At 35.3% G+C, this 70,309-nt stretch overlaps 7 protein-coding genes and 3 pseudogenes across 7 annotated transcripts in view; 2 read left to right on the top strand and 8 right to left on the bottom strand.

Moving 5' to 3' along the window:
- The window catches only part of LOC132182803 (12-oxophytodienoate reductase 2-like), a 6,206-nt gene extending 1,760 nt beyond the window's left edge, over window positions 1–4,446 (bottom strand). Inside the window, exons 1-5 of the mRNA XM_059596148.1 lie at window positions 4,394–4,446; window positions 4,092–4,285; window positions 3,090–3,230; window positions 2,829–2,959; window positions 2,095–2,253 (exon numbers count right to left, since the gene is read on the bottom strand). Of these exons, the coding sequence (XP_059452131.1) occupies window positions 2,095–2,253; window positions 2,829–2,959; window positions 3,090–3,230; window positions 4,092–4,162 (502 nt within the window). The 5' untranslated portion in view covers window positions 4,163–4,285; window positions 4,394–4,446. The remainder of the gene's footprint in view (window positions 1–2,094; window positions 2,254–2,828; window positions 2,960–3,089; window positions 3,231–4,091; window positions 4,286–4,393) is intronic.
- Window positions 4,447–13,829: 9,383 nt separating this feature from the next.
- On the top strand, window positions 13,830–18,593 carry LOC132182562 (uncharacterized). Its single transcript, XM_059595845.1, has 4 exons — window positions 13,830–14,346; window positions 15,736–16,352; window positions 16,725–17,240; window positions 18,300–18,593. Exons 1-4 carry the CDS (start codon window positions 14,094–14,096, stop codon window positions 18,456–18,458), a joined length of 1,545 nt encoding a protein of 514 aa, XP_059451828.1. The 5' UTR covers window positions 13,830–14,093; the 3' UTR covers window positions 18,459–18,593.
- Window positions 18,594–18,880: 287 nt separating this feature from the next.
- Window positions 18,881–20,847, bottom strand: LOC132182502 (12-oxophytodienoate reductase 1-like). The gene is made up of 5 exons (XM_059595767.1): window positions 20,780–20,847; window positions 20,140–20,283; window positions 19,855–19,985; window positions 19,614–19,778; window positions 18,881–19,506 (listed from the first exon to the last, which is right to left on the bottom strand). The coding sequence occupies exons 1-5, from the start codon at window positions 20,845–20,847 to the stop codon at window positions 18,914–18,916; spliced, it is 1,101 nt and encodes a 366-aa protein (XP_059451750.1). The 3' UTR covers window positions 18,881–18,913.
- A 2,737-nt stretch (window positions 20,848–23,584) lies between these two features.
- On the bottom strand, window positions 23,585–25,915 carry LOC132182482 (12-oxophytodienoate reductase 1-like; annotated as a pseudogene).
- LOC132182035 (uncharacterized) lies at window positions 25,694–28,792 on the top strand. The gene is made up of 2 exons (XM_059595245.1): window positions 25,694–25,753; window positions 28,178–28,792. The coding sequence occupies exons 1-2, from the start codon at window positions 25,694–25,696 to the stop codon at window positions 28,790–28,792; spliced, it is 675 nt and encodes a 224-aa protein (XP_059451228.1).
- Window positions 28,793–34,612: 5,820 nt separating this feature from the next.
- On the bottom strand, window positions 34,613–36,430 carry LOC132182597 (putative 12-oxophytodienoate reductase 11; annotated as a pseudogene).
- Window positions 36,431–43,190: 6,760 nt separating this feature from the next.
- On the bottom strand, window positions 43,191–45,007 carry LOC132182591 (putative 12-oxophytodienoate reductase 11). The gene is made up of 5 exons (XM_059595880.1): window positions 44,924–45,007; window positions 44,389–44,529; window positions 44,132–44,262; window positions 43,891–44,055; window positions 43,191–43,783 (listed from the first exon to the last, which is right to left on the bottom strand). Exons 1-5 carry the CDS (start codon window positions 44,995–44,997, stop codon window positions 43,191–43,193), a joined length of 1,104 nt encoding a protein of 367 aa, XP_059451863.1. The 5' UTR covers window positions 44,998–45,007.
- Window positions 45,008–47,686: 2,679 nt separating this feature from the next.
- On the bottom strand, window positions 47,687–48,249 carry LOC132183259 (12-oxophytodienoate reductase 1-like; annotated as a pseudogene).
- Window positions 48,250–52,727: 4,478 nt separating this feature from the next.
- LOC132180755 (12-oxophytodienoate reductase 2-like) lies at window positions 52,728–54,493 on the bottom strand. The gene is made up of 5 exons (XM_059593687.1): window positions 54,423–54,493; window positions 53,941–54,081; window positions 53,672–53,802; window positions 53,431–53,595; window positions 52,728–53,320 (listed from the first exon to the last, which is right to left on the bottom strand). The coding sequence occupies exons 1-5, from the start codon at window positions 54,491–54,493 to the stop codon at window positions 52,728–52,730; spliced, it is 1,101 nt and encodes a 366-aa protein (XP_059449670.1).
- Window positions 54,494–60,844: 6,351 nt separating this feature from the next.
- Window positions 60,845–65,044, bottom strand: LOC132180753 (12-oxophytodienoate reductase 2-like). Its single transcript, XM_059593685.1, has 5 exons — window positions 64,752–65,044; window positions 63,923–64,063; window positions 63,665–63,795; window positions 62,027–62,203; window positions 60,845–61,677 (listed from the first exon to the last, which is right to left on the bottom strand). The coding sequence occupies exons 1-5, from the start codon at window positions 64,820–64,822 to the stop codon at window positions 61,085–61,087; spliced, it is 1,113 nt and encodes a 370-aa protein (XP_059449668.1). The 5' UTR covers window positions 64,823–65,044; the 3' UTR covers window positions 60,845–61,084.
- Between the last annotated feature and the right edge of the window lie 5,265 nt (window positions 65,045–70,309).

Here is a 70,309-nt window from a genome sequence, read left to right as displayed (position 1 = left end):
GGCCTAGGGCCTGTTTGAGATTGCATTTAAAGGGTTTAAAAAGACTTTTAACACTCAAAAAGTCCGTTTAAAAAAAAAGGTATTCGAGAAAATAAAAAATAATCGTTTGGTAAAAAAATTAAAAGCACTTTTAAAGGTATAAAAAATCTAAAAATGATCATAAAAATACTTTTGGCAAAAGCTTAAAAATAAAGTTTTTGTCTAAAAGCTCTTTTTGACTTAAAAATTCTATTTGTCAAACGAAATCCCAAACAAGCACCTAGTGTACAACCAAACAGCCATTCCATTCTAAAGAGCTATTCCACCTACTATACCAAACTTGGAATTTTTCCTCGTCTTTTCTCATTGTCTTTCTTTTGTATTTTTTAAAGAGCTATTCCACCTACCAAACTTGGAATTTTTCCTCAAGACTTTTCTCATTTTTTTTTAAATTTTTTTTTTTTTATTAAAAAAAAAGAAAATTCTTTGCACAAGTAAAGTAATGACATTGTTAACGTGGAGGCTATTAAGGATATAAATCCTTTAGAATAAATGTTGTATTTCATAAATCAAAGATTTAGATAATATTTATTAATCTTGATTTAAGGGATATTTTTGTATTTCCTAATTTTAAGGTTATTCAAATATACTCTAACATAGGCCAACATAGTATCTATTTTTCATTTTCTATAAAGAAAGTAGTAAATTTGTAATTTTATTTTTTCAAAAGAAAAGCTTACTTACCGTTTACTTCGACTTAAAATGATTTCCAGAAAATGATTTCCGTATTTTACGGCGTTTATTTCGACGTAAAATAGTGGTCAACGAAAAATATTTTCCTTTTAATCGAAAATTCTTCTTTAATTTTCGGAAAATGGTTTATGGTTTTGAAAACCGTAAAACATTTTCCGGCTATGAGCATCTCATTCTTAAATCGAAGGACCTTGCCAAAACCCGCCCAAAACCTCGCAGAGACTTCACCGGGACCCGTTCGGGACCTAATCGGGACTCGCTCGGGAGCCGCGCAGGACCTCGGCGGGACCAGCTCGGGACTTGCCCGGGTCCTGATCGGGACCCTCCCGGGACTTGACCGGGACCTGCCCAGGACCCTCCCGGGACATGCCCGAGACTTGACCGGGATCCGCCCGAGATCTGCTCGGGACCCCGGCGAAACCAGTTCGGGACCCGCCCGGGACTTGCCCTGGACCCCGTCGGGACCTAACCGGGACTTGCCCGGGACCCCGGCGGGACTTGCCAGGAACCCGCTCGGGACCTAATCGGAACTTGACCAGGACCCGGCAAGACCTGACTTGGACCCGCTCGGGACTTGCCCGGGACCCCGGCGAGACCTGGACGGGACTTGATCGGGACCTGATTGAGACTTGCATGGGACCTAACCGGGACTTGACCGGGACCTGATCCGGACCTGCCCGAGACTTGCCCGGAACCCGCTCGGGACCTAACCGGGACCCGCCTGGAACCCTCTCGGGACTTGCTCGGTTGGGTCCCGGTCAAGTCCCAGGCAGGTCCCGAGGAAGTCCTGAGCGGGTCCTGGTTAAGTCCCGACGGGTCCCGGGTAGGTTCCGGTCAAGTCCCGACGGGGTTCCGGATAAGTCCCGGGAGGGTCTAGGCAAGTCTCGGGCGGGTCCCGGTCAAGTCACTGGTAGGTTCTGGGCGGGTCTTGGTCAAGTCTCGGGCAGGTCCCGGGCGGGTCCCGGGCAAGTCCCTGCTAGCTCCCGGGCAAGTCCCAGGCGGGTCCTGGTCAAGTCCTGGGTGGGTTCCAGCGGGGTCCCGGGCAGGTCCCTGTGGGGTCTCGAACATGTCCCGTGTAGGTCCCGACGGGGACCTTATTGAAAAAATATATATATATGAAAAGATATTTAAAAAAAGTTATTTTCCATGTGCAAGGTAAACGCCGTAAAATGTTTTCAACAAAAAATATTTTCAGAGAAAATGGTTTTCTTGAAAATATTTTACGAAGGAAACCATTTTACTTGTGAAACTAATTCAAAATGGTAGATTGGAGTGATCAGATAAAAATTTATCGCGCTAAAACCCAAGAGCAATTTTGACTGCTCACAAAATTCATATTTATTTTATGAAATGAAAACTTACCAGCTTCAATAGCATTCATTGCGGCAACTCTAAAATCATTGACAATTTGAGGAATTTCATCTGTCCTTAGCCGCCGCGGAGGAGTCGGCTGTGAGCCATCGAATGGGGTCATAGGCTTGTCTGTAGAAGAAATTGGAGCTTGCCTATTTGGCTGAAAATCTGCATACAACAATATGAAAGAAAAAGAAATATCCAAATTAAAATTAGTCTGAATTTTTTTATTGTAGACAATGTAGAGTGTCCATCGCATGCATTTGGAAAGAAATCATTAACCACCACTTAAAGAAATAGAAAAACAAGAATTTAGATCCGTTCTAATTAAGTACTTAGAACAGGATGTTTCCTCACAAAGCTCCCAGAAAAAGAAGATTTCCTTGAAGAACTAAATTTGCAACAAATACAAAAGTTCAAATTGTCAAGCCAATGCAGTAGTCCTCCTCGAAAAATATGTTCCATTTCAAATATGACACTAATTACGACCTGAGGGAGTAGGATTCTACAAACCAACACAAGGATGTTCCAGCAGTCAATCAAAACTTCCATCTAATATGAATCCTTACTAAATATGTTCACATGCAATGCTTTCTTCTCTTCTGGATCATCGTTAGCAATTAATAGTTTGGAGCCACAATTTGTAGCCCAAAGCCACTCATTTGCTTAATTATCATGAATTCTTTAATACTAATTTTTTGCCATGAATAGAAAAAAAAGGAGGTGTTTAGTCAAAGACAAACCTTGATTTGAAACCCTCCCCACATGCCAAATCTGACAAAAGAAGATTCCACCTTTGGCATGAACAGCATCTACGATGGGTTTCCATGCTTCAACTTGCTCTTTTGTCCATATACCAGGTGTATTAGGATACCTTTACAATATCAAAGAAACCTAAGAGTTCATCAAATTTTCAAGGCAAGAAAGGGAACACTCAAAATGGAGATTGTCTCTCAAGTGTGGAACATAGAAAGAACTTGCCAAACTACTATAATTAAACCTACCCCTGAGCAGTGTCAGAAACTCCAGTCGCTTCAGCTATTAGAAAACCGCCTTTAGAGGTTCTCTGAGAATAATATAAAATAGCATGAGGCTGAGGAACGTTGCCATAAGATCCCAATCTGGTCATTGGTGCCAAAACTACTCTGAAAATATAAAGCAAATGATAAATTAACTAAATCAACCAAAAAATCTTTCTCTTCCGAAGAAAATAAAATTATCCAAATCACATATGTATTTCCCGTAGCAAGCTGGAGAAGAATAAACAAACAATTCATTTATGAAATGATTAAGGCAGAAATAAGGACAGCCTCACAATTTCAGCCGTGGACCACTCAATTATAAAAATTAGATGAGATTTGACAAATTGAAGAACAAACAAAAAATTAAGCATCACCTAATAGAATTGGGAAGAAAAGTTTGTGTGTAATATAATTCTTTTTCCGTGTGAGTAATACAATAACTAACTGTCAGAGACACAGAAAGTAATTGATATAATCTACAGTAACTTTTTCTTCGGTTAGTTTATGATTAAAGGATAACCAGATTACAGTGTAAAACAGATAGATTTCAAAGAAATGCAGCATCGGAGTAGGGGAGAGGAAGCTAAAGATCCTCTAGGCCCTCTTTCTAATAAAGTACTGATTTACTTGTAAAAGGAAATAAATACAAAAGAAAGAGATTTTTCACAAACACCTTTCCTCTCACACTTATGAAACACATTGATCTTCATGTTATGACAAATCCACAGAGACACACACCAATCAAAAGAGCTCATACACTAGAACAGATACAGTCATTATACCAACTGGGATTTTTCACGAACACCTGTTCCTTACAAAACCAAAGTAGACAGAATAATACCCATAACATGATTGCAACCAAAAAACGAACAAAACCCATCACATATAATGATAATTCAGACCATTACCACAAAAAAAGAAAAAAAAAAAAAAAAAAGAAAAAGAAAAAAAAAGAGAAGACTTTGCAAGGTGCACAGTGCACACCTATGAGACAGGTTGAACTTCCCCAGTTTGTAAGGAGTAAGCAGAGGAATTGTTGGAACTTCAGCTGCCATTTCTAAAATGATTCTATTCCTTTTCCTGTTCTTCTACTTTGCGCTCGTACTTTGCCTTCCAAGAGAAGTGGAACTGAAAAGCGCGCAATACCCAATTGGGTATTTATGCAAACGCAAAAGGATCTGCAAAACGTTGAAAAATTTTAACCAAGCCCCCCCCCCAAAATCCAATAAGAAAGCAGGATGAATCCAATTGACAATATCACGTCCTTTTCAAATCCTTTTCATTACCTTGTTACCCGTCGGTGATGTCTGTGAGATGTATGCAATGAGGCTTGGGGGTTGGTAGCCGAGGATGGACCTGTTCGATGGACCACCCACCATATATACAACGTTGAACCGCCAGTATTGACCGTTGACCCATAAAAATTAGGTTCTGTTGCTGAATAATTTTTTAAAAGCTAATTTTCTTGTCCTTATCGTTAATCACGACAGAATAAAAGCTAACAACTATTAGAATTATTAATTATATCAAATTTACAAGCTGAATATAAACAGAATAGAGATATCCGGCTGCCAAATTGAGGCAGCAGACTTTTTTTTTAAATTTATTTTTAAATTGAAGAAGAGAAATATTAAAAGAAAATCTAAATTTAAAGTATTAGCACTAAATTTGAGGTATTAGTACTAAATTTGAGGCATTAGCACCAAATTTAGAATAATAGAATCTCTTTTAGGTGATACCATCCCTAAAGGATTAACCTTCTATCCCTAGGTTTTAATTTTGAATCCAAAAATAAATTTTAAAGCATTAGAAACTAAATATTAACTTATAAAAATTTAACTAACAAAAAAAAAAAAAAAAACTTACTATTATTTTTTAATATATGTCTGATGCTTGGCGGCCGCAAAGCAGGACTCATGTAAACATATTCAAGTCTAATCAACTTTATCACAAATATAAAAACACAAACTCAAGGGATGAGAGGTTTTTTAAATAAATAAAAAATAAAAGTGTTCTAAAATAATATAAAAGTAAACTATTTTGTGCTGTTTTATATTTAAATTATTTGTTAATATTTTTGTTCTTAGCTTGTTTAGCTTATTCAAATAGTTAACTTCTTTTGTGATTTATAAAAGTGAAATGTCGTCCTTTTTTTTTTTTTTTTTTTTTTTTAACTATTCAATCATTACATATATTATTGGTGAATACTTTAAACAATATGTTCCATCATTACAATGTCTAAAGAATTGAGAATAAGGTTAAACTTGCCCCTTGTGTATCGTATTCATTTATAGGGTATTTATACTAGTGGTTTGAATATACAAAATGGAAAATAATAATCCATATTTAAATGTAGTTGATTTGTTCCCTTAGTGAGAGTAATAGCCGTTAGGTAGATGTGCTAGCCATTTCCTGTGATTGAGTTTCCTTGTGGAGTTTGTTGCCTTGTTGAGTAGGTAGCCGTTACTGGAGTTTCCTTGTGTGGATTATTGCCTTGTGGAGTGGTGTTGCATGGATGACTCTGCAATGGTTCATTACGCCCCCGCAAGCGAAAAGGTGGGTACATAACGATGAGCTTGGTGCACATGAGAGAGAAGTTACAAAAGGCAATAGGTTTGGTGAAGATGTCAGCTAGATTGTCTTTGGTGGAAATGAAGTGGACAATCAGAGTTTTGGATGCGATCCTATCACGGACGAAGTGGAAATCAATTTCGATATGCTTGGTGCAGGCATGGAAGGCAGGATTGGCTGTCAAATAGGTTGTGCCAATGTTGTCACACCATAGAGTAGGTGGAGTGGGAAGAGAAATGCAGAGATCACGAATGAGAGATTGAAGCAAGATAAGTTCAGCTGCAGTGATGGCAAGGGTGCAGTATTCAGATTCTGTGCTAGAGCATGTGACAATTCGTTGTTTACGAGAGGACCAAGAGATGAGGTTGGGGCTAAGAAAAATGCAAAATCCCCCGGTTGATTTTCTGTCATCTGGACAACCGATCCAATCAGCTTCAGAGAAGGCTTGGAGGTGGCGAGATGGAGAGCGGCGAATGAGTAAACCGTAAGAGATGGTAGACTTGAGGTAGTGCAAGATACGCTTGGCAGCTTGAAGATGGAGGGAGGTGGACCAGTGCATAAATTGAGAGACCTTGTTGACGGTAAAGAAGATGTTGAGGCGAGTGAGAGAGAGATACTGGAGGCCTCCGACAAGACTGTGATAAGCGGAGGGGTCATTAAGTGGATCACTAGAGAAGAGGGAAAGCGAGTGAGCGGTGGGCATTGGAGTCTTGATCGGCTTAGCATCAAACATGTTGCTTTTGAGCAGGAGATCAAGGATGTAACGTTGTTGGGAGAGAATGAGTGCTTCGGATGTAGGGATAGTTTCCATGCCGAGAAAGAAATGAAGAGGAACTAAGTCCTTGATTGCAAATTCTGCTTGGAGAGACTGGAGAAGAGTTGTTGTCCCGTGAGGGAGTGAGCTGGTAATGAGGATATCATCCACGTAGATAAGGACATAAGTGATGTGTTGACGTGTGTGACGAATGAACAAAGAGGAGTCGGAACGAGAACTGACAAAACCAAGCTCAAGAAGACGGTCACTGAGATGAGAGTACCAAGCACGAGGGGCTTGTTTTAAGCCATACAAGGCCTTGTGTAACTTGTAGATATGGTTGTTAAATTAAGGATGGAGAAAACCGGGTAGGCTGAGCCATGTAGACATCTTCTGAGAGCCAACCATGTAAAAATGCATTCCGAACATCAATATGGCGAACGGGCCATCCAGAAGAGATGGCAAGGGACAAGACAAGACGAATTATAGTAGGTTTGACGCTGGACTGTAAGTGTCACCGAAGTCAACTCCAAGCTGTTGATGAAATCCTTTAGCAACAAGACGAGCTTTGTAGTAGTCGATGGTGCCATCAGCTTTTCGTTTGAGACGAAAAACCCATTTACAGCCAACTATGTTCATGTCGAAGGTAGCAGGGACAAGGGTCCAAGTGCCATTGTTGAGGAATGCATCATATTCAGTGTTCATGGCAACACACCAGGCAAGATGTTGGGCAGCTGTTGAGTACGATGTGGGTTCAACTTCGTCGGAGCATGCAGCAGTGAGAAGAGCCTTGGGAAGTGGATAACGGATGAGCCCTTGGGGGAGCGTCTTGGGCTTGAAGATGTTATTTCTGGAGCGAGTCTGCATGGCATGTCTGGGAGGAGGTGGATCCTTGTTGGTAGGGACCGTGAGTTCAACCTGTGGAGAAGAAAAAGAAATAGTGTTAGTTGGCGAAGATGCTAAAGATTGAGTGGAGGAAGATGGCACAATCAGTTGATCATTGGGGATTTCCGTGGTAGCAAGCACTGCGTTGGGAGTAGGGGGCGTGGGGAGGGGTTTAGTGGTAAGGGATAAAGAAGTGTTTGTTGGGGTGGGGGCGGTGAAGAGGCGGGAGAAGGGAAATGAGGATTCATCAAAGAGAACATGCCGAGAGATATAGATGCGTTTAGATGGAAGATGGAGACATTGATAGCCACGATGAGATGGACTGTAGCCGAGAAAAACAAATTCGGTGGATCAAAAATCTAGTTTGTGCCTATTGTAAGGCCGTAAATGAGGCCAACAAGCACATCCAAAGACGCGTAAGAAGGTATAGTTAGGTTGTCAGTTGAAAAGTTTTTGGAATGGTGATTCGTGGTTGAGGACGGGGGTGGGGAGTCGGTTAATGAGGTAATAGGCCGTTTGGAAAGCCTCGGACCAATAATGAAGAGGAGCGGAAGAATGGGCTAGGAGAGTGAGGCCCATTTCAACGATGTGCCGGTATTTGCGTTCCACAGATCCATTTTGTTCATGAGTGTGGGGGCACGTGATGCGGTGATGGATGCTGTGGATGGTAAAGAAATGGCGTAACTTTTGATATTCACCACCACCATCGGTTTGAATGGATTTTATTTTACGATCAAAAAGGCGTTCAACGTATGCCTAAAACTTGGGAAAAATGGTGAAAACATCAGATTTGCAATGAATTGGATAAAACCATGTAAATTTACTAAAATGATCAATGAAAATAACATAGTAGCGTGCACTATTATTAGATAAAATAGGGGAGGGACCCCAAACATCAGAGAAAATTAATTCAAGGGGAACATTGGATTGATGGTGGGATAAAGAAAACGGAAGTTGATGACTCTTGCCACATCGACAAGCATAGCAAACCGACAGCTTTTTATTGGACTCAACATGAAGATTAAAATGAGACATGACATGACGAAGTATGCGATCTACAGGATGACCGAGACGCGCGTGCCAATCCATAGAAGAGACACGTTCACTTGAGAAGGCTCTTGGAGGTGCAACTTATGAAGAAGGAAACCAGTGGTACAATCCATTTTTACTCAGACTGCGGTGGAGGATTCTTCCGGACTTGCGATCCTTGACAAAAAAATAAGAATGGTGAAATTCCAGAAAAACATTATTATCATAAGTAAACTTTTGAACAGATAATAAAATTTTCATAATTTGAGGAAGATGCAAAACATTGCATAAAATAAAATTAGAGGGAGAGAGTTTAGAAGCGCCAATATTTTTGATGGCGAGGCAGGTACCATTGCCCACTTGGATTTGATCAGGGCCATCATACGACTCCAAATGAAGGTTCAAGTTATTGAGATCGGAGGTTATGTGGTGAGTGGCACCGATGTCAGTAGACCAATTGATATCCAAAGAGTAGGATGAGGAGGCAGAAATAAGCTGAAAGGCTTGGACCAGCAGATTGGTAGGCTTGATCGAACCGATGATAGCATGCTAGAGCCATATGGCCCATTTTACCACAAACTTGACATGTGGGCCATGAACCCATGGTGGGGTTATTTTTGGGTGAGCCTAAAAGCCCACTGGAATTGCTAGAACTAGATGCAGAGAATTGGGAATTTTGACCATTCCCCTGTGATTGAAAATTTCTGTTGGAGCGAGAGAAGCCACGATGACCACCACGACCATGGTGGAGATGGGTGCTGCAGGCAGCGACATTGGCAGCAGGAAAGAGAGTCAGATTGACTGTGATGTTCAAGCCGTGTTTCATGAGCAAGTAAATGAGCAAGCAAATTGTCTATGATGAGGGATTCAACTCGAGTGGTTACAGAGGTCACCAGAGGGTCGTATTGTGGGCCCAGACCCGCGAGAAGATAGGTGGTGAATTCATAGTCATTGAGGGGTTGGTCGGCGGTAGCTAGTGTGGTAACGGTATGCTTGAGACGATGGAAGTAATCAACAATGGAAGAACTGCCCTTTTTTGCAGTGGCCAGTTGATAGTGAAGAGTCATGGTGCTGGCTCTGGAGGCGGATGTGAATGTCCGTTCAACAGCATTTCAAAGCTCTTGGGCTGTGCGGCAACCAAGGGCTTGCGGCAGCAACTCGTCGGAGATGGTGGACATGAGCATACTCAGGATTAATTGGTCCTGGTGAAACCATTGAATGGTTTCTGGATCGATGGAGATGGTGATTTAACCGTCGAGGGAGGTGGAAGTGTATGGGTGAGGGGTGTTTTGGTGCAATCAACAAATCCATAGAGGTTGTGGCTTTGGAGGAATGTCTCAAGGAGACCATGCAAGACCAAGAAGCTGGTCCTAGTAAGCTTTGGGATAGATTGGGCAAGGTGAGAAAGTGATGCCGTAGGGATATTTTGAGGTGGGGCAGGTGGGTTGTTGATAGGGGGGTTACAGGGGTGACAGGGATGTTGGTAGTGAGATTTTCGGTAGTGTTTGTGTTTGAGGTTGAAGAAGCCATTTGAGGGTGCGGCTAGGGTGTTTGATAAAAGGATTCAAAGAGGCAGCGAAGCTAAGGACAACATGAGTCGTTTTCTTACTACTTTGATACCATAAAGAATTGAGAATAAGGTTAAACTTGCTGCTTGTGTATCTTATTCATTCATAGGGTATTTATACAAGTGGCTTGAATATACAAAATGGAAAATAATAATATATATTAAATGTAGTTGATTTGTTCCCCTAGTGAGAGTAATAGTCGTTGGGTAGATGTGCTAGCCGTTTCTTGTGATTGAGTTTCCTTTGGAGTTTGTTGCCTTGTTGAGTGGGTAGCTGTTACTGGAGTTTCTTTGTGTGGATTATTGCCTTGTGGAGTGGTGTTGCATGGTTGACTCTGCAATGGTTCATTAAAAAACATATTGAAGAGGTCTTCTATATGAATCACTTCTTTCATAACTATGAGTGTACTTTTTGCAAGCTTATGAACTGCTTTATTCGCTTCTCATCGAACATGAGAGACTCTCCACTGTATAAGAGATTGCAGCACAATTCGAGCATTGTCTATTACTTGGCCATATATCATTATATTTAAGATGGCTAAGTAAAATGGATCAAAGAACATGAATGATTAATAAAATTTTATTTCCACTTTAGTCTTATTTACTATAAACGAAATTCCTTTTATTTATTTATGTATTATTTTATTTCTATGATGTGATTTTCGGAAGCCTCAATTGAAGCTAAGCTAAAGGATGACACCTTATTATTTTATTTTATTGGCTTTAAATTCCTACAACATATACCTTTGGACCTTATTAGCTAAAGGATAGTAAAAAGGAAGTTTTTGATCTCTTTCTTTCTTGTTTGTTTGTTTTTTTTTTTTTCTCAAGAAAAAGATCAAAATGACCATCAAACACATTTTCTTTCGCAGGTCTCCCCCTTGGAAACACTAAGTGTTTGGCAATGGAATGAAAAAAGAGAGTGGAATGGTATTGTAGTAGATTTGATTGATATGAAAGAAAAAAGTCAGAACGTTTTGTATTAAAAAGTGAAAAAATTCGTTTTGTAGTGATTTTTTTATTTGAATAGTAATAAAAAGTGATTGATGTGATGTAACAAGTAAAAATGTTAGAGTTGATTTTGAAATTTTTTTTTTTGAGTTTTTGGGTCCGGTCTGGTCTGGCTCTTTGCCAAACACAGCCTTAGCTTCTTATTTTTTCTCAAACTCTCTCCATAGCAAGCCAATCAGACTTTTACAGCATCACCTTCTCACTGCCATTAATTTTACCATTGTAAATACATTAATGTTCATTCCTTTATCAAAATTCATTCATTATTACTATTTTATGTTCTGAGAGTCATGACCGAATGCATATATAAATTATGCACTACTTTAATGATCATATTGTTTTGTAATGGCCAAGCACATGCAGTGGTGAGCATGTTTAGGATTATGCTTGAGAAATAAAACTTTTTAAGTTAAAAAGTATTTTTTTTTTTGGCAAAAACTTTATTTTTAAGTTTTTATCAAAAATACGTTTTGACAAATTTCGAATAAAAAATTCAAAAAAATACTTTTGAATTTTTTTACCAAACATGTCAACTTTTAGTTTGGCACAATCTCATTCAATCACATGTTGTTCAACGCATATCCTATATGAAGTGATTGTAATATTTTGCTTTAAAGAAAATCATGTTGCTATAATGGTACTGTGATGTTTTGAAAGTTTATATTTTTGGTAAATATGAGTTTTAACAAAATAATATTAGTTGTTAATCTTAACCTAAGTTTCAATAATCATAATTTTATGTAAAAGTAATTTTAAAAATCAAATTAAGACCATAGGAATTAGGCCAGGACAGTAACTCGCGAGGCCAAAATTTTCACCTAGTAACTCACAAGACTCGACACAATGTTTTGAAGCAAGGATTAATGATTGTTGTGACTGTCGAAGATGTCGACACAACCAAAACAGGACGACATGGAGAGAGAAAATGGCAAAGAACTCCCATAGTATGATGAAAAGACGAGAAATGTCATGGACACCACTCAAATATTGGAGACTGTGGCAAGTCTACTGATGGAGTTTGGAGACATTGGTCAATGTTTGAGGAGAAGGGACTTGGAGTGAAAATATAGGTTTTCCATTTAATGAATTTGATGAGTATTACTTCCCTACGTTTGATGAGAACCTAAGACCCAAGGGATTAGAGAGTTGGCTTATATAATTGGAGGAGATGCTTCGAGTTAAGAACATGATCCTTTGAACTGGGAGGGTATTTTTATCTTTTTACTTTTTAAAGGAATAAAAATATTTTTTCACTATAACTAACTCAATATTCTTCAGTTCAAATGTTGAATTAGAGAGAATCCTAATTCTTCGAGTTATGGCCGGTATAGAGCAGCACGCTGCCTACAAGTTCTCTTGAGAACCAAGGAGATAGTTGTGTGCAAAAGGGACTTGCTAGTTATGGAGTTGGGGAGCGAGGAGGCCATCACGTGAAACCATTCTTACAGAAGAAATCTGTAAGAAATATTTACCGAGCCCAAGAAAGAGGATGTTATCCCAAGAGTTACCATAAAGAAGGGGAGGCCCTTGTGATGTGGGTGTGGCAAGAAAAATGGGGGTCGGAGATGAATTTGTGCTATCAATGCGGCAAGGTTGGCCACTTTATGTGAAACTGCAACCAACCAACCAACTAGAAACAAAACTAGTCTATACCTGGACGGAAATAATTGAGGAGCACAAGATAACTGTTACGAGAATGTCCCCTTTCCCCTCTCCTTACATTGAGTAGAATAAAAAAAAGTGTTACAAGAGTGAAGTTTTATATAGAACAGTTATTAATATTATAATGGGTTAAATACTCTAAACCTCTCTGGGGTTTTTCAACTTTATTTTTTTCTCTTGGGGTTTCATTTTTATTACAGGAGGTGCCTGTAGTTTTGATAATAGATCAAGTTAGTCCTCCGTCAGTTGACCGTTAGTTGACTTAACAGAATGCTACGTGGACCAATCACATGTTGACACATGGCACTTACTTAATTTTTTTTTAAATTAAAAAAAAAGGTATTTTCTAAAAAAAATAAAAAAATAAAAAAGATTGGGGCCACTCCCTTATGGCCAAGGGGGTGGCCAAGCCACCCCCATCTGGCCGAATGAGGGTGGCTGAAACCACCCCCAGTACCCACTGGGAGTGGCTCGGCCACCCCCGGTACCCACTGGGGGCGGTTTCGGCCACCCCCTTAGCACCAACATGTGATTGGTCCACGTGGCATTCCGTTAAGTCATCTAACGGTCAACTGACGGAGGACTAATTTGGTCTATTATTAAAACTACAGGGACCTCCTGTGATAAAAATGAAACCCCAGGGAAAAAAAATAAAGTTGAAAAACCTCAGGGGGGTTTGGAGTATTTAACCCTATTATAATATATGTAATGGTAGGATATTTTATTTACGTTAGAATATAACGCTTTTAGAGAAACGATTGTAATTGATGGTAATCAAATTATGTGTCCTATACTTATTAAAAAAATATGTGCTTTTCAATGTCACTCTATTAGATTGGTTTGTATGAGTATGAAATAGCTACAAACCAATTTATAGCTAATTTTAACTCATATGAGAAATGTTATTTAGCATTATCCGAAGTATTATTCTAACATTCTCAACTAACGTAATGTGCTCAATTCATCATTGATTTTATTTAGTTAAGATTAATTTAAGAATAAATTGACTGTACTATGTCAGCTGAGACTGCTAAAAAAATATTGGAAGAATATTAAATAGCATAGCTCAGTATAATATATTCATTGTCATAGTGTTTATAATTTTTGTCCGTTTGTTAGTATTTCATAGCAAATTAAAAGGGATTGATTAAGATTAGAAAAACATTAAGAGAACCAAAAAAACAAAAGAAAAAACCGTAGCATTTCTCGAAAGCATGATCCAACGAAATTTTTGATGTTGTCGTGTGGGGTTTACCAGCGCAACGTTGCTTCGGTAATTCCCCACGTCAACTTTACTTCAAAGCAATCTTTCTCTCCGTCTCTCTCACTCTCTCAATTTCCCATGGTGGACTGTACAAAACCAAACCCAATCCACTTCTTAAACCCCCCACCTCACGTGCACCCACGGCGAGTGTACTACACGGAAGCTCCCAATCCCTCCCATCAACCTCGTAGAAGGCCTCACACAGAACTCTGATTCTCGAATTCCCCTTCAACGCAGAAGGTCATGGGTTCTACATCCTCCTGGCCTGGCTGGCCACCTCTTTCTAAAATATTATTTCTTTTGAATTTGGGTTATCATTTAGCCCACGCCTCAGAGAAGTACATATCAGCCATAGGAGACCCCGGAATGAAGAACCCAAATGTGAGAGTTGGATTGGAAGCGTGGAACTTTTGCAACGAAGTTGGAGCGGAAGCTCCCAAAATGGGCAGCCCCAGGCTGGCTGATTGTGCTGACTTGTACTGCCCTTTGATCGTTGGTATGCCACTTTCTCAGCCCCACTGCTCATTCCTCTTCTTTAATATTTGTATATGTAGCTACTTAATTTAAATTTCACAATTAATGCTCATTTCATATTCCTGAATGTGTGTGGATGGAAACCCATGTTGCTAGTGGAGTAGTATGATCTGTGCCAAATTTTCTTTATGTGAACTTATGCTGATTTGCTGTTGTTGTTGATGGGTGTTTTTTTTTTTTATTTTTTTTTTAAAATTTTATTTTATTTTTTATAAATTAGGATTGTTCGTTCCATCATATTTTGTACTTTCGGAAGACTTTCATGGCTTGTTTTGCCGATTGGAACTGTAATCAAGGTTCTTGAATTGGTTTTGACTTCACCAGAACAAACTCCAGATATAATATGTGCATGCGAATTTGCTTAATTATATGTCTGATATACTGTACATGGTGAATGATTCACTAATCAGTACCAAATTTATTTAATTGGCCCGAATATTGGAATTACAGGGATCTTCTTAGTTTTTACATCTCAATTTTATCCCTAGTCTTTCTCTGCTAATTATTCTCAATCATTTCTAGTGTGGCTCCTGGGTTAGGAAATTTCTGTTGAGTGATGCTTGATGCCCAAATTCATTGCTGGTTTTGATTGTTTAAGTTGATAATGGAGTAAAATGCAACCAAACCAATCTTACTTTGAATTAAGTTTGAATGAAGAAATATAGGGTATAAATTGCACTTTATTTCCATAAACTACCACTCATTTGCACTTACAGCTCAAAACTACGAATCAATGCAATCGGACCTATAAATTATCAAAATGTTTTGAGTCGCCCCAAGTCAAATTTAGCTGTTATTTTAGATAGAAAATGTCATACATGTGTAGCACACGTGTCTAAGTTATTTTGAAGTTATTAATTTATCCTCAACTTGAAAATTTAGAAGAAAAAAATTAATGCAATGAGTAGCAGATACGGATGGTCGCGTGGCCATCCCCATCTATGGCCCATAAATCATTGACCTACTTTATAGTTTGTATAAACTTCTTAATATTGATGTTTCCGTGATTCTTCTCACTGTTTATGCATCTAAAATTCCCATCACTTCCCGCTACCTTAAGTGTCCTTTCTCCATGGTTTTATTTCAAGGAAGGTACATGGCCTAGCTTCTATGGATCTGTAAATCCACATTATCTTGCCTTCGGTAATGCTTATTTTATAGTTTTTAAATTCCTTTAATCTGTCTAGTTTTTTCCCATATGTTTTTATCAAATGAACTCTTTAAAGATACTATATCTAATTTAGCTAAATTAGGGCCGCAGTGAGTGAGCTGATATATAATTGAATCTAATCATCTACTTTTATTCTTTACATCTTCACAGTCCTTTTGAGTTTCATTTTTCAATAATCAGATTCCTTGGGCTGCACTGCAAAGTGTGAAGTACATCACAAAGTGAATGAGTCAGATAACAGCTTGGGGGCTGGTAATGAGTTTCCTGTAACGGGATTCAAGTCATACACAGACCCTGATCTGTTTGCTGTGGAAAAGGAACTGTATCTTGGTTCTCTGTGTGAGGTGCAGGATTCCTCAAATCCATGGCACTTCTGGATGATTATGCTCAAGAATGGTAACTTTGACAAGAACACTACTCTTTGTCCTGAGAATGGCAACAATGTCAGTAAAATCATAACAAGCAGGAATTTTCCGTGTTTCGGTGAAGGATGTATGAATCAGCCACTTGTATACCATAATTACTCTACATTAGTTTCTTCTGAGGATCAAACAGTGTCTTTAGCAGGAGGGTTTTATGGAACATATGACCTTGATGCTGATTTGAGCAAAGGTACAGGGAAGAACTCCTACTTCTCTGTCTCATGGAAGAAGAATTTGAGCACAGGAAGTTGGATTTTCTCGCAACGATTAACAACATCTTTAAAGTATCCTTGGCTCATGTTGTATCTACGTGCAGATGCAACAGAAGGATTTAATGGTGGTTATCACTATAGTAGTCGTGGAATCATAAAAAAGGTTTCTTCCTTGGCTTTACTTCTTGCTAGAAATATAAATTTGTTGTCCGAACACATTCTACACATGAATGCTCACTGATCACACTGCCCTTGACAGAAATTAGGATGGTGTTTGAGTTGAAATTTTTTGAGTTTTTTGTATTTATGTACCTCAATGTTATACAAAGTATTTATGAAATTAGAGAATAAATTCATGCAATCTAGTTCCCTCTCTTATACTCAACAAAGCCCTAATCCAATTAATTGGGGTTGCCTAGATGCTCTCTCTTTTTTGTAGATCAAAATTTCCATAGTCTGGCTTAGTTTTATTTTTTACAAGTTCGTCATATTTTTGTGGTTTATGAGTTTTGTCTTTTGAGATTTGTTTTGCCAGCTTCCGGAATCTCCCAACTTTAAGGTCAAGTTGACACTTGATGTTAAACAAGGAGGAGGAGCGAACAGTCAATTTTATCTCCTTGACATAGGAAGCTGCTGGAAGAACAATGGAGACCCCTGTGATGGTAATGTTCTGACAGATGTGACAAGATACAGCGAAATGATAATAAATCCAGCAACTACAAGCTGGTGCCGCCCAGATAATCTGGTCTCCTGCCCGCCTTATCATGTTAGTCCTACTGGCGAGAAAATATATAGAAATGAGACATCTCGGTTTCCCTATTCTGCATATCATCTCTACTGCAGCCCAGGAAATGCCAAATATCGGGAGGAACCGTATGATATCTGTGACCCATATAGCAATCCACAGGCACAGGAACTGGTGCAAATTCTTCCACATCCTGAATGGGCTGTACATGGCTATCCCAAAAAGAAAGGAGATGGGTGGATTGGAGACCCTAGGACTTGGGTGCTTGATGTGGGGGCTCTCTCTAGTCGGTTATATTTCTACCAGGTAATCATGTTGTTTCTATTGACTTTTGCCATTACTAATTTTGTTATATAATCCTGATTGAAAACACCGAAAAAAATAAAAAAAATGTTACACAAAAGTTGATGCATAAAGTTTGCCCACATGTTTAGTTCATGCTTGTAGTTAAAAACTGATGTTTGTGTGCTATGCATCCACACAAGCGCTCAAAACTTTTTATCATCTATTTTGCATAGGCTTTTTATTTCTTATGCTTAATTTCTACACTACTGTGTAAACTTGTCATCAATAATTAAACTGGACCCCATTCACATCCTTTAAATGCTACCACTTTCTCCAAAAATCTTAACCCTATCTGTGTACAGCTTTCAAACATCAGATTGTCTATTATAGGTTTGCATTGGGTTGATCTAGACCTTCTCCCGGCATCCTGAGCAGTAATTCTAGGATTTTACCTTTTCCTTTTAATATTAAAAAAAATAAAAAAAAGGTGTTTCAGAAGACTTTCAGAATCTAAAATCCGTTAATTTTTATATCACTTGTCACCTGAATTGTCTAAAAATAGTTATATTCTAATTTGTCATGGGGTCACTGATTTCAAATTCTGTTTTGGCAATCTTATCTTTAATTTTTATGATTGGAAACCATCTTATACCATCTTTGTTGGCCATGTTAGTCCATAAGCAAAATGAGTTTACTTGCTTAATTACTGGAATTGAGCTTGCCTGGCAGTATAGACAAATTTGAAACATTTTTATGAGTAGAAACTTCATTTTTACCTTACTGTATTGGTTGGAATGATAAAGTATTAATGATATGGTACAGCCCATTCTTAAAAAGGAATAATTGTAATTTCTCTTCAAAAACAAATTATTTAGATTTGTTAAATGTTACTTATCTTTACAAATACTATTGCTCTTGAGTTTTGTCACTATACTTCAAGGTGGACCTTATAAGTTATATGACACTAATGGGAGCCATATTACACTTATTTTGTGCAGTATTAAACCACCACTTATTTTAAAAGCTTAAACTAATAGAAATAGATGAATTTAATCATTTAATTAATACATTAATATGCAGGATCCAGGGACAAAACCAGCACGGCGTGTATGGTCTTCACTTAATGTTGGCACAGAAATATATGTTAGCCCTGCAGGGGTGACTGCAGAATGGACTGTTAGTGATTTTGATGTATTGGTTCCTGAACATGTTACTACCAGTTGTGATGGTTTTTATTGATCTGCAATATTCAATTATAAAGAACAGAACTTACTTTATGATGTCATTTTTCTATCATACTTTTAAAAACTTCTCTGTTACTCATCTGGGTTAAAACTGAGGTAAATGTATAAAACGCATACTATTGTAGATTTACTTCTTGACAATTCATTGTTTCAATAGATGCCTTTTCATCAGAGAGCCATTAGATCATGCCAGTTTGTAGTAGAGAAGGTGGTGCGATTGCCAAGAAAGAGAGAGAAAGAGAGAAGAAGTTGGGAAGAGAAAGGGAGAGAAGAGGCAAGAAGAGATAGAGAGAATTACTTTTATAATTAAGGGTAACGCCCATTTGTTAAATTGCCTAAAATACTCGAGGACAATCACCTATTTATTGAATTACAAAAAATAATACCATTAGCACTTTAAAAAATTAAATAAAACATAAAATTAAATTCTAAAAATCCCATAAATTTTCATCATGAAGTGTCTTCAAGAAATGGATAATCAGTGTAACCAACAACAGGATCAGAGGTGTAGAATGTATCTCTATTGTACTTGTTGAGAGGCGCATTGAGCTCAAATCTCTTAGGCAAATCTGGATTGGCTAAAAATAGACGACCATAAACAACAAGATCTGTATGGTTTTTAGCAATGGCATTGTTCCCATCTTCCCTTTCATAACCTCCAGCAACAAGGAAAGTACCCTTAAAAGCCTTTCTCATTGGCAAAAGGCTGTATGGGGATTCACTTTTTTCTCCAGTTATCTTCATTCTTGGCTCAACCATGTGGCAATAAAGAATCTCATATTTGTTTAAGGACTCTGCCATGTAAAGCCCCAATACTTTTGGATTAGAGTCTCCAGATTCCATATAGTCCGCAAAAGGAGATAACCTTATTCCAACTTTGTCTGCACCTATCTCATTAGCAACAGCTTCGACTACTTCCAAAGCAAATCGACAACGATTCTCAACTGATCCACCATATTGGTCTGTTCGATCATTCACTCCATCTTTCAAAAACTGGTCAATTAAGAAACCATGAGCCCCATGGATCTCAATTCCATCAAAACCTATGTATAAAGATAAAAAATTATTATTTTACAAAGCGAATAAGTATAATGTTAAAGATCATGCTTGATATTAAAAAACAAGAAAAGCTTAAGAAATGAAAACTCACCAGCTTCAATAGCATTCTTTGCGGCAATTCTAAAATCATTGACAATTTGAGGAATTTCATCTGTCCTTAGCCGCCGTGGAGGAGTGAAATGTGCACCATCAAGTCCCTCAACGGTCAAAGGCTTGTCAGTAGAAGAAATTGGAGCTTGCCCATTTGGCTGAAAATCTGTAGACAAACAATATGAAAATCTTAGAAAACATTAAATTCTCTCCATGCACAGCAAAATAGTCAAATGACAAACCTTGATTTGAAACCCTCCCTGCATGCCAAAGTTGACAAAAGAAGACTCCACCTTTGGCGTGGACAGCATCCACGATGGGTTTCCATGCTTCAACTTGCTCTTTTGTCCATATACCGGATGCATTAGGATACCTTTACAACATCAAAGAAACCTAACAATCATAAAGTCTTCTAAGCAAGACTGGCTAAAATTTATTTGAACAGGTGACTCTCATTCATGCTCTTTCACAATTTTTTTTTTTTTAAAAAAAAGAAAAACTTGACAAACTGGTATAGTTAAAATTACCCCAGAGCGGTACTATCAGAAATTGCAGTTGCTTCCGCTATTAAAAGACCACCTTTAGAAGTTCTTTGAGAATAATATAAGATAGCATGTGGCTGAGGAACATTACCATAAGATCTCGATCTGCCCAGTGGTGCCAATACTACTCTGAAAATAAAAAGTAAATGATAAATTAACAAAATCAAGGAAGAAATCTTTCTATACCAAAGAAAATAAAACTATCTGAATCACATATAGGAAGAATAAACAAACAATCCACCTATGAAATGATAATGGCAGAAATAGGGGGACAGCTTCATTTTTTCAGCCGTGGATTGCTCATATATATATAAAAAATGAGGTTTGGTTTAGTATATATCACATTTCAACTCTTCTGGTATTCAAACCGAGCTTATGATTAATCTATAATAAGATACCATTGGTTCAATTCTAGTAGAGTAAAAACAATTTGTTTTTGTGGAGAGCACCCCCCATTTATATCATATACGCCTAAATTGTAATAAGTTGAAGTTACTAATTACAAGTGAGATTGAAATGATAGTTTTGGGAGAAAACAAATATATTTTATCTACAAGAAAAAAAATATATAATAATTAAAAAAAAAAAAGAAAAAAAAAAAAAAGAAAAAGTGGAAGGTGCAAACCTATGGCATAGATTGAAGTTCCCCATTTTGTAAGGAGAAAGAAGAGGAATGGTGGGAGCTTGAGCCATTTTCACTGATTCTTTTCTGTTTTCTTTCGCTAGTTTTGTGTTCGTAGTTTGCTTAATGGGGAATGAAAACAATGCAACACCCAATTGAGTATTTATACTTTTGGGAGGGTGAATCCAATTTGACAAAAACACCATATTTGTTGTGAATGATGTCTGTTATGACGTTTCATTTGTTGTAGGTGATGTCTGTTATGACGCCTCAACATAAAAATAACGTCTGCCATGACGTTTGGAGTACGATACCCCCAGTGTTATTGACCATTGACCGAGTTATCTTTTACGATTTTACAAATTTTTAAAATATTATTTATGAGAAAATTACACTATATCTTCAAAGTTTGAGGCGATCTTTAATTTGATGTTTAAAGTTTCGATCTTTATAATATAATTTACAAAGTTTAATATTTTTACAATTTGACCGTTTCGTTAATTAAACCGTTTTAACCGATGGAAAAGTCATCATGTGACTGGCACGTGATCACTTAGTCGAACTTTCTTTCCCAAAATTTCCCTTCTGGCTTTTCCGTGATTCCTCCCTTCTTGCTTCTTCTCCGCCACAGAGACGTGCCGCCCAGACATTTGAAGACGACGATGAATTGGCACGAGAATAGTGTCTGTTGAAAAAGCTTAAGAAGGGGGCTATCGATGAAAGTGAATTTGCTAGGTTAACAGGAACTGATTACTTACTTTGAAGTGCATAATTTATAAGTTGTGATTCCTCAGATTCATAGTAACACTCATGGGTCATGATGTTGGGTTGTTTTCATTTCTTTCTTGCAAGAGATCGTAGGAGGGCCCTCTCTGGCTGTGCCCGTACTTTTTTCTCCCTTTTTCAAGCATCTACGTGTCCGTACACTTTCCGTTTGGTTTCTTCCCAGGAATGGGAATCGGAACCTATTGGATCTTGTAATCTGTAATATAATGGGTTTCTGCTCTGGGATTTACAACTTCTATAAAAATACCTGCTTGCAATTCTCCCGGGTCTACAGTGTTACTGAATAAACCCAAGATAAAGTGAAACTCAGTGAATTATTGGACTCAGAATCCGTGAAAAGGTACTGAATTCGTAGATTTCATGAACTGTGAACCCACTTAGCGAATCAAGAAGAAATTCAAAAGCTAAAGGTTTGTGCATCATAAATCATTGCCGCGAAAAAAAAAAAAGAAAAAAAAAAAAAGGTGTTTCAGAAGACTTTCAGAATCTGAAATCCGTTAATTCTTATATGACTTGTCACCTGAATTGTCTAAAAATAGTTATATTCTGATTTGTCTTGGGGTCACTGATTTCAAATTCTGTTTTGGCAATCTTATCTTTTAAGGGAAAATTACAGTTTATCCTCTAAAGTTAACAGCGTTTTTCAATTCAAACACCAAAGTTTTAATTTTTGCAATCTACCCCACAAAGTTCCATTTTTTTTTTTCAATTCGACCAATATTATCCCAAAATTTCCATATTGCCCATAATTTTTTATTTTTTATGAACAAATAAATAAATTTGGGGCTACAAAAATGGCCAGATGGTCAAAGGGATGGTTACGGCCACCCTAAATTTTTTTTAAAATTTTTTTAAAAAAATAAAAAAATAAAAATTATGGGCAATATGAAAAGTTTTGGATACAATTAGTCAAATTGCAAAAATTTGGAACTTTGGGGGGTGGATTGCAAAAATTAAAACTTTGGTATTCAAATTGAAAAACACTGACAACTTTGAGGGGGTAAACTATAATTTTCCCTGTCTTTAATTATTATGATTGGAAACGATCTTATACCATCTTTGTTGGCCATGTTAGTCCATAAGCAAAATCAGTTTACTTGCATAATTACTGGAATTGAGCTCGCCTGACAGTATAGACAAATTTGAAACATTCATGTGAGTAGAAAATTCATTTTTACCTTACTGTATTGGTTGGAATGATAAAGTGTTAGTGATATGCTATAGCCCATACTTAAAAAGAATAATTGTAATTTCTTTTCAAAAACAAATTATCTTCACAAATACTATTGCTCTTGAGTTTTGTCACTATACCTCAAGGTGGACCTTATAAGTTATATGGCATTAATGGAGCCATATTACACTTATTTTGCGCAGTATTAAACCACCACTTATCTTAAAAATTTAAACTTATAGAAATAAATAAATTTAATCATTTAATCAAATACGTTAATATGCAGGATTCAGGGACAAAACCAGCACGGCGTGTATGGTCTTCACTTAATGTTGGCACAGAAATATATGTTAGCCCTGCAGGGCTGACTGGAGAATGGACTGTTAGTGATTTTGATGTATTGGTTCCTGAACATGTTACTACCAGTTGTGATGGTTTTTAGTGATCTGCAATATTCAATTATAAAGAACAGAGCTTTATTTATGATGTCATTTTTCTATCAAACTTTTAAAACTTCTCTGTTACTCCTTTGGGTTAAAACTGAGGTAAATGTATAAAATGCATATTATTGTAGATTTACTTCTTGACAATTCATGGTTTCAATGGATGACTTTTCATCAGAGAGCCACTGGATCATGCCACTTTGTAGTAGAGAAGGTGGTGCGGTTGCCAAGAAAGAGAGAAAGAGAGAAGAAGTTGGGAAGAGAAAGGGAGAGAAGAGGCAAGAAGAGAGAGAGAATTACTTTGTTATAATTTTATTCCATCAAAATCTCCCTTCATTGTAGTATAAGAATGCATAAAATATACTAATAGACTAAACTTTAGGGCAATGCCCATTTATTAAATTGCATACCATTGACTCTTAAAATTAAATAATAATAACCCTTATAAACTAATATTTGGAGTTTTTCCTTTTACATCATGCAGTGTCTTCAAAAAATGGATAGTCGATGTAACCAACAATAGGATCAGAGATGTAGAATGTATCTCTATTGTACTTGTTGAGATGAGCATTGAGCTCAAATCTTTTAGGCAAATCTGAATTGGCTAAAAACAGAAGACCATAACCAACAAGATTTGCAGGGTTTTCAGCAATGGCATTGTTTCCATCTTTCCTGTCATAACCCCCCAGCAACAATGAAAGTACCTGTAAACGCATTCCTCATTGGCAAAAGACTGTGTGGGGATTCGATTTTTTCTTCAACTGTTTTCATTCTTGGCTCAACCACGTGGCAATAAAGAATCTCATATTTGTTTAAGGACTCTGCCATGTAAAGCCCCAATGCTTTTGGATTGGAGTCTCTGGATTCCATATAGTCTATAAAAGGAGATAGCCTTATTCCAACTTTGTCTGCTCCTATCTCATTAACAACAGCTTCGACCACTTCCAAAGCAAATCAACAACGATTTTCAACTGATCCACCATATTGGTCTGTTCGATCATTCACTCCATCTTTCAAAAACTGGTCAATTAAGAAACCATGAGCCCCATGGATCTCAATTCCATCATAACCTATGTATAAAGATACAAAATATTATTTTACAAAGCGAATAAGTATAATGTTAAAGATCATTCTTGATATAAAAAAGCAAGAAAAGCTTACGAAATAAAAACTTACCAGCTTCAATAGCATTCCTTGCTGCAGTTCTAAAATTATTGACAATTTGAGGAATTTCATCTATCCTTAGCCGCCGTGGAGGACTGAATTGTGCACCATCAACTCCCTTAATGGTCAATGGCTTGTCAGTGGAAGAAACTGGAGCTTGCCCATTTGGCTAAAAATCTGTAGACAACAATATGATAGACAAAGAAAAATCCTAATTAAAATTAGTCTTAATTTTTTTTGGATCATGAAGGCATAACCAAGAGCATAGGTACAAAACAAACCTCGATTTGAAGCCCTTCCCACATGCCAAAGCTGACAAAAGAAGATTCCACCTTTGGCATGAACAGCATCAACGATGGGTTTCCATACTTGAACTTGCTCTTTTGTCCATATTCCGGGTGCATGAGGATGCCTTTACAATAACAAAGAAACATAACAATCATTAAGTTTTCTAGGCAAAATAGGGGATGAGGATAATTGTAATTAGTTGTCTACATTATTGTTGGCAATTTGAGTAGTTAATCCGAGAGAGTGTAAATAAGACCTATTTGACGAAATGGGTCTCATTTATGCTCTACTATACAATAAGCAGCTAATTGCTGTGAATCCCAATTAAAAAAGAACTTATGAAATTATTGTAGTTAAAATTACCCTTGAGCGGTTTTAGAAATTCCAGTCGCCTCAGCTATTAAGAGACCATCTTTGGAGGTTCTCTGAAAATAATATAAGACAACATGCGGCTGAGGACCATCGTCATGAAATCTCATTCTGGTTAGTGGTGCCAAAACTACTCTGAAAATAGAAAATACATGATAAATTAACTCAATCAAGGAAAAAATCTTTCTATACTAAGAAAATAAAACTATCTAAATCACATATATGTTTCCCATAGCAAACAATCCATTTATGAAATGATTATGGCAGAAACAAGGACATCTTCATTTTTTCAGCCATAGACTTCCCATAGCAAGTTTGGTTTAGCATGGATCTCAAAAGTGATGTGGCATGGCATTTCAATTCTTCTAGTATTCAAACCGAGCTCAGTCTTAGAGCATGTTTGGCTCTGCGGTTGCAGAGCCAAAACGAGCGTTTGAGGCTTAAGAAGCCCGTTTCAGGAAAAAAGAGACAGTTTGGTAAAATATTGCCCCAGTGCTTTTGAGAATGGAAACGCTCAAAATCACATTTTGGCCGAAGCTCGAAAATGAGGCTTCGGTGCAACGGACTTCTGGAACGAAAGGCGAGCCGCACTTTGCACTCAATGAAATTTATGAACCGACAAAAATACTCATACCAATTTCAACAATTGACAACCATACCCATATATAAGCATCACGTTGAACCAAAGGTATTATTATGCTGCAGTTGAGAGCTGCTACAGGGAGAGAGGATCAAGCAGAGGTTCATCTCGTTATGGTGAGTGCGTTTGATTTTTGATTATTTTCATCTCTTTTGTTCCAATCTTGATATATATAAAAGAAGTTTGCAAGATGTAAATTGAAAGAGCTCAACATACGAGAGAGACCTGCAGAGAAATATATTAGAACAAATAAAGCAGAGAAGAAAAAATAAAGAAGATAAAAAAGATGGCTTTGGAGTCGCAAGATGTAAGATGAAAGAACCAAGACCTTCATAGAAGAGCATTAGAAAAGATAAAGAAAAAAAAAAAAAAGAAAAAAAAAAGAGACCTGCAAAGAAGAAAAAAAACAGAGGATAAAGGGAGAAGAAGATAAAGAAGGTGGCTTTAAGTGTTAAAGGTTGCTGGGATGAAAGCACTAGAAGAGTGCTAGATTGTTCTAGTGGTATTCTTGCCTAGGAACTAGTGCCGAATTTGTCATTTTTTTCATTCAACTTTTTTTTTTTGTTTAATTGTGTAAAAAACCTAATACGACACCAAACGACACCTATTTTGAATGTATAGGTGTTTCACACAATTTATGCGGAAATAGATCTGACCTAACAATTAATAAACAACCAAAAATATATGTAACAATAAACAATAAACAACACAGATATTTTGATTACGAAGAGAAAACCAATTAGAGAACTCTCTAATTGTAAAACCTCTACGGGGCAGCCAAACCCAGGAAATCAACTAACTCAGTAAAAGAATAAAGGATTACAAGATGTTCACACTTACAAAACCTTTGCAATTGACACGATCTTGTATAAGACAAGCGACCCACTTGCCTTCTACCGCAGTAGCCCTTTCCAGAGACAGCTGGCACAATCCTTCTACGTGATCTCCCTTCACCGGAACTCCGATTGACTTCGCTTCAACAATCAACAAGTAAACACAAACGATCACTCTAAGAGAGAGAACAGACTCTACCCTCTTAGCACACAAAAGTGAATTCTAGATGCAGAAATTCGTGCCTCTCTCTTCCTATAGAGGTGTATTTATAATAGCCCCATCATCCCAAGACCTAGGAAAGAGTTTATATTCATTTAAAACTGTTACAGGTACGCGGCGTCGGGACGGGAACATGTGCCGTCCGGACGGGACAACAAAACACAGCCAGAAAGTGTTTTTAACACATGGCCGTCTGCAATCTCGTCCGGACGAGATTGCACACGAGCCATTCCGCCCAGCTTCGTAGTCTTCTCTTTATCGCCCGTTTTGACCCAGTAAACATTGGAATTAGCTAAACCTTGTGAAACATGACTTTGTAGATCCTTGAGTTAGCTTTCCAACGCCGCAAAGATTGCTCCAATCAGAGGCTTGAAACTCAAGATATGACCTTTTTAGTAAAAGTCGTCCGGACAGGATTCAGACGAGACTGCAGACGAGGCTCTCGGGAATTCTTGTTTATCGAACTCGTCCGGACGGGGTTCAGACGAGACTGCAGACGAGGCTCTCGGGAATTCCTATTTATCGAGCTCGTCCGGACGGGATTGCAAACGAGATTGCAGACGAGGCTCTCGAGGAAAATAGAATTCTTCGAGCATCCGAACGGCACTTCTTCTCGTCCGAACGGTAATTGAATGGATGATGAATCTTGGCACTTTTGGTCACCATTTTGCTTACCGAATTAAGCCAACAAGAACTTACAAATTGTTTCTAGAATATACTTGTTTTTCTTTCTTACTTTACATTTTTTTTTTTTTAACTGTAAATTTTTATACTATTGTTGACTCTTTTGATTTATACTTTTTTAATTGAGTTCTCCAAAAAGTAATATTAGTTAATAATAATAGTCACTTGTTTTGAGATAATATTGCTTATTGGTACCCTTTTGTTTGTGGACATGCATGTTTTTCATGTCAATATGTTAATTTTAATTTTTTTTTTTTTTGCATTTTATCAAAGCTAGCACTTTAAACATATTATTAATTTTTAATAATGTTTAACATACTTTTTCATTTATAATTTTATCAGCTTATTTATTGTGTAACAAACATGAGTAAAAAAGGTCAAAGCAACGTTGTTGCTGCTACTGCAGATACTCAAATAAAGAAAGTAGTTTGGACTGAAAATTGTTAGAAGATTATCTTGACATATGTATTACTGAGATTCATGCTGGTAACTGCACAAGGACACATTTCAATAAGATAGGATGGAAAAATGTGATAGATAAATTTAATGAAAAAACTGGAAAACAATATTGCTATAAACAACTAAAGAACAAGTGGGATAGTTTGAAAAAAGAGTGGAACATTTGGAAGAGATTGATAGGCAAGGAAACTGGCCTTGGATGGGATCCGGTGAAAAAGACAATTGATGCACCCGATGATTGGTGGGAAAAAAAATTGCAGGTATTATATTTGTACTTGTTTGTTTTTTGTTTAAATGATTTGCACAAATGTTTATTATTGATTTTTACATAAACCTAAATACAGGAAGTTCCAGAAGCAACCAAGTTTCGCACAACAGGTTTGGCTTATGCTATGAAGGTGGAGATATTGTTTAGAGATATAACTGCCACTGGGGAGGGATCTTGGGCACCATCCATAGGGTTGGTTCCTAATGATATTGGTTTCATAGATAGTGCAGAAGTAATGCTTAATGAATATGACAATGTTGTAGAAGGTTTAGATGTTTTGGATGATGAACCAAATCTCAATACACATGGCATTGATGATATTCTTGCTGATTTAGATACGCGGGATAAAGGAAATAAGAAGTTTGGTCTTGCGGTTCAATGTAAGAAAAGAAAGAAAGGAGTTGAAATTGTTAGTCAACATTTGAGTCGTATTTGTGATGTAATAGAAAGTAAGAATACAATGACATCTAAGAGCTACTATAAGCCTGGATGTAATATTGAAGAAGTCATGGATGTTGTTCGGGGGATTGCTGAAAGAGAAAATGACATTGATATCCTTAAGTTTGCAGCAGAGGTATTTCTTAAGAGATCACATAGAAAGATGTTTGTGACTATTAAAGAGCCATGGTTGCAGATTGACTTTATCAAGCGAATGGGAAATAGAGAAATTAACCATCGTAGCATGGATTAATGTTGTTATTTTTTAATGTTGTTTTGTTATGAACTATTTGAGAAGCTGTAAGGATTTATTTTAGTGTTATTTTTTTATTTTTTTATGTGTTGATTTGTGTACTAAGGTGAGTATATTATAATATTTCATAACTATGTTTGGATGATGTTTTTCTTATTTTTATGGGTGCTTATATATTTATTTTGTGTTTATTTCTTTATTTGTTTTCCTCACAGACATGGACAATAGTGATTATAGCACTCAAGATGATACAAGTGATAGTGATTATGGTGAAGAGGAAAATGAAAATGAAAATGACGTTTTTATTCTAGCAGCTGCAGCAGTAGAATTTGTTGAGAACTATTATATACCATATATTGCAAAGGAACCTTGTAGGACCTCTTCTCAAATAGGTTATAAGTGGGTCATGGAGATTGTACAAGGTAATCCTGATAGATGCAAACAAAATTTCAGAATGGAAATACACGTATTCCTTTACTTGTGTAAAGAGTTGAAAGAAAAATATCATTTAAGAGGTATTAGGAAATTAACTGTTGAAGAGTTGGTAGCTATGTTTTTGATTACTTTAGGTCATGGGTTTGGGAATAGGATAATGCAAGAAAGGTTTCAACATTCAGGAGAAACAGTTAGTAGACATTTTTCTCATGTTTTAATGGCTGTTCCAAGAATGACGATTGACATTATTAATCCTATTGATAAGGAGTTTAGGGATGTTCCAAGAAAAATTCGTGATGATGAAAGGTATTGGCCATACTTCAAAGATTGTATTGGAGCCATTGATGGAACCCATGTGCCAGTTAAAATTTCTCTATCAAACCAAATACCATATATTGGTCGAAAAGGGACTCCTACTCAGAATGTTATGGCTGTTTGTGATTTTCATATGTGTTTTACCTTTGTTTAGGCTGGATGGGAAGGTACTGCACATGATACACGCATTTTTTTGGAAGCTATTCGAAAGGAAGGATTGCGATTTCCACACCCACCTAGAGGTTTGTATTTAATAAAAATAACAATTATGAATTATACATGAAAAAAAAAAAAAAAAATTATGATTGTTTTTCGTATATTTTTTGTAGGAAAGTATTACTTGGTAGACGCAGGATATCCTCATATGAAGGGATACATGGGGCCATACAAAGGAGAACGGTATCATTTACCAGACTTTCGTCGCGGAAGCCAACCGAGGGGTATGCATGAAATTTTTAATCATGCACATTCATCACTTAGATGCACTATTGAACGAACATTTGGAGTTTGGAAAAATAAGTGGAAGTTATTGCATTGCATGCCAAGTTTTCCTTATGATAAACAAGTGAAAATCGTCGTGGCATCTACAGCTCTTCATAACTTCATTAGGAAGCATGCAATAAAGAATGATGAGTTCCAACCATATGATAATGATGAGGATTTACTACCTACTGACAGTATAGGCGATGGCGAAGCACAAGATGAGTCAAGCATACAACAATCAGAGACATCATATGAAAATTCTATGAACATTGAGCGTGATCATATTGCTAATCTACTTATGACCCGTTAATGTTATATTTTTATTTTTATTTATTTTATTTTTTTTTTATAAACTACTTAAAATGTTGTATGGATTTCCTTGAATGTTTTTCTTTTTTATGTGTTAAATACTTTTAAGTGTTGTGGTGTTAAAAAGTGTGTTAAATAATTCAAATAATTTTTTTTTTTTTAAAAAAAAAAGAATATGTTGACGTTTGTCACGTTTTATTACATAAACCATTACAAAAATAATTTTTACTTGTGAAAGCTAACATTAACCATTTTTATATAAAAAGGTTGGTATAAAATGGCAAAAAATAAAAAAATAAAATAATCATTACCAACCTTAGGCCTTTATTGAAAAACATGTAATGATTTTATGTAAAATGACATATATTTGGTGTCACATAATGATTTTTTTTTCCGGCCTATATTAAAAGAAAAAAAAAAATCATTACATGTCCTTTAGTGTCATTTTTTCAACTAAAAGCACTTTTTTTGTTTTGTTACCAAACATTAGTAACATAAAAAAGCACTTAAGACATGCGGTTACCAAACATGTAAACAACTTTTCAGTAATAGCACTTCTGACAAAAGCTCACAGGCAAAAGCACTATATTCAACAGCTCTATTTTTCACCGCAATCCCAAACAGGCTCTTAATCTATAATAAGATACTATTGGTTCAATTTTAGGAAAGCCGGCCTGCATTAAAATTATTTCAGAGGCTAAAGTGTATTAAAATAAACATTTAAAAAAAAAAAGTGATATTGAAATGATAGTTTTAGGAGGAAAAAATATATTTTATCTAAAAAAAAAAATAAAAGAGAAATTGGAAGGTGCAATGCAAACCTATGGCATAGATTGAAGTTCCCCATTTTGTAAGGAGTAAGAGGAGGAATGGTGGGAGCTTGAAGAGCCATTTTCAATGATTCTTTTCTGTTTTCTTCCACAGCTTGTGTGTTTGTAGTTTGCTTGGGGAATTTATAAAAAAGTGCAAGACCCAATTGGGTATTTATACATTGAATCGCAAACAGAGGAAAAGTAAGGAAAGGAGGGTGAATCCAATTTGACAACATATTTGTCGCCTCATTTGTTGTAGCTCATGTCTATTACGACGACTCATTTGTTGTTGGTGATGTCTGTTATGGCGCCTCAACATAAAAAGAACATGTCCGCCATGACGTTTGGAGCATGCATGAATCATGATAACCATCCTCCACGGCTCCACAGAATTAATGTTTAACCACCGGCATTGACCATTGACCTCTCGTGTTTGGACGGAGTGTTCATCTTCTAACATGGTTTAAATTGCCATCCTTGTAAACTGTTCATAATAACTCTAGCATCTTCAATCAACTTGTTAGAAAAATATTTTATGAAAATTAAAGTTTCCCTCGAATTTAAAATTGGTGTGTATATACTTGTAAGCTTGTGTACTACATTGAGATAATATAAAGAAAAATAGCGGTTAATATATATAAGTGGACCCAAGCCTATTAGCTTAATTAAGTTTTTAGCTTACAAGTGAGGAAAGATTTGTTGTGTATACATGCACTTGTGAGGCTTTGATGGGAACATTGAGAAAATATAAAAAAAAAAAAATAATGGTTAATATACATAAGTGGACCTAAGCCCATTCACTTAATCTTTTGAGCTAGAATGATGTTTAAATATATATATTAATATACTTTTGGTAAAACTCTCAAACCATTTATCTCGCCCAACAAAAATATTTCAACTTTCCCTCTATTTTTCTCTTACTCTTTGTCCCACATTAAAAAGCTATGAGAATTTTTTGTGCTTTACACGGGTTTCTCTTTCCTTATTCTATGACTTTTGGGTAAATACATGCTAGTGGTGTCACCTAGTGAGTAGCACTGGCCATGGCCGCGTTGCATTGGCGCACTTAGCAATTACGCACGTCGCACACGTTCTGTTCTAACAAACATATATATATATTTATTTGAATTTTTACATCAATAACTATTTTTCAACAGTCAAAAAATGTCATTTCAGTCATATTTTTAGGATGAATGATTCACGTCAATATTTTTTCAATATTTTTTTAATTTCATCCTACAAATTCAATATAATATCGGAATAGGATCCTCTCAATTTCAGTTGAAAAGGAGAGTATCCATTTATTATAAAATGAGGGGTAATATTGTCTTAACATTAAAGTTGAAGGACAAAATTTACAATATTACCCCTCATTTTACACTAAATGGATACTCTCAATTTTAACTGAAATGGAGAGGATCATATTCCATATATCAACTATTAGATTTGTAGACTCATGTGGACTCCACAAAAAATTAATGGTGGATTTATCCATTCAGTACGAAGATGATTAAAAAAAATAAAGAATTTTATCACTTCTTTATTTTTAAACAGTCAGGAATTTCCATTTCAACAATAATAATCTGCTTCTGTAATTCTATATAAAAAAGAACATTCAGAAAATTGATACATACTTTTTATTTTATTTTATTTTATCTTTTCTCTCTTGTTCTTCTTCTCTACTGCTATTACAGAATTTCTTGTTCACAATAGTATTACACTACATCCGGTCTGTATTGAATCTTAATGACAAAATTGATGTATTTCCATTTGCAAAACTTATCATATAAGTGGAAGGAAATACCAAGAATTTAGTCATTTCATACAAATTTGACTTTCCTTCTGATACAACTTTATGAAATCCCAACTCTGTACAAAAAAACAACAGCCGCCAAGCACAAATAGTTGCCAAACCTCTCCATGATGATCATGACCTCTTAACAAGTATGCTGATTCCCATCTTTTTGTTCTACTAATTGTCCACATGTAATATTTCTCTCCTAAGTTTGTTGACGTGTTAATAAATTGTAGGTAGATAAAGTTTATTTTCCTATGTGCTTAGTTAACTTTAGTAAATAATTTAAACATCTTTTTAATTTTGGCCAACAAGCGTGTAATTTAGAATTTTGCAGATGGCTAATTCTGATATATGTAAATGCATCTTTAAAAACCAAAATTCAACATGTACGACAGTCTGGTGCTCGGTCAGGGTCCTTTGATCAGGAAAGGTTCCCACTACACGCTCAGTTCTTTGTTGTAACGATATGATGAGTCTATAGAGTCCTTCAAGACAAGCCAACATGCGCCGCTTATGTTTTAAGAAATGTGGTAGTGGTCCAAAGGGTAAACTTGTTCCATACGAAAATAAAGTTGATGAAAACGGAAGGAAAGCTTTGATTAATTTATAAGCCTATATTGATTTAATTTGCAAGTCTCCCATGATTTACAGTTATGCTTACAGTTCATTTATTGCCATTTCAAAAGAATTATTCTGCATGAATTATTATGACTTGCAATACAGAAATTCTTCAAGTTAACGCCTTTTAACATCTGATTGTCACATGTTTTGTATTTAAAAATGCAAAACATGTTTTATGTTGTCAGTAAGATGATCTGGTATGTATTCTGTTTACCCCCAATGTTTTGGTTGGAATGATTTACTTCCAATGGAAAGCCAAGTGGGCCATTTTTTTATTTAAATAAAAAAAAAAAAAAAATCTTGAATCTTGCTAAGGATTTTCATTAACTTCAAGTTCTTGTGTGCTTATCAAGATTAATTGTAACTTCTCTTCAGAAACAAATTATTTAGATATGTAAAAAGCTGCTTATCTAGCAAAAAGCATCCTGGATTAACTAAAGTTATACTCGTTGAATTGCATAAACGTGCCAGGTGTTTTGACAATTACAGGAAAGAAGACTGACCTCTAATTTAAATAATTCTGGCATGTTTCATGGATGCTTATTTTTTTTTTTCCCAAACATCTCTGTTACTTCTCTTGGTTAAAACTGAGGTAAATGTATAGAATACATACACAATTGTAGTTTTACTTCTTGACAAGCCATGGTTTCAATTGATGCCTTTTCATTAGAGAGCCATTGGGTCATGCCAGTTTATAGGATAATGTGGTGCTTAAATATGTAGAGAAGAAGCTGGGAATCCAAAGAGAGAGAAGATATGAGAAAGAAAGAGAAAGAGGAGAGAGAAAATCACTTTCTCATAAATTTATTCTACCAAAAACTTATTTCATTGAAGTATGAGACACTTAAATCTACTATCAAACTAAACCCTACGGCAATGCGCCATTTATTTACTTACCTAACATAATTTAGGGGAACACTCATTTAGTAAATTGCCTAAAATACTCTATGGCAATCACCTATTTATTGAATTACAAAAACCATTAACAATGAAAATAAAATAAAACATAAAATTAAATTCTAATAATCCGACAAAGTTCCTTTTGCATCATGAAGTGTCTTCAAGAAATGGATAATCAGTGTAACCAACAATAGGATCCGAGATGTAAAATGTATCTCTATTGTATTTGTTGAGAGGAGCATTGAGCTCAAATCTCTTAGGCAAATCTGGATTGGATATAAACAAGCGACCATAAACAACAAGATCTCCATGATTTTTAGCAATGGCATTGTTCCCATCTTCTCTTTCATAACCCCCAGCAACAAAGAAAGTACCTCTAAAAGCCTTTCTCATTGGTAGAAGACTGTGTGGGGATTCACTTTTTTCAAAAGCATTCCTCATTCTTGGCTCAACCATGTGGCAATAAAGAATCTCATATTTGTTTAAAGACTCTGCCATGTAAAGCCCCAATGCTTTTGGATTTGAGTCTCTAGATTCCATAAAGTCTGCAAAAGGAGATAGCCTTATTCCAACTTTGTCTGCTCCTATCTCATTAGTAATAGCTTTCACTATTTCTAGAGCAAATCGACAACGATTCTCAAGGGATCCACCATATTGGTCAGTTCGATCATTTACTTCATCTTTCATAAACTGGTCAATTAGATAGCCATGAGCCCCGTGGATCTCAACCCCATCAAAACCTATGTATCAGACAAAAACAACATAAATTTACAAAGTGAATAAGTATAATGTTAAATATCATGTTTGATATTAAAAAACAAGAAAAGCTTATGAAATGAAAACTCACCAGCTTCAATAGCATTCCTTGCTGCAATCCTAAAATCTTTGACAATTTGAGGAATTTCATCTGTCCTTAGCCGCCGTGGAGGAGTGGAATGTGCACCATCAAATCCCTCAACGGTCAAAGGCTTGTCAGTAGAAGAAATTGGAGCTTGCCCATTTGGCTGAAAATCTGTAGACAAACAATATGAAAATCTTAGAAAACTTTCAATTCTTTCCATTCACAACAAAATAGTGAAAAGACAAACCTTGATTTGAAACCCTCCCCACATGCCAAAGCTGACAAAAGAAGACTCCACCTTTGGCATGAACAGCATCCACGATGGGTTTCCATGCTTCAACTTGCTCTTTTGTCCATATACCAGGTGTATTAGGATACCTTTACGTACACCATCAAAGAAACCTCATTAAGTTTTCAAGAAAAATTATTTGAGCAGGTGAGTCCTATTGATGCTCTCACAATTTCAAAAATACTTGCCAAGCTATTATATATAGTTAAAATTACCCCTGAGCAGTATCAATAAACTCCAGTTGCTTCAGATATTAAAAGACCGCCTTTTGAGGTTCTCTGAGAATAATATAAAATAGCATTCGGCTGAGGAACATTGCCATAAGATCTCATTCTGGTAAGTGGTGCCAAAACTACTCTGAAAATCGAAAGTACTTGATAAATTAACTCAATCAAGGAAGAAATCTTTCTATATATACCAAAGAAAATAAAACTATCTGAATCGCATATAGATTTCAACTCTTCTAGCGTGGACAACAAAAGTGATGGGGCATGATATTTCAACTCTTCTAGTATTTAAACCGAGCTTAGGCTTAATCTATAAATAAGATACTATTTTGTTCAATTTTAGCATTTTTTTGAGAGCCGGCCTGCATTAAAATTATTTCAAAGGCTAAAGTGTATAAAAAAATAAGTTGTAATAAGTTTTGGGAGGAAACAAATATTTTTTATCTAAAAGGAAAAAAAATTATAGTTAAATAAAAAAGGAAAAAAAAAAAAAAAAAAAAAAACAGAAATTGGAAGGTGCAAACCTATGGCATAGATTGAAGTTCCCCATTTTGTAAGGAGTAAGAAGAGGAATGGGGGTGGGAGCTTGAAGAGCCATTTTCAATGATTCTTTTCTGTTTTGTGTTTGTAGTTTGCAAAAAATGCAAGTCCCAATTGAGTATTTATACATTATAAGGAGGGTGAATTCAATTCGACAACACCACGAGTCCACGACTTTTATTTCAGGTGATGTCTATTATGACGCCTCATTTGTTGTTGGTGATGTCTGTTATGACGCCTCAACAGAAACATAACGCGTCTGCCATGACGTTTGGAGTACGAACTGTACGATAGACCACAACGTTTCACCGCCAGTGTTATTGACCATTGACGGAGTTATCTTTTACGATTTTTAGAATTTTTAAAATATTAATTTATCATATTGTATTTAAGAAGAGAAAATTTTGATATAAAGAGCTTGCTTGCTTATTCATTTCTTTAATTTTTTTTTTTTAAAAAAATAAAATATAATAAGTCAATCAAATAGCTTTCTTTCGTTACGGTCTACCAGAAAAAAACAAATTATTAAGCAAATACAATATCATGAATATAATCTAGAAATTTCTCAATTTAAGCTTATTCTCTAATTTCATGTAATGCTTCTTTCGCAAGTTTACAAGTCACTTCATTTGCTTTTCTTCTAACATGGGCTAACTTACTACCCTTGTAAATTAACTTTGCAAACAAACTTCAAGCGTTCTATTAAGTCTGACTGAATTATAATTTGATTCAGCCATACTAAAATATTAATGAAAATCAAGATAATGTACACTAATCAATCATGAAGAGTCCCGTTACGAGATTCATGATCCAAGAACAAAAGCAACAAGGTGTATACGGTCTTCGAATAAGAGCATCTCCAGTAAGGGTGGCTATTTATCCACACAAAACACCACTTTTTCTATTTTAACTATTAGTTTTTCATAACACATTCCAGCAGAATATCTATTTTAACTCTCAAATTTAATTAAATATTATTTTTTAGTATTATTTTTATCATAGAGAAAGAAAGGGAGTGAGAGAGAAAGGTGAAAGGGATGAGAGAGAAATGATTAAAAATTTTTGTAGTTGTGAACTGTGAATAGGTTCTTTTGCCTATTTAGTACTATAGCAAAATAGATCAAAAAAATTAAAGAGCCTATTCTGTTGAAGAGAAAAAAAGTATAAAAATAGTCAAATTTGGCTATTAAGGTGAATTTAACTACTCTTTTGGAAATGTTCCAATGTTGACACAAGAATATATGTTAGCCGCATATAAGTGACTGCAAAATGGACTGTAAGTGTTTGTAATTTTGATGTATACAATGATTTCTGAAGAAGTTACTAGCTAGCACTTTTGATAGCTTTTATTGATCTTTTTTCAGTAAGTTCAAAGAATAAATAGAAGTGGTTAAATGCAATTTTGGTACATGTTGTTAGGCCCAAAATCAAATAGACCCTTCGGTTTCAACTGGTACATGTAATTATTGAAAATACATATATGGTACTTTTGTCCATGTTCCATCCAAATATTTAATGGATCTCCACATCAGCACGCTTAAAATGGTGACATATGTCCCAAATGCCACATATTGATGCCAAATCAGCAGATTGGATAACGGTTACATTATATCATAGGTGGTACCTATGCTTTTGCCACGTATGATGCAAAAACTAATAAAATAATGAGAACTAAAATAAATTTTTTGTTTTATTTTTTAAAAAATGGTAGAAAATTGGGGGTAACGGGCCACTATCATTTTAGCTAGAGAGCCACCCCCATTGGCCAGCAAGGGGGAGGCTGAACCACCCCAGCCACCCCATTTGGGAGTTTTATCAAAAGTGTATTAATATACATTTTTAAACATCACTCTAGCCCAAAAGACTAAGTTAATAGGCTTTGATGGGAACATTGAAAAAATATAAAGAAAAATAATGGTTAATATACATAAGTGAACCTAAGCTCATTAACTTAGTCTTTTGGGCTAGAGTGATGTTTAAATATGTATATTAATACACTTTTGATAAAACTCTCAAACCATTTATCTCCTCCAACAAAAATATTTCAACTTTCCCTCTATTTTTGTCTTACTCTTTGTCCCACATTAAAAAGCTATGAAACTGGAGAATTACCCGGAGTTCCAACCTCCAAGAAGGGCCCTCGGTTAAGCCATCTCTTCTTTGCTGACGACAGTCTCTTATTTTGCAAGGCGTCTCCATTGCATTGGAATCGATTGACAAGTATTCTTAAGACATATGAGATGGCGTCGGGGCAGCGATTAAATCAAGCTAAAACGTCCATCTTTTTTAGCCGCAATACTCCCACAGAGACTCAGATGGAGATTTTATGCCTATCAGAAATCCCAGCCACACAAAGATATGACAAATATCTTGGTTTGCCAGCCCTTGTTGGAAAATCTCGAAAACAAGCATTCAAGAGTATCAAGGATAGAGTTTGGAGGAGGCTTAGCGATTGGAAGCTGAAGTTTCTGTCTCAAGCAGGGAAAGAGATCCTCCTGAAAGCAGTCATTCAAGCAATCCCTACATATAGCATGAGCATCTTCCTTATTCCGAAAGGATTATGCGTAGAAATTAATTCTATGATGCAGAAGTTTTGGTGGGGACATCAAGAGAATGAAGCACGTATACATTGGGTGAGATGGGGGCATTTGGGACTACCGAAGAATCGGGGTGGATTGGGTTTCAGAGATTTAGTATGTTTCAACAAGGCCCTTCTTGCTAAGCAATGTTGGCGTTTGTTAAAATCACCAGAGAGCCTGACAGCAAAAATTTTAAAGGCAAAATATTTTTCTACATCCTCTTTCATGGAGGCAAAATTGGGCTCAAAACCTTTTTTTGCGTGGAGAAGTATTCATGGGGCGAGGGACATTCTTGAGACCGGATTGATTTGGCGAGTAGGAAATGGACAGTCGATAAAGATATGGGGTGACTCTTGGGTCCCAATTCCATCAACATTTAAAATCCATTCTCCTCCAAAGGTGCTGAATCAGAACAGCAAAGTACAAGAACTAATTGATCGGGAAAGGGGAGAGTGGGATCAGGGCCTCTTAAACAGTATCTTTACAGCTGAGGAGGTAGCAGCTATTAACTCTATACAAGTCAGCCCAATGCAGCAACCAGATGTTCTAATTTGGCGGGGTACAAGTTTGGGAACCTTTTCAGTTAGAAGTGCTTATCATCTAGCAAAGGAGATGGAGATGAAAAAATGTCCAGAAGGTTCAACAAAACGGGAGGACAGCTTGTTGTGGAAACCACTGTGGAAATTAGCCATCCCTAATGCAGCAAAAAACTTTTTCTGGAGAGCCTGCCAGAATATTCTGCCAACCAAGGACAATTTACTTAGGCGAAAGGTGGTGAATGAACCATTGTGCCCCATCTGTGAGCAAGAACCAGAGACAGTGCTACATGCTCTATGGAATTGTGAGGGTGCAAGAGATATATGGGGCTGCAGTAAACGGGTACTCCAAAAGATGACCACGGAGGGTGATAACTTCATGCAGATTGCAGAATATATTTTTTCAAAATGTGACCTGGACGTGTTTACTCTGTTTGTATGCTTATCATGCCAGGTTTGGTTTCGACGAAATAAATGGGTTCATGAAGGAGTTTTCGTGGACCCCAACGTTATTCTCCAAAAAACAGAAGAGGAAATGCTGACTTTTGCCCAACTACAATAGAAGGACCCAGGCGTCAAGGAAGGCTCTGCTCGACTGAAAAAGTGGATGGCCCCTACCCAAGGTTGGCACAAAACGAATTGGGATGTGGCCATTGATAAACTAAATGAAAGGGTCGGGATTGGAGTTGTAATTAGAGATGAGAAAGGGAGAGTGATAGCTGCTATGTCTAAACAGCGAATGGGTATACTGGAGCCAGCAATGGGGGAAGCATATGCCGCCTATCATGCAGTGTGTTTATGCCGGGAAGTGGGAGTCCAAAATCTAATTTTGGAAGGAGACGCGAAACAAATTGTGGATGCGATTAATTCAAATACGGGCACAGGGAGCAGTTTTGGGCATCTAATTGAAGATACTAGACATGTACTACTCGCTATACCAAGATGGAATTGTGTATTTGTTCATCGCGAAGTCAATGAGGCGGCTCATAGGATGGCAAGAGCGGCAACCACTGATGTCAGTGATAGGATTTGGAGGGATACCACTCTTAATTGTATTAGTGATATTATTTTGATGGAGCAATTAGCTCTATCTCGATGATTGTTTGTTGGAGTTTTCTACTCCATCTTACGATTTATTATCAATGAAATTCAACAGTTCAGTTTTCAAAAAAAAAAAAAGCTATGAGAATTTTTTGTGCTTTACAAGGGTTTGTCTTTCTTTTATTCTATGACTTTTGGGTAGATTCATGCTAGTGGTGTCACCTAGTGAGTAGCATTGGCCATGGCCGCGTTGCATTGGCGCACTTAGCAATTACGCAAGTCGCACACGATCTGTTCTAACAAACATATATATTTTTTTATTTTAATTTTTACATCAATAGCTATTTTTCAACGGTCAAAAAATGTCATTTCAACAGTCATATTTTTAAGAGGAATGATTCACGTCAATATTTTCTCAATCTTTTTTCCATTTCATCCTACAAAGTCAATATAATATCATAATAGGATTCTCTCCATTTCAGTTGAAATGGAAATGGAGAGTATCCATTTATTATAAAATGAGGGGTAATATTGTATTAACATTAAAGTTGAAGGACAAAATTTACAATATTACCCCTCATTTTACACTAAATGGATACTCTCCATTTTAACTGAAATGGAGAGGGTCCTATTCCATATATCAACCATTAGATTTGTACACTCGTATGAACTCCACAAAAAATTAATAGTGGATTCATCCATTCAGTACGAAGATGATTAAAAAAAAAAAAAGAATTTTATCAATTCTTTATTTTTAAACAGTCAGGAATTTCCATTTCAACAATAATAATCTGCTTCTCTAATTCTATATAAAAAAGAACATTCAGAAAATTGATACATACTTTTTATTTTATTTTATTTTATCTTTTCTCTCTTGTTCTTCTTCTCTACTGCTATTACAGAATTTCTTGTTCACAATAGTATTACACTACATCCGGTCTGTATTGAATCTTAATGACAAAATTGATGTATTTCCATTTGCAAAACTTATCATATAAGTGGAAGGAAATACCAAGAATTTAGTCATTTCATACAAATTTGACTTTCCTTCTGATACAACTTTATGAAATCCCAACTCTGTACAAAAAAACAACAGCCGCCAAGCACAAATAGTTGCCAAACCTCTCCATGATCATGACCTCGTAACAAGTATGCTGATTCCCATCTTTTTGTTCTACTAATTGTCTACATGTAATATTTCTCTCCTAAGTTTGTTGACGTGTTAATAAATTGTAGGTAGATAAAGTTTATTTTCCTATGTGCTTAGTTAACTTTAGTAAATAATTTAAACATCTTTTTAATTTTGGCCAACAAGCGTGTAATTTAGAATTTTGCAGATGGCTAATTCTGATATATGTAAATGCATCTTTAAAAACCAAAATTCAACATGTACGACAGTCTGGTGCTCGGTCAGGGTCCTTTGATCAGGAAAGGTTCCCACTACAGGCTCAGTTCTTTGTTGTGACGATATGATGAGTCTATAGAGTCCTTCAAGACAAGCCAACATGCGCCGCTTATGTTTTAAGAAATGTGGTAGTGGTCCAAAGGGTAAACTTGTTCCATACGAAAATAAAGTTGATGAAAACGGAAGGAAAGCTTTGATTAATTTATAAGCCTATATTGATTTAATTTGCAAGTCTCCCATGATTTACAGTTATGCTTACAGTTCATTTATTGCCATTTCAAAAGAATTATTCTGCATGAATTATTATGACTTGCAATACAGAAATTCTTCAAGTTAACGCCTTTTAACATCTGATTGTCACATGTTTTGTATTTAAAAATACAAAACATGTTTTATGTTGTCAGTAAGATGATCTGGTATGTATTCTGTTTACCCCCAATGTTTTGGTTGGAATGATTTACTTCCAATGGAAAGCCAAGTGGGCCATTTTTTTATTTAAATAAAAAAAAAAAAAAAAATCTTGAATCTTGCTAAGGATTTTCATTAACTTCAAGTTCTTGTGTGCTTATCAAGATTAATTGTAACTTCTCTTCAGAAACAAATTATTTAGATATGTAAAAAGCTGCTTATCTAGCAAAAAGCATCCTGGATTAACTAAAGTTATACTCGTTGAATTGCATAAACGTGCCAGGTGTTTTGACAATTACAGGAAAGAAGACTGACCTCTAATTTAAATAATTCTGGCATGTTTCATGGATGCTTATTTTTTTTTTTCCCAAACATCTCTGTTACTTCTCTTGGTTAAAACTGAGGTAAATGTATAGAATACATACACAATTGTAGTTTTACTTCTTGACAAGCCATGGTTTCAATTGATGCCTTTTCATTAGAGAGCCATTGGGTCATGCCAGTTTATAGGATAATGTGGTGCTTAAATATGTAGAGAAGAAGCTGGGAATCCAAAGAGAGAGAAGATATGAGAAAGAAAGAGAAAGAGGAGAGAGAAAATCACTTTCTCATAAATTTATTCTACCAAAAACTTATTTCATTGAAGTATGAGACACTTAAATCTACTATCAAACTAAACCCTACGGCAATGCGCCATTTATTTACTTACCTAACATAATTTAGGGGAACACTCATTTAGTAAATTGCCTAAAATACTCTATGGCAATCACCTATTTATTGAATTACAAAAACCATTAACAATGAAAATAAAATAAAACATAAAATTAAATTCTAATAATCCGACAAAGTTCCTTTTGCATCATGAAGTGTCTTCAAGAAATGGATAATCAGTGTAACCAACAATAGGATCCGAGATGTAAAATGTATCTCTATTGTATTTGTTGAGAGGAGCATTGAGCTCAAATCTCTTAGGCAAATCTGGATTGGATATAAACAAGCGACCATAAACAACAAGATCTCCATGATTTTTAGCAATGGCATTGTTCCCATCTTCTCTTTCATAACCCCCAGCAACAAGGAAAGTACCTCTAAAAGCCTTTCTCATTGGTAGAAGACTGTGTGGGGATTCACTTTTTTCAAAAGCATTCTTCATTCTTGGCTCAACCATGTGGCAATAAAGAATCTCATATTTGTTTAAAGACTCTGCCATGTAAAGCCCCAATGCTTTTGGATTTGAGTCTCTAGATTCCATAAAGTCTGCAAAAGGAGATAGCCTTATTCCAACTTTGTCTGCTCCTATCTCATTAGTAATAGCTTTCACTATTTCTAGAGCAAATCGACAACGATTCTCAAGGGATCCACCATATTGGTCAGTTCGATCATTTACTTCATCTTTCATAAACTGGTCAATTAGATAGCCATGAGCCCCGTGGATCTCAACTCCGTCAAAACCTATGTATCAGACAAAAACAACATAAATTTATAAAGTGAATAAGTATAATGTTAAATATCATGTTTGATATTAAAAAACAAGAAAAGCTTATGAAATGAAAACTCACCAGCTTCAATAGCATTCCTTGCTGCAATTCTAAAATCATTGACAATTTGAGGAATTTCATCTGTCCTTAGCCGCCGTGGAGGAGTGGAATGTGCACCATGAAATCCCTCAACGGTCAAAGGCTTGTCAGTAGAAGAAATTGGAGCTTGCCCATTTGGCTGAAAATCTGTAGACAAACAATATGAAAATCTTAGAAAACATTCAATTCTTTCCATTCACAGCAAAATAGTGAAAAGACAAACCTTGATTTGAAACCCTCCCCACATGCCAAAGCTGACAAAAGAAGACTCCACCTTTGGCATGAACAGCATCCACGATGGGTTTCCATGCTTCAACTTGCTCTTTTGTCCATATACCAGGTGTATTAGGATACCTTTACGTACACCATCAAAGAAACCTCATTAAGTTTTCAAGAAAAATTATTTGAGCAGGTGAGTCCTATTGATGCTCTCACAATTTCAAAAATACTTGCCAAGCTATTATATATAGTTAAAATTACCCCTGAGCAGTATCAGAAACTCCAGTTGCTTCAGATATTAAAAGACCGCCTTTTGAGGTTCTCTGAGAATAATATAAAATAGCATTCGGCTGAGGAACATTGCCATAAGATCTCATTCTGGTAAGTGGTGCCAAAACTACTCTGAAAATCGAAAGTACTTGATAAATTAACTCAATCAAGGAAGAAATCTTTCTATATATACCAAAGAAAATAAAACTATCTGAATCGCATATAGATTTCAACTCTTCTAGCGTGGACAACAAAAGTGATGGGGCATGATATTTCAACTCTTCTAGTATTTAAACCGAGCTTAGGCTTAATCTATAAATAAGATACTATTTGGTTCAATTTTAGCATTTTTTTGAGAGCCGGCCTGCATTAAAATTATTTCAAAGGCTAAAGTGTATAAAAAAATAAGTTGTAATAAGTTTTGGGAGGAAACAAATATTTTTTATCTAAAAGGAAAAAAAATTATAGTTAAATAAAAAAGGAAAAAAAAAAAAAAAAAAAAAAACAGAAATTGGAAGGTGCAAACCTATGGCATAGATTGAAGTTCCCCATTTTGTAAGGAGTAAGAAGAGGAATGGGGGTGGGAGCTTGAAGAGCCATTTTCAATGATTCTTTTCTGTTTTGTGTTTGTAGTTTGCAAAAAATGCAAGTCCCAATTGAGTATTTATACATTATATGGAGGGTGAATTCAATTCGACAACACCACGAGTCCACGACTTTTATTTCAGGTGATGTCTATTATGACGCCTCATTTGTTGTTGGTGATGTCTGTTATGACGCCTCAACAGAAACATAACGCGTCTGCCATGACGTTTGGAGTATGAACTGTACGATAGACCACAACGTTTCACCGCCAGTGTTATTGACCATTGACGGAGTTATCTTTTACGATTTTTAGAATTTTTAAAATATTAATTTATCATATTGTATTTAAGAAGAGAAAATTTTGATATAAAGAGCTTGCTTGCTTATTCATTTCTTTAATTTTTTTTTTTTAAAAAAATAAAATATAATAAGTCAATCAAATAGCTTTCTTTCGTTACGGTCTACCAGAAAAAAACAAATTATTAAGCAAATACAATATCATGAATATAATCTAGAAATTTCTCAATTTAAGCTTATTCTCTAATTTCGTGTAATGCTTCTTTCGCAAGTTTACAAGTCACTTCATTTGCTTTTCTTCTAACACGGGCTAACTTGCTACCCTTGTAAATTAACTTTGCAAACAAACTGCAAGCGTTCTATTAAGTCTGACTGAATTATAATTTGATTCAGCCATACTAAAATATTAATGAAAATCAAGATAATGTACACTAATCAATCATGAAGAGTCCCGTTACGAGATTCATGATCCAAGAACAAAAGCAACAAGGTGTATACAGTCTTCGAATAAGAGCATCTCCAGTAAGGGTGGCTATTTATCCACACAAAATACCACTTTTTCTATTTTAACTATTAGTTTTTCACAACCCATTCCAGCAGAATATCTATTTTAACTCTTAAATCTAATTAAATATTATTTTTTTAGTATTATTTTTATCATAGAGAAAGAAAGGGAGTGAGAGAGAAAGGTGAAAGGGATGAGAGAGAAATGATTAAAAATTTTTGTAGTTGTGAACTGTGAATAGGTTCTTTTGCCTATTTAGTACTATAGCAAAATAGATCAAAAAAGTTAAAGAGACTATTCTGTTGAAGAGAAAAAAAGTATAAAAATAGTCAAATTTGGCTATTAAGGTGAATTTAACCACTCTTTTGGAAATGTTCCAATGTTGACACAAGAATATATGTTAGCCGCATAGAAGTGACTGCAAAATGGACTGTAAGTGTTTGTAATTTTGATGTATACAATGATTTCTGAAGAAGTTACTAGCTAGCACTTTTGATAGCTTTTATTGATCTTTTTTCAGTAAGTTCACTTTTCATTTCCTAAAGAATAAATAGAAGGGGTTAAATGCAATTTTAGTACATGTAGTTAGGCTCAAAATCAAATAGACCCTTCGATTTCAGCAGGTACCTGTGATTATTGAAAGTACAAATATGGTACTTTCGTCCATGTTCTATCCAAATATTTAATGGATCTCCACATCAGCACGCTTAAAATGGTGACATATGTCCCGAATGCCACATATTGATGCCAAATCAGTAGATTGGATAACGTGACATTATATCATAGGTGATACTTATGCTTTTGCCACGTATGAGGCAAAAACTAATAAAATAATGAGAACTAAAATAAATTTTTTGTTTTATTTATTTTAAAAATGGTAGAAAATTGGGGGTGGCCGGCCACTCCCATTTTAGCTAGGGAGCCACCCCCAATGGCCAGCAAGGGGGAGGCTGAACCGCACCCCAGCCACCCCATTTGGGTGTCCGGTTGCCCCCAATTTTTTACCCTTTTTGTTTCATATATATATATTTTAGTTACCATTATTTTATTATTTTTCCAGCATAGGTACTACCTATGATATAATACTACGTCATCCCATCTTCTGGTTTGGCATTAATATCTGGCATTCGCAACAGGTGTCATCATTTTACGCCTGCTGAAGGTGAAAATCTATTAAATATTTGGACAGAAATACCAAATGTGTAGTTTCAATAATCATAGGTACCACCTAGGACACTTTTTAAAAACGAAAGGTCTTTTTTGATAGTGGGCCTAACCACATGTATCAAAATTGCATTTAACCCTAAATAAAAGCCTTTCTCTACTTTTTCTGCTTATCACATCAGCAACGGATTCAACAAAAACACTCACACAAATGATCAAGGTCATTTCTTTAATATCTTTTGTCTTCGATCTAATATAATCCTCATGACCTTGTTAGTTCCCCCTTCAAATATAAAGAACAGAGCTTGTTTTACGATGTCATTTTCTGTCGTACTTTAAAAACTTCTCGATTACACCTCTTGGTTAAAACTGAGGTAAATGTATAGAATACATACACTATTGTAGTTTTACTTCTTGACAAGCCATGGTTTTAATTGATGCCTTTTCATTAGAGAGCCATTGGGTCGTGCCAGTCTATAGGAGAATATGGTGCTTAAATAGAGAAGAATCTGGGAAGCCAAAGAGAGAGAAAATAATTTTCTCATAATTTTATTCTATCAAAATCTTACTTCATTGAAGTATGAGACACTTAAATAGACCAACAGAACAACACTCATTTATTAAATTGCCTAAAATACTATATAACAATCACGTATTTATTGAATTACCAAAAAAAAAAAAACCATTAACACTTCAAATTAAATTCTACATAATCTCGTAAATTTCTGGCCTTTTGCATCATGAATTGTCTTCAAGAAATGGATAATCAGTGTAACCAACAACCGGATCAAAGATATAGAATGTTTTTCTATTGTACTTGTTGAGAGGAGCATTGAGTTTAAATCTCTTTGGCAAATCTGGATTGGCTAAAAACAGACGACCATAAGCAACAAAATCTGCATGGTTTTCAGCAATGTCATTGTTCCCATCTTCTCTTTCATAGCCTCCCGCAACAAGAAAAGTACCCCTAATAAAGCCTTTCTCATTGGCAGAAGACTATGTGTGGATTCACTTTTTTCTCCAACTGTCTTCATTCTTGGCTCAACCATTTGGCAATAAAGAATACCATATTTGTTTAAGGACTCTACCATATAAAGCCCCAATGCTTTTGGATTAGAGTCTTCAGATTCCATATAGTTTGCAAAGGGAGATAACCTTATTCCAACTTTGTCTGCTCCTATCTCATTAGCAACAGCTTTAGCTACTTCCAAAACAAATCGATAACGATTTTCAAGGGATCCACCATATTGGTCTATTCGATCATTCACCCCATCTTTCATAAATTGGTCAATTAGGTAACCATGGGCCGAAACCGAGACTCTTATGACTTTGGCTGAAATTTGGACATATTATGACTAGTATCGGCTACAATGGCTGAAATCTGATAAAGAAGATGCTTCAACGATTTTAGTTATAGGCTTTTTTTTAGGGAAAATATAAAAAAACCCTCAAAACTACTAGTCGTTTGCAATATAGCCCCCCAATATTCAAAAGGTATTAAATTAGCCCCCAAACTATCAAAATGTATAAAAAATGCCACTTATTTTTTTTTTGAGGAAATTTAGATATAAACTCTTTAAGTCAACGCCTTCATTAAAAACTTCCTAGGTATTTTTTTTCGAAAATTTAGTCCGTAGGTCAATCGAAACTATAAGAAACTCCATACCGTTATAAATTTTTTACTACTCGTTAGGGCCACTCAAAACTCCCCGTTTTACTTGATTAAAATATTAATTTTTTTATTAAATTAATTTTAAAAGTTTTTAAAAAAAAATGAAAAAAAAAATTGAAGGGTGACCAGGGCCTATGGGGTGGTTTGCGAGTTGCGGCCACCCCTAGGTGGTTTGAAGGCCACCCCAAGCCACCCCTAGGGTGGTTTCTGAATTTCAGGTTTAGTGGCTCATGCTACCCCTTCCACCCATGGGGTGGCCTCGCCTGAGCAGGGGTGGCTCGCCAGCCACCCCAAACCTCTTCATGGTGGAGCTGCAGCCACCCTACGGGTGTGGCTGTCACACACCCCAAACCACCCCAGAGGGCTCAACCACCTCAGTGGTTTCAGTTGTCACAGCTACCCCAACACACCTCTGCCACCCCTTGGGTGGTTTGGGGTGGTCATGAGGGGTTTGGGGTGCCCCAACTCATTCTCTCCACCCATGGAGGGCTCATGGCCACCCCATGGTGGGGTACACCCTAAACCACCCAAGGGGTGGCTCCAGGAGGGGCAAACCACCCCTGGGGTGGCTTATGGCCACCCCATAGGGGTTAGGGGGTGGCCAGGGGTGGCACTGCCACCCCTAGCCACCCTTCAATTTTTTTTTTTTTTAGATTTAACTTTTAAAATTAATTTAATAAAAAATTAATATTTTAATCAGGTAAAACAGGGAGTTTTGAGTGACCCTAACGGGTGTTAAAAATTTTTAACGGTAGGGAGTTTCTTGTATTTTCGATTGACCCAATGACTAAATTTTCAAAAAAAAATACATAGAGAGTTTTTAATGAAGGCACGTTGACCTAAGGAGTTTATATCTAAATTCTCTTTTTTTTATATTTCTATAATACCCCTATTCTTTTAACAAATAAAATAATTGTAAAAAAAAAAACAAATAAAATAATAGGGGTGTGATAGGAATATAACAAATAAGTAGCATTTTTTATACATTTTGGTCGTTTGGGGCTACTTTAATACCTTTTAAACATTGGGAGTTATATTGCAAACGACTGGTAGTTTGTGAAGCTTTTTAAAAAATTTCCCTTTATTTTAGTTATTCAAAATATAACTTTTTCTATTTTAACTACTAAATTTTCACTACAAATTCCAGCGGATTAACTATTTCTCTGTCTACTTTCTTTAAATATATATATTTTTTTCAATCCTCTCTCTCACGAGGACAAAAAGGTCACAACCCGCATCGTTGATTAGTTGGCCATGTGAGGCGAAAACTGGAATGGGTACTGTTTTGGGCTTGAGAAAGTGATTCTTGTACTAGATTTGATTTAATAGTACTGGGTTTGATTATGAGCTTCTTCACGTTTTGTCCAAATTTTAAACTGGTTCCTCTAACAAGTTTCTATCTATTTTATATGTCTCATTTAACACGTATGCCAAGGTCTATTTCAGAATCAAAGTTAACAGTTTTTCTTCTAATGCTATAAATCTAGAAGATTATAATGGCGAAGAATATGGTTTTGTTTATGGAATTGGGACTCTTTTTTTGTTTATATTTTTTATTTTATTTTTATTTATTTATTTTTATGGATGACTTAGCTCTTAATGATACGACGTTGATAATAAGTGTTGATATGAACGCTAGCATGTCCATTGAAACGTATGGAAAAGTGATAGAGATACCTATTTAATCTGGGCAAAACTTAATTAAGGACCATATTCTTGAAATTAGAAACATAATGACTAAATTCAAATTAGATAAAAACCTAGGGGCTAAATATGATTTTTTATGTTGATCCCCATCATGCCCTCTAACAATTATGTTGATCCCCATCTTTTTGTTCTACTTGCCCATATGGAGAAATGCTACACATTCCAAATTTTATTTTCAAAAATTAGTTTCCAAATGATGTGTCACCATCCCATGAATTGGTGACACACTTCCCAAAATAATAAATCTCATAAGATGGTGACACATCATTTGGGAACTAACTTCTGCGAGAAAAATTTGGGATATGTAGCACTCCTCGTCCACATGTAATATTTCTCACCTAAGTTTGTTCACATGTTAATAGACTATAGGTAGTTATTTTCCTAAGTGCTTAGTTGAGTTTTGTAAATAATTTAAATATCTTTTTATTTTTGGCCAACAAGTGTAAGAGAGAATTTTGTAGATGCATGGCTAATTAAGATGTAAATACATGTTTTAAAACCAAAATTCAACATGTATGCTTGTCAATTTAACTAAATGACATGCTAATTTAACAAAGTGTTCCTGTGCTCAAGAATAATTGCTTGTAATAGCCAAATGTTATTTCAAATTATGAGCATTCAAGCACACGCAGAGTAGTAGCAACAAATGTGCAACTCTTGCGTTGTGGAGTTATTAAGAATTATTCTTACACTTCTACAATACAATAGAATACCACTAGAAATAACATTGTATTTAAAAGAGGGGTAAATTTAAATAATGTAGATTCCCCTAAGCTTCTTTGCAAACCTATGCATTGTCTTCAAGAAATGGGTAATCGGTGTAACCACTATTGGAAATGCTATTAAGGTGAATTTAACTACTCTTTTGGAAATGCTCTAATGTTGGCACAAGAATATATGTTAGCCACAGAGAAGTGACTGCAAAATGGATTGTTAGTGTTAGTAATTTTGATGTATACACTGGTTCCTGAAGAAGTTACTAGCTAGCACTTGTGATAGCTTTTATTGATCTTTTATCAGTAAGTTCACTTTTCATTTCCTAAAGAATAAATAGAACGGGTTAAATGCAATTTTGGTACGTGTAGTTTGGCCCAAAATCAAATAGACCCCTCGGTTTCAACTGGTACCTGTGATTATTGAAAATACACACATGGTACTTTCGTTCATGTTCCATCCAAATATTTAACAGATCTCCATGTCAGCACGCTTAAAATGGTGACATTTGTCCTGAATGCCACATATTGATGCCAAATCAGCAAATTAGGTAATGTGACATTATATCATAGGTGGTACCTATGCTTTTGGTGCCACGTATAATGCAAAAACTAATAAAATAATGAGAACTAAAATAATTTTTTTAAAAAAAATGGTAGAAATTTGGGGGTGGCCAGCCGCTACCATTTTACCTAGGGGGTGGCTTCCAATGGCCAACAAGGGGGAGGCTGAACCACCCTAGCCATCCCATTTGGGTGTCCGGTTGCCCCCAATTTTTTACCCTTTTTTTTTTTTTTTTGTAATATATACATCAGTTACCCTTATTTTATTATTTTTCCAGCATAGGTACTACCTATGATATAATACTACGTCATCCAATCTTCTGGTTTGGCATTAATATCTAGCATTCGCAACATGTGTCATCATGTTACGCATGCTGAGGTGGAGATCCGTTAAATATTTAGACGGAAATACGAAATGTGTAGTTTCAATAATCATAGGTACCACCTGGGACACTTTTTAAAAATGAAAGGTCTGTTTGATATTGGGCCTAACTACATGTATCAAAATTGCATTTAACCCTAAATAAAAACCATTCTTACTTTTTCTGCTTATCACATCAGCAACGGGTTCGACAAAAACACTCACACAAATGATCCAGGTCATTTCTTTAATATCTTTTGTCTTCGATCTAATATAATCCTCATGACCTTGTTAGTTCCCCCTTCAAATATCAAGAACAAAGCTTGTTTTATGATGTCATTTTCTGTCGTACTTTAAAAACTTCTCGGTTACACCTCTTGGGTAAAACTGAGGTAAATGTATAGAATACATACACTATTGTAGTTTTACTTCTTGACAAGCCACGGTTTTAATTGATGCCTTTTCATTAGAGAGCCATTGGGTCGTGCCAGTCTATAGGAGAATATGGTGCTTAAATAGAGGAGAAGCTGGGAAACCAAAGAGAGAGAAGGAGAGAAAATCATTTTCTCATAATTTTATTCTATCAAAATCTTATTTCATTGAAGTATGAGACACTTAAATAGACTAAAAGAACAACACTCATTTATTAAATTGCCTAAAATACTATATAACAATCACCTATTTATTGAATTACCCAAAAAAAAAACCATTAACACTTCAAATTAAATTCTACATAATCTCGTAAATTTCTGGCTTTTTGCATCATGAATTGTCTTCAAGAAATGGATAATCAGTGTAACCAACAACCGGATCAGAGATATAGAATGTTTCTCTATTGTACTTGTTGAGAGGAGCATTCAGCTTAAATCTCTTTGGCAAATCTGGATTGGCTAAAAACAGACGACCATAAACAACAAGATCTGCATGGTTTTCAGCAATGGCATTGTTCCCGTCTTCCCTTTCATAACCTCCCGCAACAAGAAAAGTACCCCTAAAAGCCTTTCTCATTGGCAAAAGACTATGTGGGGACTCACTTTTTTCTCCAACTGTCTTCATTCTTGGCTCAACCATGTGGCAATAAAGAATACCATATTTGTTTAAGGACTCTGCCATATAAAGCCCTAATGCTTTTGGATTAGAGTCTTCAGATTCCATATAGTCTGCAAAAGGAGATAACCTTATTCCAACTTTGTCTGCTCCTATCTCATTAGCAACAGCTTCAACTACTTCCAAAGCAAATCGACAACGATTTTCAAGGGATCCACCACATTGGTCTATTCGATCATTCACCCCATCTTTCATAAATTGGTCAATTAGGTAACCATGGGCCCCATGGATCTCAATTCCATCAAAACCTAGGTATAAAGATAAAAATTATTATTTTACAAAGCGAATAGGTATAATGTTAAAGATCATGCTTGCTTGATATTAAAAAACAAGAAGAGCTTATGAAATGAAAACTCACCAGCTTCAATAGCATTCTTTGCTGCAATTCTAAAATCATTGGCAATTTGAGCAATTTCATCTGTCGTTAGCCGCCGTGGAGGAGTGAAATGTGCACCATCAAGTCCCTCAACGGTCAAAGGCTTGTCAGTAGAAGAAATTGGAGCTTGCCCATTTGGCTGAAAATCTGTAGACAAACAATATGAAAATCTTAGAAAACATTAAATTCTCTCCATGCACAGCAAAATAGTCAAATGACAAACCTTGATTTGAAACCCTCCCTGCATGCCAAAGTTGACAAAAGAAGACTCCACCTTTGGCGTGGACAGCATCCACGATGGGTTTCCATGCTTCAACTTGCTCTTTTGTCCATATACCGGATGCATTAGGATACCTTTACAACATCAAAGAAACCTAACAATCATAAAGTCTTGAAAGCAAGATTGACTAAAATTTATTTGAGCAAGTGAGTCTCATTTATGCTCTTTCACAATTTTAAAAAAATTTGCCAAACTATAATAGTTAAAATTACCCCAAAGCGGTGTCAGAAACTCCAGTTGCTTCAGCTATTAAAAAACCACCTTTAGAAGTTCTCTGAGAATAATATAAGATAGCATGTGGCTGAGGAATATTACCATAAAATCTCATTCTGGCTAGTGGTGCCAATACTACTCTGAAAATAAAAAGTAAATGATAAATTAACTAAGCCAAGAAAGACATTTTTTTTATTCCGAAGAAAATAAAATTATCTCGAATCACATATATATTACCCATAGCAAGTTTGGGAAGAATAAACAAATAATCCATTTATGAAATGATTATGGCAGAAATAAGGACAGCTTCATTTTTTCAGCTGTGGACTATATATATTAAATGTGGAGAGGCCTCCCATTTATAGTATATATGTCTAAATTGTAATAAGTTGAAGTGAATAATTACAAGTGAGATTGAAATGATAGTTTTAGGAGGAAAAAAAAATTATTTTATCAAAAAAAGAATTTGGAAGGTGCAAACCTATGGCATAGATTGAAGTTCCCCATTTTATATGGAGTAAGAAGAGGATTAATGGTGGGAGCTTGAGCCATTTTTATTGATTCTTTTCTGTTTTCTTCCACGGCTTGTGTGTTTTGTAGTTTGGTTGGGGAATAAAAAATTGCCAGACCCAATTGGGTATTTATACATGTACACATTGAATAGGAAAAAGAGGAAAAGTAAGGAGGTTATATTCCGATTTTCAAACATATTTGTCGTTGGTGATGTCTATTATGACGTCTAAGAAAAAAAAAACGTCTGCCATGACGTTTGTAGTAAGATTGACCATCCTCCGCACTACGATTATCTGCCAGTTTTGCTGACTAATGACAGGAGTTAGACATCGCCCTTTCAAAATTGTAATTGAGATAATGTCTTCTAAGATTAACAAAAAGGTAAAAATATCTTTATATAGATTTCTTAATAAGACAAAAATATCTTATAAATTAGAAAAAATTAATTAATTAATTTTTTTGAAAAACGAAAATTTTAATTTAAAAAAAAAAACGATTTTTTCTAAAAAAAAATTTTTTTACAAACGAGATTTTTTTATAAAAAAAAAAAAAATGAAAATTTTTTATTTTTTTTTTAAAACAGAACTTTTTAATTTTTAAATTTGGTCACCACTTGGATTTTTTATATATTTTTTTAGTTTTAATTTTTTTTCTAGAAGTTTTAATATTTCTTGTTTTTATTTACTAAGGGTAGTTTCGTCATTGGGGGGAATATTGACAATTTTTTGTAGTTTGGGGGCGCATAGTCAATTAAGTGGTAGTTTGAGGGGAGTATGTTGACTTTTTCCAATTTTATTCTTTGCTTATTCATATCTTTAACTTATTAAAAAAAATCAAAAACAGAAAAACAAAAATAAAACAAAAATCAAATAGCCTTCTTTCGTTATGACCTTAATTGGAACGGCTGTTATGGCCAGAGCTTAGACTTCGATATGTCTTTTTGGCCGGAATCGAGACTCCGATGACTTTGGCCGAAATTTGGACATATTATGGCTAGTATCGGCTATAATGGCTGAAATCTGATAAAGAAGATGCTTCAACGATTTTAGTTATAGTTTTTTTTAGGGAAAATATAAAAAAACACCCCAAACTACTAGTTGTTTGTAATATAGCCCCCCAATATTCAAAAGGTATTAAATTAACCCCCAAATTAAACTACCAAAATGTATAAAAAATGCCACTTATTTTTTTTTTATATTCTTATAATACCCCTATTCTTTTAACAAATAAAATAATTGTTAAAAAAAACCAAACAAAAGAATAGGGGTATTATAGGAATATAAAAAATAAGTGGCATTTCTTATACATTTTGGTAGTTTGGGGGCTACTTTAATACATTTTAAACATTGGGGGTTATATTGCAAACAACTGGTAGGTTGGTAGGCTTTTTAAAATTTTTCCTTTTTGATAAGCGCCGAATGTTGCACATTCAAGCCCCTTAATTTACATATGATAATTCCTTAACATTGTTATTTGTTTGATTTTGTTTTATTTTTGTGTTTCAGGTCTTATTTGATAAACCATTGAAAATTGGACTTAAAAGGGCAAAAAGCTGGGCATTCTGGATCTAAGATGAAGCGCAGCTATTCCTGAGCTCGAGCGCACCTGCACTCGAGCATCTGCGGCCAAGGATCGTGCGCATAACAGCTAGGCTCGAGCGAACTCGGGCGTATATTGCACGGCAGCAATCCTTTTCCAGCGTGGACTTGGTTTTCAGTCTCCCAATTGGACTGGGAGACTGACCTCCGGTTTTCTAAGGGTTTCTAGGGTTTTTAGGGTTTTTCTAATCCCTATAAATAGGACTCTAAACATTATAAACAGACACACCGCTTTTTAGAGTAAAAATTCAGTAAAATTGTCTGTGGATCTTAGAAGATCATGAACGGCTAAACCTATTGTGAGGTATTGATGTAACCCTTTCCAAGCACAATGGTTTGATTGTATTTAATTTCTAGTTTTTTCAATTTATGCATGTTGATTGTATAACCTTGAGGATTGCTATATTTGATTTTTGTTCTTCATATTAAATGCAATTGTTCTTAAATTCTAATTCAATATTAGTAAAATTCTTATCTTGTCTTATAAATTATTTTACTATTATTGAACTTAAATTATTCTTATTTTCTGTGATTATAAGAATGATGGTTATACAATGGTTCTTAATTGACATGCAATCAATAGGGCTAGATAGACCATACCTAGGAAAGACGGATCGTACTACACCATAGTTTAATGTAATTTAGGTAGACGATCCGTGCCAACTAAATATGGGTTATGCTCTTCCATTAATTGTATGAAATTATTTTCATGTGTTTTCTAGTTTAAATTATAACATGCATAGAATGAATTGTTATAATTAAATATGGTTAACCATTGATGTGCGGATAGTGGTGAAGTCAATATCCTACTCTCTTTTTGTGAAAAATACCAAACAAAAGAATAGGGGTATTATAGGAATATAAAAAAATAAATGGCATTTTTTATTTATTTTAGTAGTTTGGGGGCTACTTTAGTACCTTTTAAACATTGTGGGTTATATTGCAAACAACTGGTAGTTTGTGAGACTTTTTTATATTTTTCCCTTGATTTTAGCTACTCAAAATTTAATTTTTTTTTATTTTAGCTACTAAATTTTCACTACAAATTCCAACGGATTAACTATTTCTCTGTCTACTTTCTTTAAATATATATATATTTTTCAATCCTCTCTCTCACGACGACAAAAAGGTCACAACCCACATTATTGATCAGTTGGCCATGTGGGGCGAAAATTGGCATGGGTACTGTTTTGCGCTTGAGAACAACCCGCATTATTGATCAGTTGGCCATGTGCGGCGAAAAATGGCATGGGTATTGTTTTGCGCTTGAGAAAGTGATTCTTGTACTGGATTTGATTTAATAGTACTGGGTTTGATTATGAGCTTCTTCACGTTTTGTCCAAATTTTAAACTGGTTCCTCTAACAATTTTCTATATGTTTAATATGTCTCAATTTACGTACCCAAAGTCTATCTCAGCGTCAAAATTAACAGTTTTTCTTCTAATGCTATAAATTTAGAAGATTAGAATGGTGACGAATATGGTTTTGTTCAAGGAATTGGGCCTCTTGTTTTGTTTCTATTATTATTATTATTATTATTTTTAAGGTTGGCTTAGCTCTTAATGATACAACATTGATATTAAGTGTTGATATGAACGTTGGTGTGTCCATTGAAACGTACAGAAAAATGATAGAGAGAGACCTATTTAAAATCTGTGCAAAACTTAATTAAGGACCATATTCTTGAAATTAGAACATAATGACTAAATTCACATTAAATAAAAACTTAGGAGCTAAATATGATTTTTTATGTTGATCCCCATCATGACCTCCAACAATTATGTTGATCCCCATCTTTTTATTTTACTTGTCCACATGTAATATTTCTCACCTAAGTTTGTTCACGTGTTTATTCTTTTTTGGGTGTTTGTACAGAATAATTTTTTAAAGTTTTTGAAAATTTTAAAGGAAAAGCACATTTTACTCCCCCTAAAATTTGGGGCAATTTTTAATTCAACCACCAATGTTTTAATTTTTGCAATGTATCCTCTCAAACTTGTAAATTTTTTTTCAATTCAACCAATTTTATCCAAAAATTTTCATATTGTCCCTATTTTTTTTTTTTTTATAAAAAAATTTTAAAAAAATATTACGGCCACCCCTTTGGCCATATGGCCATTTTTGCAACCCCCAAATTTTCTTCTTTTTTTTTCTTTTTTTTTTATAAAAAATAAAAAAGTAAAAAAAAAAATTAGGGGCAATATGGGAAATTTTGGATGAAATTAGTCGAATTAAAAAAAAAATTTCAAGTTTGGGGGTTGCATTGCAAAAATTGAAACATTGGTGGTCGAATTGAAAATCGCCCCAAACTTTGAGGGGGTAAAGTGTAATTTTTCCAATTTTTAATTTAACAAGGCAAGGAGAAGAGGGCTCGATTTTTTTTAGTGAACTCAACTTTCTTTTTCTTTTTCTTTTTTTGATTGTGAATATGAAAAAAAAAAAAAAAAGTTGAGATTATAATTGGACGGTGATTAAAAAACTTAAAGATATATTATAAAAAATATATATATAATTAAAAAAATATTAAAATATTAAAAAACAAAATTTAAAATTTAATATATATATATATTAGGGGTAGTTTTGAACCACTCCTAGGGGTGCCGGACCACCACCAAGGAGTGGATCAGCCACCCCAGGTGTTTAGGGGTGGCTGAGCCACCACTAGGGGGTGGATCAACCACCCTTGAAACTGATGGGGGTAGCCGAGCCACCACCAACAACAATTTTGGGGTTGCCCAAAAACTGCTTGGGGATGGCCGAGCCACCCCCATACTCTTAGTGGTGGTTCGGCCACCCCTAACTATTTATATATTTTAAAAATGTTTATTTATAATTCTTATTAGTTAAGTTGAAAATTTTTGAGTTAAGTTGAAATTTTTTTAGTTGAGTTGAATTGAGATTAAAAAGTTGCCAAACGTGAATTTAGAAAAGAATTGAGTTGAGTTGGTAAAAATATGTTTCCCAAATAAGGGTGCGTTTGGGAGTGTGTTTTTAAAAAAATAATCTGCGATTTTAAACCAAATCGCAACTTTAGGGTGTTTGGGATTGCGATTTTAAAAACACAAATTTTAAAATTGCAAAAAAATCTGCGATTTCCATAAGCTGATTATAGGGTGTTTATTTGAAAAAGTGCAAATTTAAAACAAAATCACGATTTCTATTAAAAAGATATTTGGCGCAATAGTTACCTTTTTTAGAACGGGAATGAAAAAAATACCAAAAATACCCACCTAAAATATATTAAAACCCTTCTTTTCTTTTTTTTTTTTCCTTCATCCTCTCTGTCTTGTTCATCCTTATTGGTAATTTGGTCATGAAACCGCAATTATATGCTAATGTTATCCAAACACTCAATTGATAAAAAAAAAATACTTTTTAGTATATTTTACCAAACACCTGTACAATTTTAAAAAGTAGCGATTTTAAAAACGTAATTTTTAAAAACGCAATTTTTAAAATCGCACTTATTAAAGTCGTATAACTCTATGAGATTTCGGTGGTAAATGATGACCAAATGAGGGCTAGAGTTTTAGGATGGTAAAAAAAAAAGAATTTATGATAATATCAAGACAAAAAAATATTAGTGATGTACTAAATATTTTTTTATACATAAATTAGATTATATTTTCACTTTACCTATGACTATAAATATGATTATGTGATTCAAGTAATGCTGAGGTGACTCCACTATACATGTAATAGGCGACATTAGTCCCTTGGTGACCGACTCTTTTCCTTTTCTTTTTAAGATATTGTTATGGTTTGTTAAAGCAGTTTTTCGTATGGCTGAACCAAAAACAAAAAGTCATTAAGGAATGGAAACACTCTAATACTTAAGTTAACATGTTTATTTGGAGTGAAATAAATTGATAAGGCAGGATTTTGGGGAGGCTAAGAGTGGGATATGTGGGATGTTTGATCAAGTTGAGAGATCTTGGTGGATGCAATTGTTATCCTATGGTTTTTTTTCAAGTGAGTAATTATAGAAGTCGCTTTTATATCATTTTTGTGTCCCTAAAAAAATCAAGTAGCTTTTAAAATTACAATTTGATCAAAATCTATTAATCAATCACAAGCCTAATAGTGATTTTAAGACCCATATCATCATTAGAGGGACACAAAAGTGACTTCTAGTATTACTCGAGAGGGACTCATGGAAGGTTTTATCCCCAACATAATTATACAAGAAATGTTAGACTCTGATAGTTTTGCTATGATTTTTTTTTTTAATGCTACTTTCTAGGTTTGATCGTGAGCATTTGTAAAATTTGTATACAAAATTGGAATAATGTTAAATTTTGTAAACAACATTTTATCAATCAAAACTTGTTATCCAATTTCATGTAGAGCTTCTTTGCAAGTCTGCGAACTGCATTCGTTTGCTCATCTTCTAACATGATTAACTTGCCACCCTTCTAAATTATTCAGAATAACTCTGGCATCTTTAATCAACTGATTGTACCAACTCAAAATTTTCCTTCTATTTTCAATCACTTTACAACTTGAAGAGTATCTCCTTCTAATACAACCTTCTGCAACCCCACCCCCTACAAAGAACAACGATGGCCAAAGCTTTCTCTTGAAAATTTGCTGACGTGTCAATAGTTTATAGGTAGATAATGTTTATTGTCCAAATTGCTTACTTAAGTTTAGTAAACAGTTTAAATATGTTTCTATTTTTGGCCAACAAGTGTAATTTAGAATTTTGCAGATGGCCCATTAAGATGTAAATAGATCTTTTAAGACCAAAATTCAACATGTATGCTTGTCAATTTAACTAAATGACCTGAAATATAATAATTTTAACAAAGTGTTCCCATGCTCAAGAATCATTACTTGTAATAGCCAAATGCATTTCAAATTATGAGTAATTAGGCACACAGGTAGATCAGCACCAACAAATGTGCAATTCTTACGCTGTGGAATTATTAAGAATTGTCCTTGCACTTGTACAATATTACAATATAATAACTTGACTTAAATGAGAGGCAATTTTGGACAATTTAAATTTCCCAATGCTCCTTCACAAACCTAAGCAGTGTCTTCAAGAAAAGGATAATCGGTGTAACCAATAACAGGATCAGAGATGTAGAATGTTTCTCTATTGTACTTGTTGAGAGGAGCATTGAGCTTAAATCTTTTAGGCAAATCTGGATTGGCTAAAAATATACGACCATAAACAACAAGATCGGCACGGTTTTCAGCAATGGCATTGTTCCCATCTTCCTTGTCATAACCCCCAGCAACCAAAAAAGTACCCTTAAAAGCCTTTCTCATTGGCACTAGATTGTGTGGGCATTCACTAATTTCTCCTACGGTTTTCATCCTTGGCTCAACCATGTGACAGTAGAGAATCCCATATTTATTTAAGGACTCTGCCATATAAAGGCCCAATGCTTTTGGATTAGAGTCTCCAGATTCCATATAATTTGCAAAAGGAGATAGCCTTATTCCAACTTTGTCTGCTCCTATCTCGTTTGCAACAGCTTCAACAACTTCTAGAGCAAATCGACAACGATTTTCAAGAGATCCACCATATTGGTCTGTTCGATCATTCACTTCATCTTTCATAAATTGGTCAATTAGGTAACCATGAGCTCCATGGATCTCAATTCCATCAAAACCTATGTATAAAGACAAAAAAATATTATTTTACAAAGCCAATAAGTATAACCTTCAAGATCATGTTTGACATTAAAAAACAAGAAACTAGACAATGGTGTAATAAACTCATTTCTCCAAAATAAAACTCATATGTTTTCTGTTGCAATGGCTCTCAAAATTGATTAATATGGTAAAAACTATCATCACAGTTTTTCTCCCCACACCCCCCGACCCCTTTTTTAGATGACATAAACTTATATAAAAGCCACATTAGATTTGACTGATAAAATATGTTTTATCTTGCTTAAACCCAAGAGCAATTTTTACTTCTTACAAAATTCATATTTATTTCATGAAATGAAAACTTACCAGCTTCAATAGCATTCCTTGCGGCAAGTCTAAAATCATTGACAATTTGAGGAATTTCATCTGTCCTTAGCCGCCTTGGGGGAGTGAACTGTGCAACATCAATTCCATTAGCTCGAGTTTGAGGGGTTAAAGGCTTGTCAGTAGAAGAAATTGGAGCTTGCCCATTTGGCTGAAAACCTGTAGACAACAATATGAAAGAAAAAGAAATATCTGAATCAAAATTAGTCTGAATTTTTCATTGTAGAGTGTCCATTGCATGCATTTGGAAAGAAATCATTAACCAACACTTAAAAAAAAAAAAAAAAAAGAGAAGAATTTAGATCCGTTCTAAGTACTTAGAACAGGATGTTTCCTCACAAAGCTCCCATAAAAAGAAGATTTCCACTAGCAGAAGAACTAAATATCAGAGACCCTTGTATCACTTTGAAACCCACAAAAATTGAAAAAATTCACTTCTTTTAGATCATGAAAGCATAACAGCTACATTATTGATGGGAATTCCATAAATATTAGCCTCCAAAGCGCAAAAGTACAAGATCTTAGAGCTGGCTAACACGCCAAAAAGTTGTGGTTGGCTGCGGCCAACTGGTTACCACTAAAGTTAGGACACAAAAGGATGATTTGACATAGCGAAGATAGAGCAAGAGGTGGCTGCCTATCAGCAATAATTACTACAAGAGTATTTAAATACAAAAGAACACCTCACTTAAAGAACGATGCTTTTGAAAAATTGACATGCTAGAACTATATTATATAAAACTGCTTTTTCACTGAAATGACTACATCAGAAGCGATATTTTGGACCAACTATAGTCTATAGTGATTCAATTTTGTTAAAGCAAGTGGTGTCACCTAATTGATATATCTCATATATTTAAAGACACTCAATAAAATTGACATATGAGAGTTAGAAGACAACATGCCCCTCCCGTTGAGGCAATGATCCCCCTAGGATCAATTGTGGGAAAGACCCACCTCTAACTCTCCTTTTTTCCTCTCTGCTGCATTGAATAGGAAGAAAAAAAATCCATTCAAACTACAAAGGACAATGCAAAAAAAATAACAACAGCAATGGTAGATTTTTTTTTTCTTTTCAAAAAAAGGATTATTGCTTCAAAATCCACTTGAGTCCTTTTACTCTCTCACTGCTCACCACTTTTGCTAATTTCGTATACAAAAATTACGTTTGTACCCACCCATATGAAAAGTTTAAAATAAAAGGGCAAATTTCACGAAATACAAAAGTTCAAATTTTCAAGCCAATTACTGCTCCTTGAAAAATATGTTACATTTCAAATATGACACTCATTACGAACTGAGGGGGTAGGAGTACTCTACAAACTAACACAAGGATATTTCAACTGTCAATCAAAACTTCCATCTAATATGAATATCTACTAAATATGTTCACATGCAATGCTTCCTTCTCGATCAACCTTAGCAATTAATAGTTTGGAGCCACAATTTGTAGCCCAAAGCCACTCACTTGCTTATCATGAATTCTTTAATACCAAGTTTTGTCATTCAAACCATCTTAGAAAACATTCAACTCTCTCTCCATTCATAACAAAAGTTCAGTCGCCAACCAATTCAACGTTAGAAGAGAAGAAATAAAGGAGGTGTTAGTCAAAGACAAACCTTCATTTGAAACCCTCCCCACATGCCAAATCTGACAAAAGAAGATTCCACCTTTGGCATGAACAGCATCAACGATGGGTTTCCATGCTTCAACTTGCTCTTTTGTCCATATACCAGGTGTATCAGGATACCTTTACAATATCAAAGAAACCATAGAAGTCATAAAATTTTCAAGGCAAGAAAGGGAACCCCAAAATGGAGATTGTCCCAAGTGTGAAACATAGAAAGAACTTGCCAAACTACTATAGTTAAAATTACCCTTGAGCAGTGTCAGAAACTCCAGTAGCTTCAGCTATTAGAAGACCGCCTTTGGAGGTTCTTTGAGAATAATATAAGATAGCATGAGGCTGAGGAACATTGCCATAAGATCTCTGTCTGGTCAATGGTGCCAAAACTACCCTGAAAATAGAAAGCAAATAATAAATTAACTAAATCAACCAAGAAATCTCTCTATACTGAAGAAAATAAACTTATCTTAATCACATATATATTTCCCGTAGCAAGCTTGAGAAGAATAAACAAACAATTCATTGTTGAAATGATAATGTCAGAAACAATTCATTCACAATTTCATCCGTGGGCCACTCAATTACAATAAATTAGACGAGGTTTGACAAATTGAGGAAGGAAAAAAAGTCAGCATCATCTAATAGATTTTATGTGTAATATAATGTTTTTTCCTTGTGAGTTGTGAGTAATACAGACAGAGAAAGTAATTGATATGATCCACAATAACTTTTTCTTTGAGCTCGTTCATGATTAAAGGATAACCAGATTGCAGGTTAAAACAGATAGATTTCAAAGAAATGCAGCATCCGAGTGGGGGAGAGGAAGCTAAGGATCCTCAATGTCCTCTTTCTAATAAAAGTACTGATTTACTTGTAAAAGGAAATAAATAAAAAAGAAAGAGATTTTCACAAACGCCTTTCTTTTGGTAATTATACCAACTGGGATTTTTCACGAACAAAATAATAATGATTGCAACCAAAAAAGGAACAAAACCCATCACATATAATGATCATTCAGATCGTAGAAACAAGCAAAAAAAAAAAGAATTAAGTAGAAGAAAACTTTGCAAGGGGCACACCTGTGGGATAGATTGAACTTCCCCAATTTGTAAGGAGTAAGAAGAGGAATTGTTGGAAGTTCAGCTGCCATTTCTAAATGAATCTATTCGTTTTCCTGTTCTTCAACTTGTGCGCTTGTACTTTGCCTTCCAAGACAGGTGGAAATGAAAAGTGCGCAATACCCAATTGGATATTTATACAAGCGCAAAGGGTTGCAAAAACATGAAAAATAAAATCAATTGGACAATAACGCATAATAATAAATGCTTTTCCTGACCTTTTTACTGTCGGTGATGTCTGCCATGACGTTTCGGGGTGGGTAGCTGCGGATGGCGCCGTCCGATGGATCAGCCTCCATCACAAACTTTAAGACGCCAGCATTGACCGCTGAACCAATAATAGTTGGGCTCTGCTGCTTTTATAATTTTATAGAAATAGTATAATTTTAAATTAAGACAGTTTGTTAAAACATAAAATGTTTTATCCTTAAAAATTATTTTTAGCGAAATTAATTTTTCATAAAAAATACTATTTTTTCAGCTTTGGCTCGTATGAAAAATTAGCGACAACAAACAATGGTCACCGGCCAAAAAGGGTTGGTGAACCCCGATGGCAACGATCGATAATGACTTTTAACGAGTTCCAATTGTCGACAGTAAATTTCATTGAACGAAACTACAAAAGAGTGCGTCCAAAAAATATATATCTGAAGCTATTTTCTACTATAAAGTTGAGCTTGCTTTGCTTATTCATGTAATCAATGGGCGGAATCAAGCCTCATAATGTTTCTTAAATGTTATTAAAATATCTTTATAATATATATATATATTTTCCACACGTCTAAAATCTTATATTCTGCGTACCCCTCAAAATATAGTAAACTTCTTTTGTCATTTGCACAAGTGAAATTTTTTTTAACTTCTTTTTTTTATTTGTACAATATATTGAAATGTCTTTGTTAAACTATTATTGGAATAAATATAATTTGTACCGAATTAAAACAAAAAAGAACAGAGAAAATATGAGAGGAAGAAATGGCAAAAAAGAGAATAAAAATAAAAATAAAATACGTGTAGCAATTCTTATTACAAAATCCAACCACGTGGACATTCAATGTACCACTACTTTTGCGAGGCATAAATAAAATTGAACAGCTTGTACGAAAAAAAAAAAAAAAAAAAACTGTCGCTTTCATGGAGCCCCTCATTGCTATGAATTTGGACGTAAGGTGTGTAGAGATTCATGAAAAAACGAAATAGACGTAACAAGATCTAGAGTTAGGTTTTAGGATCTAAATAGGTGTTTAATTAAATCAACAAATCCAAGGGAATGGTCACAAGTATAAAGTATTGATTGCAAGAATATTGCAGCATTAGATAATTAATACTCAATACCAGTTTGAACATGTGATGATAGATATGATCCATTGCAACGCATAAATTTAAGATTGTCCAACAATAATCAATACCAAAATTGGTACAACAATTTCTTAGTACCAATATTTTGCACATGTAAGAAAGAAAAAAAAAACAAAAAAAAAATTGCGAGAATTAGAGCCTCTCGATGGTGCTGGCGGGAGATAGCTCCAATATTTTAAGTTAATAGCGTTATGAGAGCATTTACGGCCTTCTCACCAAACTTACTAATCAAAATAGCTAAAAAAAAAAAAAAACATTAGCTTTGTTTGTTTCGACATCAAATGTTTTTTCTAAAAAATGATTTTTTAGAAATCATTTTTCGGTGTTTGGCGCGTAAGAAAAATCACAATATATGTTAAACTTTAAATTACGAAAAATGTCCCGGCCAAGTTCCAATGGTGACTGGCCGGGTCTAGCGAGTCCCGACTCGGTCCAAGTAGAGTCCTAACTAGGTCCCGACGAAAAGGGCGAAACTATTTTTTCTTTTTCTGGTTTATGAGAGAGAAGTTGAGCCCTTGTGAGAAAAAGAGATACACGTTGAAGATGGACTTTAGACGGAAGAGAGTTAATCGTGGGTGTCTATTATTGTATTTAAAAAACATGTGTCTCTCACATGTTTATGTGACAAATGGCAATTTTAGAGGTTAGTTGGAGGAAACTTCCTTCATTGCAATTTGGAGAAAATTTATGTCCGTTTTATAATATCTCTTTTCCTTTGGGTCAACCCAAGAAGTCTTATAGTAAATCACTAGGTATTCCTTTCGCAAATGGGCCTGTCAAATTTGCGTATGGATATCTCACCCATGGTGTGTAAACTGTAAGTCGTAAACACTAGACTAGATCCCTCACCAATCACCGCCCCTATATTTCTCTCCACGCAAACCCTAAACCTCTCTCTCTCTCTCATACCACATCTCAAAGAGTGCAAAGGATCTTTGCTAAGCCATGGTTCTGGTATGTTCTCAAGAGTCTCTCTCTCATCTATATCTTTGTTTTTTGTTAAACAAATTTCTTCTTTTTTTTTTTTTGAAATGAACAAATTTCTATTTTAGTTTATACTTTGTTGTCATTTAGATATGTATGTGGGTTATTATTATACGATTTAGTCTTTGCTGAATCGTATAATAATAACAGTCATAAACTTGCCAAACTATTAATATAGTTAAAATTACTCTTGAGTAGTGTCTGAAACTCCAGTCGCTTCAACTATTAAATGACGGCCTTTGGAGGTTATTTGAGAATAGTATCAAATAGCTTGAGGCCATGGTCGTCATAAAATCTCAATCTGGTAAGTGGTGCCAAAACTAATTTGAAATTAGAAAGTAAATGATGAATTAACTAAATCCACCCCCGCTCAATATGAATAACATATGTTTTCAATGTGAGACTAATCTTTTAGATTATCACAAGCCATATTTTTTTACGTATACCTATTTAGTTTAGGGAATGCTTTCAAGGATAACACTAAACAATTCTAACGAAAGCATTATTGAAGGGAGGGCAAGCATTTTTTGGTTTAACATGACATTCAATTCAACTCTTGTAGTATTCAAACCGAGCTTAGGCTTAATCTATAAATAAGATACTCTTCTAATAGGACATTTAGAACATTTTTGTAGTATATATGTCCAAATTCTAATAAGTTGAAGTTAATAATTACAAGTGAGAGATAAAAATGATAATTTTTATAGGCAAAAAATATATATATTTTATCTTGAAAAAAAAAAAAAAAAAAAAAAACACAGAAATTGGAAGGTGCAAACCTATGGCATAGATTGAATTGAAGTTCCCCATTTTGTAAGGAGTAAGAAGAGGAATGGTGGGAGCTTGAAGAGCCATCTTTATTGTTTATGTTTTCTTCCGCTACTAATTGTGTGGTTGGGGAATAAAAACATGCCTTACCCAATTGGGTATTTATACATAGAGAATGAATGGAGGATGAATCCCAATTTGGCAATAACACGTGCTTTCAAATGATATGTGATTGATGTCTGCGATGACGCCTCAACCAAAAAAAGAAACCAACATGTCTTGTCTGCCATGGCTGCCATCCTTCACAGACACTTCAACAGCCAGTATTGACCACTGACCTCTATTTTCTTTTTTTCTTTTCTCGTTTTTTCTTTTTTTGGTGTTTGTACGGAATAAATTTGGAATATGACTATAAATACGATTATGTGATTCAAGTAATGCTGAGGTGACTCCATTATGCATGTAATAGGCGACATTAGTCTCTTGGGCTATGTTTGGCAACAGCCTTGACCCAGACACTGTTCTGGGTCTGGGTCAAGGCTCGGTTTTTGGAGAAAAAATACACCCACTTTTTCTCATTTTGCCCCTCTCTCTTCCAAAGTTGAAACATGCCTTTTTTTTGTGACTTTTCCACGCTGAACAAAGGAAACAGGCCAGCGTCTCCCCCACAGTGCCCCTCCCACGCGTCCAAAGCTGCCTAAAGGAAGCCATCTCCTGATTTCCTCTCCCCGCTGTGGGGAAAAATTTCTCATATGATTGATAGAATTCAAAGGACATACTCACTGCCGCCCCCCAACTGCCATATCAAATACACATATAAAACATAAAACACACGACCACAATTTTATGATGCTCGACTTAAAACTTTTACGCTCTTTGAAACAGAAAATTTTTACTGTTTTGAGATTAGCTGCTTGATAGATAACAAGAAATCAAGGCAGTAAACATATAATTATCACTCAAATTACAGGCCAGAAGCAGAAACAGATTACAAAAAAAGAAAAACATAATAAACACACACTCTGTAGGGGCCGGTGAAATTTTGTTTTGGGTCGTTTTTCTCCACCCATTCTCAGCCATCAACACGGCTCCTAACACCCGAAATCGCAAGTAAACCCACACCATTTTGAACCCAAAATCAACAACTACAAATCCTATCATAAAACCCAATGTAGGTACAATATAGCATCAACAACCGAAAATCACTACAACCAACTACAATAATTTCAACCCAAAATCAACAAAATCACAACACATCCAAAATTTCCAAACGAAAACCCTCATCCAATGGGTCTAACCCCGTTTAAACTATAATGGAAACCCTAAAAAATAAACCCAAAATTTTTTGAACCCTTGAAACATCCAAACAGCAACCAAAACGCCAGCAACAATGGCCCCAAATTCTGAGGAAAAACCAACAAAACCGAAAGGAATTCAAAAAAGAACGACACGGGGGGAGAAAAAGAAAAGGAAATTCAGGCACTTACCTTGTGGACGGGCACTGATTTTCCCCCTGCTTGAAACAGAGCATACGCTGAAGCCACGGTGAAACGGGAACGACTGAGCCTGTATTTTCGGGAGGGGTGGGGGGTGAAACGGCAGCCGGTATTTTCGAAGGGGGACGGGTGATTCAGGCGTTCAGGAGAAGCCACGAAGAGGGAGAACGGGCTGAAGGAATTTGAGATGTTGGGGGAAAACATACACTGCTGAAAGCCAAGTTTTGGGAGAAATATAATAAGGGCAAAAGTGTAAAGTCATATTCAGAAAAAGACAAACATAGTGTTGAGGTTGGCCCCAAGGCTGTTGCCAAACGCCCCCTTGGTTACGAACTCTTTTAACTTTTTGATGCTACAATTTGGTTTTCTTTTCTTTTTAAGATACTATTATAGTTTCTTAAAGCGGTTTCGTATGGCTGGACATGCGATATACTATTTGAAAAATAAAAGGTTGTCATTGGATCCATCGATCCTCAGAGGGACGGAAACACTATGATACTTAAGTTAACATGTTTATTTGGAGTGAAATAAAGTGCTAAGGTAGGGTTTTTAGGGGAGGCTAAGAGTGGGATATGTGGGATGGCTATGTTGGAGTATCAGAGTTGAGAGAACTTGAAATGTGTAAATCTCTTTAAATGAGATTATGATGAATATCAATATCAAATAGAGAGAACTTGGTGGATGCAATAGTTGTCATGTGTTTTTTCAAGTGAGTGGGACGAGTAATTATAGAAGTCACTTTTGTATCACTCTTATATTTCTCTAAAAATGAGGTGACTTTTAAAATCACAATTTGATCTCAATCTAATAATGATCCATAACACACTCAATGGTGATATTAAGAGCCATATCATTATTGAATGGACACAGGAGTGACTTCTAGTATTACTCGAGTGGGACCCATGAAAGGTT

The sequence above is a fragment of the Corylus avellana genome, chromosome ca5, assembly GCF_901000735.1.
Source record: "Corylus avellana chromosome ca5, CavTom2PMs-1.0".
NCBI classification, from domain to species: domain Eukaryota; kingdom Viridiplantae; phylum Streptophyta; class Magnoliopsida; order Fagales; family Betulaceae; genus Corylus; species Corylus avellana.
The sequence above is the reverse complement of the archived record's forward strand: the minus strand, read 5'-3'. Positions and strand labels throughout refer to the sequence as shown.

What these genes read in the sequence shown, in the direction of transcription:
- LOC132182502 (XM_059595767.1), bottom strand. Translation starts at nt 20,847, where the DNA reads ATGGCTCAAGCTCCCACCATTCCTCTTCTTTCTCCTTACAAAATGGGG. An exon ending in AACTTCAATCTATGCCATAG is followed by an intron (nt 20,284 to 20,779) that starts GTTTGCACCTTC and finishes TTTTATTTTCAG; the next exon opens with AGTAGTATTGGCACCACTGG. An exon ending in TCTGATAGTACCGCTCTGGG is followed by an intron (nt 19,986 to 20,139) that starts GTAATTTTAACT and finishes GATGTTGTAAAG; the next exon opens with GTATCCTAATGCATCCGGTA.
- LOC132182562 (XM_059595845.1), top strand. Translation starts at nt 14,094, where the DNA reads ATGGGTTCTACATCCTCCTGGCCTGGCTGGCCACCTCTTTCTAAAATA. An exon ending in GTACTGCCCTTTGATCGTTG is followed by an intron (nt 14,347 to 15,735) that starts GTATGCCACTTT and finishes TTCAATAATCAG; the next exon opens with ATTCCTTGGGCTGCACTGCA. An exon ending in GTCGGTTATATTTCTACCAG is followed by an intron (nt 17,241 to 18,299) that starts GTAATCATGTTG and finishes ATTAATATGCAG; the next exon opens with GATCCAGGGACAAAACCAGC.
- LOC132182035 (XM_059595245.1), top strand. Translation starts at nt 25,694, where the DNA reads ATGCTGCAGTTGAGAGCTGCTACAGGGAGAGAGGATCAAGCAGAGGTT. An exon ending in CAGAGGTTCATCTCGTTATG is followed by an intron (nt 25,754 to 28,177) that starts GTGAGTGCGTTT and finishes ACCTAAATACAG; the next exon opens with GAAGTTCCAGAAGCAACCAA.
- LOC132180755 (XM_059593687.1), bottom strand. Translation starts at nt 54,493, where the DNA reads ATGGCTCAAGCTCCCACCATTAATCCTCTTCTTACTCCATATAAAATG. An exon ending in AGGGAGGGTTTCAAATCAAG is followed by an intron (nt 53,596 to 53,671) that starts GTTTGTCATTTG and finishes GTTTGTCTACAG; the next exon opens with ATTTTCAGCCAAATGGGCAA. An exon ending in AAAGAATGCTATTGAAGCTG is followed by an intron (nt 53,321 to 53,430) that starts GTGAGTTTTCAT and finishes CTTTATACCTAG; the next exon opens with GTTTTGATGGAATTGAGATC.
- LOC132182591 (XM_059595880.1), bottom strand. Translation starts at nt 44,997, where the DNA reads ATGGCTCTTCAAGCTCCCACCCCCATTCCTCTTCTTACTCCTTACAAA. An exon ending in AACTTCAATCTATGCCATAG is followed by an intron (nt 44,530 to 44,923) that starts GTTTGCACCTTC and finishes TTCGATTTTCAG; the next exon opens with AGTAGTTTTGGCACCACTTA. An exon ending in AAGGAATGCTATTGAAGCTG is followed by an intron (nt 43,784 to 43,890) that starts GTGAGTTTTCAT and finishes TCTGATACATAG; the next exon opens with GTTTTGACGGAGTTGAGATC.
- LOC132180753 (XM_059593685.1), bottom strand. Translation starts at nt 64,822, where the DNA reads ATGGCAGCTGAACTTCCAACAATTCCTCTTCTTACTCCTTACAAATTG. An exon ending in AAGTTCAATCTATCCCACAG is followed by an intron (nt 64,064 to 64,751) that starts GTGTGCCCCTTG and finishes TTCTATTTTCAG; the next exon opens with GGTAGTTTTGGCACCATTGA. An exon ending in AAGGAATGCTATTGAAGCTG is followed by an intron (nt 61,678 to 62,026) that starts GTAAGTTTTCAT and finishes CTTTATACATAG; the next exon opens with GTTTTGATGGAATTGAGATC.